The 72,089-nt window shown below is 35.6% G+C and overlaps 3 protein-coding genes and 1 long non-coding RNA gene across 4 annotated transcripts; 1 reads left to right on the plus strand and 3 right to left on the minus strand.

The window, feature by feature from the left end:
• Positions 1-10,373: 10,373 nt before the first annotated feature.
• On the minus strand, positions 10,374-11,936 carry LOC125663184 (uncharacterized). The gene is made up of 2 exons (XM_048895486.2): positions 10,877-11,936; positions 10,374-10,714 (listed from the first exon to the last, which is right to left on the minus strand). Exons 1-2 carry the CDS (start codon positions 11,934-11,936, stop codon positions 10,374-10,376), a joined length of 1,401 nt encoding a protein of 466 aa, XP_048751443.2.
• Positions 11,937-18,161: 6,225 nt separating this feature from the next.
• On the minus strand, positions 18,162-39,741 carry LOC125663185 (macrophage mannose receptor 1-like). Its single transcript, XM_056147598.1, has 10 exons — positions 39,449-39,741; positions 32,554-32,633; positions 31,632-31,719; positions 30,251-30,489; positions 29,973-30,011; positions 28,087-28,099; positions 25,074-25,391; positions 22,662-22,741; positions 21,998-22,085; positions 18,162-20,540 (listed from the first exon to the last, which is right to left on the minus strand). The coding sequence occupies exons 1-10, from the start codon at positions 39,732-39,734 to the stop codon at positions 20,299-20,301; spliced, it is 1,473 nt and encodes a 490-aa protein (XP_056003573.1). The 5' UTR covers positions 39,735-39,741; the 3' UTR covers positions 18,162-20,298.
• Positions 34,225-36,491, plus strand: LOC130049043 (uncharacterized). The gene is made up of 3 exons (XR_008797561.1): positions 34,225-34,561; positions 35,819-35,987; positions 36,243-36,491. It is a non-coding gene; the product is annotated as an uncharacterized LOC130049043 (long non-coding RNA).
• A 2,026-nt stretch (positions 39,742-41,767) lies between the features above and the next one.
• On the minus strand, positions 41,768-47,950 carry LOC130049041 (perlucin-like protein). The gene is made up of 4 exons (XM_056146026.1): positions 47,721-47,950; positions 46,306-46,385; positions 45,592-45,676; positions 41,768-43,978 (listed from the first exon to the last, which is right to left on the minus strand). The coding sequence occupies exons 1-4, from the start codon at positions 47,857-47,859 to the stop codon at positions 43,737-43,739; spliced, it is 546 nt and encodes a 181-aa protein (XP_056002001.1). The 5' UTR covers positions 47,860-47,950; the 3' UTR covers positions 41,768-43,736.
• Positions 47,951-72,089: the final 24,139 nt, after the last annotated feature.

A 72,089-nucleotide genomic window follows, 5' to 3' on the forward strand; every position in this document is an offset into this window, starting at 1 on the left:
TCTTACAATGTATATTCAACCTCTTAGAACCTATTTCTAGACATAATTCTTGATACTTGGTTGTTCCGATAGGGGTATGCGTTGACCAATATCTGTCTATCGACTGGAACTTCTCAGCAGACATGAATAAGATAATGCCCAAATATCTGGAAAAAAGAGATATCTTTATACTTAGCCCCAAATACTGATTTATTCTCAGAGTTTTGAATGTTCAATTGGCTCTGTAAATGTTTTCTATAATCAAGGCCCTCTGAAAAGTATGCGTTTAATTATTTTAATAGGGGTAATTGTAGTACACATTTAATAAATGTGTTAAATACACAGCCAGATTAATTTTGGTAAAGGTAATCTTATCAAAATGCATTTTATTATCCGTTTTAAACTGGAAATCACTGTTATAATATCGGTACTTTAAAATTAGTAATACCTGTACAGTTCCTCTTCAGTAACAGGCTGCGAACTTCCTTGGGAAACATATGAAAATCCTTCCCCTTAGATATGACCATCTCAGCATACTGGCTGATGGCAACACAGATGGAGAAAACCAAATCTTTTGTCAAAAACAGCTTCATAAAATATGCAGTTCTCTGAATAATTGGATCCCATATCTGAAAGGAAATTGCAAACAATCAGTATTGGCCATCATACCTTATTTGTCAGTATTTAAAACATTTATCATACCTTATAATTAGAAACAGAATAACAATTTTCCGTATTTAGTCTCCTTCTTGAATTGCATGTTATATCTAGTAATGCACCCATAAACAGTAAAATGGTACATACATACCATGCCATGATTCCATTGTGAATGTATTATCTGGATTCATTTGAATGTTAACCACATGTATCCGGATTTAACCTTATATTCAACCTCAAAGAGTCAAACCAACTTGCTAGGTTATCGCTCCGAATGAAATTCCACAGTTCTTCGATCAGGTGCCCCGGTGTCCTCTACATTAGCATCCTTCCAATGCATGTCTGGATTTGCCAGTAGACTGTCGCTAGCGGAAGATACCCGGAAGCTTTCCGCTAAAGATTGGGATGTCAATAACCTTTTTAAAGATGAAAGAATTACAAATGTTAATTAAGAATCATTGGTTTATGTTTTGACGCAAAATATAAGCTTCCTGATAGTAAGGGACAGTTTCGCACGAAAGTACTGGTCATATTTAATCTACGATAGAGATGTCCTATATTTGAAGTGCCATTTGGTAAGGGATTACAAACATGTGTTATCAATGAATGGATAATTTCATTATACATTGCGATTGTAGCCGAGTGCGTATTGAAAAAAAGATCTGCATCATGGAGGTCTTAGCATTACGCTTAGCATATACATGGGGACAAATACTGAAGAAATTCAGGTTAAAACATACAGGGTCCAGCAAAACTATTATAACTCTGAGGGAAATTGAATGGCTCCAGATTTAAAGTAGAATTGAATTGGTTCTTCATTATACAGTTTCTAAATCCCCTGACATGGTACTCTAATGGGGTGTGGATTTAGTCTAAATTAGAGGAAATCTAGGCAAGAAGTGGACACATGCCCATCAGCTCATAGCACACCAGTATGTATGAATCGCATCTAATGTATGGTCATAAGCTACTAAGTGTATATAACATAAAAGAGAAATTTATATGATTTTTCAATAGCCTGTCATAACCAGACTTTGATTGATGTTACCCCCCCCCCTCCCCGACCTATTGTCTCGAACACACATTTCGTTTTTATTTCTGTTACAATATGAAGGTAAAACTCAAATTACGGTAATGAATTCTATTATTACGATAAAACAATAATGTGATATGTGCTTTCCTAACAGATTGTGTTTACTTTTCATAGAAAGATAGTCGTTTTGTAAACATAGAAAAATCTTGGAAAATAGCCTCCGCACGAGCGGTCATGGATGCCCAGTCTGATTAAAACCACCCCACCCCCTTCTCATCGTACATTAAATCTGACCTCTTCTTACTCTCCCGCGTCAGGTAAGGACAGACCAAAAATGAGGGGGGGGGGGGATCAGACTGATTAATGCCGGGGCAGGACAGCTTATATTGATGTCAGATATGTTCAGCTCTTAATAAACAATTGGGTGCTATACACTTGGTTTAGATATCATAATATATAAATATTGTCTGTCATGAAACGACAAATTATGGCATCAAATCGCGGTTTATATATTAATCGTGAATTTTACATAACATGACATAACCACGAACGTTCTTTTTTTCTAATCAGCCTATGTGGCTACATTAACTTGCATGTTTATACTGAATGCATGATGGGTCATCTTGCAACAGGGGATCCAGTGCATCTTCTTCATCTGACATCAGGTCGTTTTCAAGATGTAAATACATTACAAGCGTTTGCTGTGGCGTTTTCTTTGACACGGAAACACGTGTGTTGCCCGTGCACACTTTCAGAAAACCCCGCGGCCGCGATCCGGATCACGGGAATAAATGTAGTTTATACAAAATAGGCAGACTGGTTTTTTTTTCTTTGTTTGGCAGAAAAACATACTATTCCAAACAAATATTACATAACGTTTATATCTGAATTTGAAGTATTTTATTATTTTTTGAATTCACTCTACCGATGTAACATTCTCATTAAGAGTTACAAGTAGGTGGTGTAACTGTTATTCCAATAATGGTTTTATCCTTTTTTTTAAAACGCAGAGAATATCTGGCTGGTTATTTCATACATATGTGTATATTGTTTTAGTGTATCAAAAAGTATTCAATTACCAATAGAGGACATGCAAATAGTTTTCATTACTTTATTGTGCGACGAGGTCGATCGCTTTCAGCGACGACGTTTTGTCGCTAATTTTAAAGAAAACCGTGCAGTATGTCCCAATTTCATTTTTATCATAATATAAGAACTACCAAGAATTATAACACGAATAAGGGCTCGTCAAAAAGAAAATGTCCTCTACTTTTACAGGCTGTATTTACTTTTCCCTATTTCCATATATGAATATTGGTAAAACGCCGATCTGTTTAAACAGTGAGAAATAAAATCGTAAGAAAGCGTAGAGGTGCAAACAAATTGCTATTTTCTTATAACGTTGACAGGCATTAAAAGTAATTTTTCTATGCTCTAAAAGCAAGGAATATATGCTTTTCAAAAATATAAAAAATAGTGCATTCATACGGAAATTTAAAAAAATCGTATCGAGGGGGAAAATGGCCTTGCGACAAAGCGTTGCGTCATATTTAGACGAAGCCACCTTTCACTTTAAATGCTTGTATTAATTTAATTGCTTTATTTACTTAACTGAGATTTACATAGTTAAAAATAGAGAAAATTTCCAAAGATATGATATATATATATATCATATATCTTATGACCATAGTGTCAAAGATTTAGAGGCACTCCTTTTGCGTTGCCCTGTTTTTACGCGCCACCGGTCAAATTGACCGGTACGGTAGAGAAGGGGTTAAAGAACTCCGCATCAATTAATCAAAGCAATTCATGACATTTTTGAGTTAAGGGTGACAACGTTACTGAAATCGAATCTGAAAAGACAATGCGTTTTCTTTTTATTTTGAATTGAAAAAAAGTAGATTTTTACATGATTGTATTGACTACATTGGATGAATTTAAATATTTACATGTGGAATTTGAGGCACACATAACTGTCTACAGTCATTTGCTTTTATCCCCTTCCTTCCATTTTATAATATTCAAAATTTTTATTAAATTCGACTTTTCTTCTAGCAAGTAACCTATCTCTTTCCCACAATGTTTATGTATGAAAAAAATATTCGATAGTGTAAAAAAAATGTACAATTTGAAATCAAGGCCACACCGTTCGTACCTTATTTCAATGCGTTTCGTTCATCCTCTTACTAGAGGGCGCGCTACGCAAGCATAGCGTAACGCCCTCTGGTGAGAGATTGGCGTTTCGTTCTTTCTGAGAACCATTACGTTTAAACCATTTCGTTCCCCAACCAAAATCGTTCGTTCCTAAACCTTTCAGCGTCCGTTCAAATTTCAGCTGTCGTAGTTGTACGCTTCAGAGGTTGTATGTGCAATGCAATCGGATGCATGAACGATAAAACATTAAATAAATGGCAAGAATAATTACGTCTCAGGCACTGTTTACAATGGGTTATCAAACATTATATATATCTTCTTCCCAATAGCTCTATCAGAAATTCAGTTGACGATGGCAGTATATATCTTTGAACATATATGTGGAAAAGGTATGGGGAGCGACAGTAAGATAAACCCGATTTTTATCAATACTCACAGAAACCCATTGAGTACACCTTTATATCATCAAGTATATAGTACATGTGCTCTGTTTGTCATAAATTGGTCAGAATGTGACTCTAAATGATATGCCATCCTTAGTTTTTGTCTTAAGTTCCCTTTTAAGGGATTCGGGGGATGACCTGTAAAACTGAATATCCTTTCTATCTTGAAAACTAAAAATATTTTGATAAACGTTATAGAAAAAACGTTGTAGATAATGACAAGATCTACTCGACCATATCAAGTTTTAGGGTTCAGTATCTTGGGGGCCAGACACCACAGAGTCGTCAACTTCTGCTTCATACTTAGATATTTTATTGAATGTAGACATTAACGGCAAACTGACAACTGAACTGCATGACAAACGAGATGATTTTAGCTTTTGACACTTTGGACACAAAATAGAAGGAAAAAGTATCCGCCGCATGTCGAATTCACTAAATCGGCTTTAATTCAGTTTCGATTTATTTCTTCGACAAAATATGTGTTGTGAACAATGTGAATGAAGAATAGTCAATTGGTTTTAGTTTGAATTCCTTGAAAATAGGAGAAAAGTGCTCGCAACAGACAAAAAAAGGACAGGCCATTTTGCACTCCTTTTATGGTTGTCATCTTTATACGAATAGAGTCGCAATGAAAAATCATGTAACATATCTGTCTATTTAATGCACGCATCCCATATTTCAATCAAACTTAACCTTCTGCATTTTTTTTATAAGCTGTGCTCTCTGGTAACAATCAGTTTGGATGAAGATGTCCATTTGAAAATCTAACTAAAAGTATCTAAATCGTGAATAATTTTGTGGCATTTTGTTAAAATTACAAAGGTCTGCTTCTATTCTGTCCAAATCTATAGATCGTGAAGAACGCGACAAGCATCTAGCAGTTTCCAGATTTATATAACCTTCAAAATGGAACTGGAATAGGTTCTGCTAAATAGGCACATACATAATCCAGGCATCGAAAGAAAGACAAAAAAATCAATTGTAGTAACAGAAGACAGGCAAGGTTGGAAAGGTTAAAAAATTGCACTCTAATTGTAAAAACAAAAAAGTCCTACTCCCACACGTTTTGTTCTAGTGACCCCTACGCCGTGACCTTTGGACGCTAGAAATTATAAACATGCTTTTCCTTAAAGGAAGTGAACATGAAAAAAAAATTTGTTGCATAATGAACTTAAAAGACCTCCTGAAACTAAATAGTGTTGCCTGAATCTAATTTACTTGTTTCTATTACGAGATTTGATCAATTAAACACCCTAAGTGAAAGGTTTATGGAGGTCATCCATTATTTCCCAGTATGCATCTGTGCTCTGACGTAGATGAGACACATTGCTGTTGTTGACTGGGTCACTATTATACAGCAGAAATTTATGGATTCATATTAGAATTGATGGATAAGGTTTTGGAGCAAAAAGAATTGAAATCAAATCTAATTACAATGCATTAAGAAAAAGAAGAAAACACTCCCACAAAATATCTCCAGCTCCACCAACTTCTGAACTTACTCAGAAGTACTAGTACTGTTATATTTTAAGATTCCAAATCAATTAATTTTATTAGATTTTAAAATATTTGGAGATAATTAAGGTGACTGTGTCATAAAAGTACTGCAATATAGACATATAAATTATATATTTTATAATTATTGATGTACATGGACCAGAGATAAATTTCGGAGATGCAATTTACAGTTATATTATTTATTTACACTAATAAAAATTACTTATTAAGAATCTGTATCAAAGTCTGAGGTTTAAGAAATCCTTTATAATTGCAGTGCTCTTTAGGAAATATTCCCTTAATTTATGTCACAACAAATGAGGGTAAATTAAAACTACTCTGATTTTTACCCCCAAGAGGCTGACCGCGTCTGACCTAGTTGATAAACTCTCTGTAGGCCATAAAACTTGATAGCATGCCTGCAACAGAATTGTTACTGTATTATATCACGTGTGTGTGTGTAATTGGAAATATTTACACACAAATGCCATGTTATGTTTAGATTTTAATACATGCGAATACAGAAGGTATTTTTCATTTTCGTGTTTTTCTTACTTGTTTAACAAGTTGTTATCAAAGTCCTCTGAGACCCTTCCTCTCTGGATACATAAATCCATAGATAAATGTAAGCTGTATCAATTATAACAGGACTTAGACACACCATGTCAAAATATGGGTGTAGAGAACCGCACTTTATATGTATATCCATGTAATCGGACACAACATGTTCAAACTCATGACAACAAAGACACCCCTTGATCATGAATGTACATAATTCCTCTCTCATTAAAATCAATTTCTGGTAATGATAAATTATTCTGAGAAAGAATTTCTTTCTCTGTAACATCAGGTTCAAACTGATATCCCATATTCAATTCACTTTCTGCTGATGACATTTTAACGTTGATGCTTACAATGTGCCAAAAATGCACAATGTGTCCTACTGACATCAGCATCAGTGTTGTCCTCTAGTGGATGCTAAGAGATACCCCAGCAGAGAGGTAATATTTTTTCCAATATGGCAGCTCCCAAGGATTGAAAAGATTAGTTAATCTTTATGAAATATCTCCCTTCTAAAGAAAGCTACACCTTAATGATTTTCAGAATTCATTATATACATCAAAATGACAAATTTAAACCCTTTGTCACATTTTCATGTTCACTTCCTTTAATGCAGAGTGTGTAATGACACAATGGTTCATATTTCTAAGGATTGTTTTCTAAGACCCCCTTCCTTTTTTCTCAGCGGAAATATCTTTAAAATCACCGGCTGTCAGAAGGATATGAAAAAAAAAAATTGAGTTTGATCATCTCAATATCGGACGGAAGACTGAATCGTTGCTTGCGACGGGATCGTGTCTAGTTCAGTTTTTGTTCATTACCTCTGCTATTGATATACATATTCAACTGAACTTGGTATATAGATATATCATGAGACTGTCCAAATGAAGTTTCTCGTTGTTCTACTTGAGTGATTTTTGACAGAGTTGGGTCCCCTTGGGCATAGACAGTTATTTACATTACATTTTCCAGTCTTTACACACACACACACACACACACACACACACACACACGCAATCACACCTCACCCAGCAAATTCGAGGTTTTGTGGTATACTGGAATCACTTTCCGTCTGTAAACATGATTTTTGTCTGGAGTATACGGACTAATCAGGGCCCTGCTCTGATTGAAAATATGTTTCCTGTAATCCCCAGCTAAACATTTGATCTGTTGTTGCCCCCTCCCTTTTTCCAGGGACCACACCAACTTCAATCTGCACTTTCTGGAGATGCTTGCTTATTAATCAATGACATCCTACACACGGTGTTTACAACAGAGAATACGGAAGATCGGAATTATCGTGTTAGCGGAACTATCTTGTAAAGAAGTCCGGAAAAGCGTGTCGATCTTGGACATTTTTTTGTTTATTCAAACATGGAATCGGAAGACGATTTAACCTGTGTTTTCCACAATTAAAAGTATTTTTAAATGAAAGGTGTGTAAAACCGTCTGGATACAGGAAAAATGAACTCCTGAATTTAGCTCGTGAAGCTATATGTTTTGACGCAAGCTCTCATCAGCTTTGGGAATTTCCTGGCTGACAGCAGTGGTAAAAAATCCACCATATTTCCATTAAAATATATCATTTGTGGATATTTCTGGGCATTGTGTTTCTTTCTTGAATCATTACTACAGTCTACTGCAATGCAATGATAGTGCACCATTGTTAAAATCAGGTGAATCGGCCACAACAAGAGTTGCGGAACTGGTTTTATTTACCAACATGCCCAAATTCTCGCATACTCTGGGTCTTGCGAGACTTTAAAAGAGGAAAGTAAAAATTAAAACCAAGACGGAAAAAGTAGTAACGATCTTGCGTATTTCTATAGCAATTTAATCGTTTGTTCACTGATTAGATTTTCTAATTAGTAATACAGGGGTCTATTATTTGATGATTGCTATGTATATCAGAACTAGATAGCTCAGTGGGTAGATCTTCAGACTACTCTCAGGTCCGATTCCTGGCTCAGTCAAACCGTGGACACTGGTCTGGTTAGCTTTTCTGAGTATTGATACAGGGGTCTATGGTTTGATGATTTCTAGTGCAGTTAAACCATGGATATTGGTCAGAATAGCTCCGTAGTTAGATCACCCGACTAGTAATATAGGGACCTTGGCTTCCAATCCCGGTCCAGTCTAACTATGAATATTGGTTTCGGAAGATCAGTGGTTGAACCATCTGAATAGTAATAATAGAATATTTCATTAGTACGAGTGTGGGACAGGGAAATTCCCCCAAGGGGAAAATCTTCGCAATCTAGGACGAGGCTTTGCCGAGTCCTTGACAGTGCATATTGTTTCAGAGTTGAAATTTTCCTATCACACACGAGTAAATAATGACAATCTGATTGACCAACGTATGCAGATCGCTATACTAGTGTAAACCAAATAAGAGGCCCAGGGGCAAAATTGCTTACCTGGGTGACATTAGCCCTGCCATTATTCAGCAGTTGTGATTTTGAAACGACTTTCTATCAATCTTTATTCCCATAAACATTTTTTGCCCCATATTGTGGCCCAAACCTAGCCCCAGAGGATCTCGACATAATTGAAAATCATTTCACAAAACCCCGGATTTGCCTCAACACCCATATTACTAACATGACCTTCCTGTGCTGGTCAAGACAAAGGTCACAAGGTCATAATGTGAAATGAAATATATTATCAGAGGAAACCTACCGAGTATACACAACATCTTGCCATAAGAAATCTATACACCAAAATTGTGAAAGCTCCATTTTAGATAGTTTAGGAAATATTGATTCGATCAGATTAAAAACAAAGTATGTCAAGGTCACAAGATTAAACACGATTGTATCACAAGGTTATGTCATAAAACACCTATGTACAAAATATGAAATTCCGACCAGAATTGTTCCAAATATATTTGATTAATTACATTTTTCTAACAAAAAGGTTAAAGTAAAAGGTTACAAGGTCAGAGGTCACTTATGAAATGAAGGGTCTTGCCGTACGACATTTCTATACTCAATATGAAAGATCCATATTAGGAGAGTTCCGGAGATATTGAATGGGTCAGATTTTTAAAAAGTAGACCCAACTCCAAGATCAAGGTCACACGTTTAAATTTTACGGAATACAAGGTCTTACCATAAGTTGAAAATATTGTATATAGATGAATAACTATGAACAAAGTCAAATTAGTCCACAAAAGATTGTATATAAAATTTAGATAGAGAACTAGTAACACAGTCAAATTAGTCCACAAACGATTGTATATAGATGAATAGATTGTATATAGATAGATACCTAATAACACAGTCAAATTAGTCAACAAAGGATTGTATATTCATTTCAAAATTAAGGATTATCTCCCTCATGCATAGCTCTTATCCTTGGACGAATTTGGCTCCACTTTTTGGCACGCTGGTTTTGGCTATATTTAGCTCTAAAACTTCATAGTTATTTCGTATTTCAAACATTTCGGTTGAGCATCACTAAAGAGACATTATTTGTCGAAATGCGCATCTGGTGCATCAAAATTGGTACCGTATAAGTTTTACATATAGATAAATAGCTAGTAACACAGTTAGATTAATCCACAAAATATTGTATATAGACAAATAACTAGTAACACAGTCACATTAGTCCATAAAATATTGTGTATAGATAGATAACTAGTAACACAGTCATATTAGTCCACAGACGATTGTATAGAGATAACTAGTACCACAGTCAAATTAGTCATCAGTGTACTAAAATCAATACTGTTCCACGAAACAATGATACAGATATTGTAATATATAAACAGCAGTGAGAGACTAGTGTTCAATCAGTTAAACTCACAAACACAAGTACATTACACATCATAAACACAGGGCTGTAATTAATACAGGGCTGTAATTAATACAGGGCTGTAATTAATACAGGGCTGTAATTTAAAAGGAACTGTAATTAACAAGCAATTGTAATGAACACACTGCTGTAGATATCCCTTTGTTTAGATACATGTATGTAATCAACATTGTAAAAGTGTAATTAACACTGTGTTAGATGTGTAATTAACACTGTGCTGAGCTGTGTGATTAAACCTGTTTAGAGATGTATGATTTACACTGTGTTGATAGATATTGGATTTTCTTCACTACAGCGTTGACAATCTCAGCCACAAAAAGGTTGTCGCTGATGTCCACACACACACCGTGAGGAAGTTCTACATTTTGAATGTAACCGAGGAACTGTCCGTCCTGATCTAAGATGTCGATACGGTCATTGTTAAAGTCTGCTATCAGGATGTGACTCTGGCTGTCTGTTGTGATGCCGACTGGGTCAAATGATTGCTTGGTATTAGAGAGATGACCAGTGTATCTAAATCGGAGTTTTCCTAACTGATTAACCACCACTACTGCTCTAGCTTCACGGTCAGCTACACAAATATCCAGGTTCCTGTTCTCACTGATGTAATCAGCAGATGAATAGAGAGGACGACCCTGATCATCAAACTGAATGGTTTGTTTCTCTGTGGAGACAGAGTAACGCACAACTTTGGATTGTTCTCCGTTATCACTGACCATGGTAACCAGTATACCATTAGAGGCGGCACTGCAGACATAGCGAGGATACCACCCCTGTAGTGTGATCACGGTCTGTATCTGTTTATTCTTGACTAGGTTTATAGTTTTAGTTTTAGAGTCAGTATAAACAAGATTTCCGTCCCGTGTCACCGCTATGTCCCGTGGTGTGTTCCCTGACTTGGTTTTTATTGATGTCAGTAGTTTACCCCGGAGGTTGAGGATATTCATGGTTTCGTTATCCCCGCATGTCCAGACCAGTTCGTCACTGAGACAACTAACACTGTATAGTTGCCTATACTCAGTATCTATGGTGTCGGTGAGCCGCTGCTCATCAAGTAGTGGTTTGACTGGAAGAGACGATGCACCTTCTGTTGACTTCACTGATTTGACAGGAGGAGACGATACAGCTTCTGCTGACTTTATTGTGCGGCCATGTTCTGTGTTAATGGATATTGGGGACAGAGAACTAAACATTTCCCGGAGCTGGTCTTTGTTTAGTTTCTGAGGAGTAAAACTCGGCAATGTAACTCGGACTTTAGGCAGTATTGTTCTAAATTTGGAATTCCTGGATTTGTAAGTAGAAGTTAAGGAGATGTCATTTGATTTTAGTATTGATTTCAAGTCGGAAATGATCTGCTTGAGTTCAATAATTTTCTGTGTGATATCTTCTGTATTTTTGTTCAGGGTAGATAAGTGTTTGTTTTTCATTTCCTGAATGTCTGATTTCCGTCGGTTGACAATGGCGGTAATCTCCAGGTATAAGATTTCACCTTCTTTTCCGGCAGCTGTTGTCAATTTCCCGTAAGTCGTTTCCAACTCGGCTTTCTCAGTTTGGATATCGGACGCCAATACTTCATATCGTGGGTAAATTCTGGTCTCTAATTCTTCGAGATCTTTTTGTAAATGTTGTGTTCTATAGCTGAGGTTTTCCAGAAATTCTGTTAATTCGTGACCTTTGTGTTTACCGGAGGAGACGCAGGTAATACAGACAGGAATGTTTACAATGTTCACTGATGTGTTTTGGACATCTCGGGTAGTTGGGAGTAGACTTTCTTTGTAAATAGGGCATGACATTGTGTTTTCTAGAGGAATCGGAGAGATGTTTACCTACACAGTTAATACAGATATTTACGGCACAAAGTTCACAGCGACTCTGTAGGGGGACGGTTTCACAGAGGTCACACAGTAGGACTTCTTGAGCACTGCGCCGGGAATGCATTTCTGACACTTGTATCACACAGCTTACTGCCAATAAAAGGGGAGTCTTGATAAAAGGTTTTGACAGGTCAAAACAAGTGATAGGCTAGAATTACATAATGATATAAAATACCGTGGTCATTGATTTTAATATTTCAAATGAAATATGATACATACGAGACATCGATTGAAACCGCCCTGAGTTCTAGTAACTGAGCAGATATATCTCATTGATCACAGAAATATTGACATTATTGGTACTATACATACGGGTATATATGATTTTGTCTAACCTGAAAATCAACCTGAAAATCCAACATGGCCTCCCTGCTCTTTCGACCTTCCGTATATTACTGAGAATTAGATACCTGTGCGACAAGTCAGCCTGTATACGCCATTTATATGTTGTCGCTTGTTTAAATGGTTTAAAATTTGCTTGATCGAGTACATGCTTGGGTAGCTATGGCAACATTTACGTGAGAAGACATAATTTCCTTTCATCCAAAAATAGAATTAAATCAAATATATATAACTTCATTGTACCCCGTTTATATTGAAATTCAACCCAGTGGGTCACGAATGATATTGCGTTGCAGGTACAAAAAACCTGTAATGTTGGCGCTATCTATCACTTTATTGTCATTATATCTCGATATGCAAGAGCTTATTCTGGGTATAGTCAGTTTTTAAATCGAGGTAAGCTACTGACAAACAAGTTGATGGTACAGGGATTTCAACAGTCTCGATTGAAGTCAGCATTTCGCAAATTTTATGGTCATTATAACGATCTAGTTCGTCAATACAACCTCGCATTGGGTCAAATGCCGTCTGACGTGTTTTATACCGATTGTTAAGTCGTTCTTGGCACACTGATTTGACTGCAGATAACTTCGTTTACCTGATCAGTATATTGGACTCACGACGGGTGTGACCGGTCAACAGGGGATGCTTACTCCTCCTAGGCACCTGATCCCACCTCTGGTGTGTCCAGGGGTCCGTGTTTGCCCAACTATCTATTTTGTATTGTTTGTAGGAGTTATGAGATTGATTACTGTTCGTTATCTTCACCTTGCATTGTGTAACATGATTGTATGACAATATGTTTGGTGAATCAATAAAATAAGATTGAAATTTTTATGACGCGGGGGAGGGAGGGGGTATTCGGTGGGACGTCATTTCGGGTGGGAGACGGTTCAGAACCTGGCATATACGACAGTTTGGGAGTTTGGCACCGAGAGTTCGGGACTCGGTAGATACGACGGTTTTGGACTTCGGTGACAACAGTTCAGGTGCGCAACGTTTCGGGCATGACAGCTCAGGAGCTGGCAAATGCATTTGATTTCTAGTGTTATTTTTCTGTTTTAGAATTGACATGTTTACTTATTTTTGATGTTTTAGATTATGTTATGTCCCATAATTTGATTCTTATAACCGAGCGATAATTATAGTAGCACCGTAATGAAGATTGCCTTCTCTCGCAATCCCCCCTCCGAGGGAAGGCGATAATTAGAAGCACCGTAATTATGATTGACGCCCACTCAATCTCCCGTTCTGTCATTCTTCTCACAGAGTAAGACAGAAGAAAATCCAAAAATGCCCAGAAATCGACTAAGATTTTTTATTTCAACCATTCCAAACCTTCATTTTTTCTATAATCAAATTGCATTTACAGTAGTGAAATGTGAACATAACGAACAGTGACCAATCTCATAACTCCTATAAGCACTCCAAAATATATAGATGGGCAAACACGGACCCTGGACACACCAGAGTTGCGATCAGGTGCATAGGAGGAGTAAGCATCCCCTGTCGACCAGTCAAACCCGCCATGAGCCCTATATCTTTATCATATTTATCCAACAGTACTTAAATGTAGAATCTGATCAATTTCAATTTTCACTGATTGACTACGGATAACTTCGTTTATTTGATCAGGATATATGACTCTATACACACACATATATACTCTCTCTCTCTCTCTCTCTTTCTCTCTCTCTCTCTCTCTCTCTCTCTCTCTCTCTCTCTCTCTCTCTCTCTCTCTCATCTCATACATGTATAATGGTAGCTTTAACTCATTCAATTCCATGTTTCTATCTATACTCTCGAATTTAATAATGGACATTATTAGCGAGGTATTCAATATAGGATTGACTGTATTTTTAGCTCACCTGAACCGAAGGTTTAAGTGAGCTATTCTGATCACATTTTGTCCGGCGTCCGTCTGTCTGTCTGTCCGTCTGTCTGTAAACTTTTCACATTTTCGACTTCTTCTCCAGAACCATTGGGCCAATTTCAACCTAACTTGCCCAAAAACATCCTTGGGTGAAGGGCTTTCAAGTTTGTTCAAATGAAGGGCCATGTCCCTTTCAAAGGGGAGATAATCACAAAAATGCAAAAATAGGGTGGGGTCATTTAAAAATCTTCTTCTCAAGAACCACTAAACCAGAAAAGCTAAGATTTACATGTAAGCTTCCTGACATAATGCAGATTCAAGTTTGTTCAAATCATTGCCCCCGGTGGTAGGATGGGGCCACAAGGGGGGATCAAAGTTTTACATACAAATATATAGGGAAAAACTTTAAAAATCTTCTTCTCAAGAACCACTAAACCAGAAAAGCTGAGATTTACATGAAAGCTTCCTGACATAATGCAGATTCAAGTTTGTTCAAATCATGGGCCCTTGGGGTTGGATGGGACCACAATAGGGGATCAAAGTTTTACATACAAATATATAGGAAAAATCTTTAAAAATCTTCTTCTCAAGAACCACTAAGCCAGAAAAGCTGATTTTTACATGAAAACTTTCTGACATAGTGCAGATTCAAGTTTGTTCAAATCATGGCCCCCGGGGATAAGATGGGGCCCCAAGGGGTGGATCAAAGTTTTACACTCAAATATATAGGGAAAAACTTTAAAAATCTTCTTCTCAAGAACCACTAAACCAGAAAAGCTGAGATTTACATGAAAGCTTCTTGACATAATGCAGATTCAAGTTTGTTCAAATCATGGGCCCCTGGGGTTGGATGGGACCACAATAGGGGATCAAAGTTTTACATACAAATATATAGGAAAAATCTTTAAAAATCTTCTTCTCAAGAACCACTAAGCCAGAAAAGTTGATTTTTACATGAAAACTTTCTGACATAGTGCATATTCAAGTTTGTTCAAATCATGTCCCCCGGGGAAAAGATGGGGCCCCAAGGGGGGGGGGGGTCAAAGTTTTACACACAAATATATAGGGAAAAAGTTTAAAAATCTTCTCAAGAACCACTAAGCCAGAAAAGCTGAGATTTACATGAAAGCTTCCTGACATAGTGCAGATTCAAGTTTGTTCAAATCATGGGCCCCGGGGATAAGATGGGGCCCCACGGGGGGATCAAAGTTTTACACACAAATATATAGGGAAAAACTTTAAAAATATTCTTCTCAAGAACCACTAAGCCAGAAAAGCTGAGATTTACATGAAAGCTTCCTGAAATAGTGCAGATTCAAGTTTGTTCAAATCATGGGCCCCGGGGATAAGATGGGGCCACAAGGGATGGATCAAAGTTTTACACACAAATATATAGGGAAAAACTTTAAAAATCTTCTTCTCAAGAACCACTAAGCCAGAAAAGCTGAAATTTACATGAAAGCTTCCTGACATTATGCAGATTCAAGTTTGTTCAAATCATGGGCTCCGGGGGTTGGATGGGGCCACAATAGGGGATCAAAGTTTTACATACAAATATATAGGAAAAATCTTCTTCTCAAGAACCACTGAGCCAGAAAAGCTGAATTTTTACATGAAAACTTTCTGACATAGTGCAGATTCAAGTTTCTTCAAATCTTGGGCTCCGGGGGTAGGATGGGGCCACAAGGGGGATCAAAGTTTTACATACAAATATATAGTTAAATATTTTTCTCAATAACCACTGAGTCAGAAAAGCTTATATTTACAAGAAAACTTTCTGACATAGTGCAGATTCAAGTTTGTTCAAATCATGGTCCCCGGGGGGTAGGATGGGGCCACAAGTGGGGGGAGGGGGTCAAAGTTTTACATACAAATATAGAAAAAAGCTTTAACAGAACCATTGGGCCAAAGAAGTTGACATTTACATGAAAGCTTTCTGACATAGTGTAGATTCAAGTTTGCAAAGGGTAGTTTGGGCCATAATAGGGACCAAGGTTTTACATGCAAATATATATGGAAAGTCTTCAGATATGGGCCAAGGTGACTCAGGTGAGCGATGTGGCCCATGGGCCTCTTGTTTTTTGTTTTTTTTTGTTCATCGAGAAATGAATCTAAAAACCACATCACAAACTTTATGAAAGCCGTTGCTTTCATAAAAAAGTTTGCGATGTGGTTTTTAGATTCATTTCTCGATGAGCAAACAAATAATACTGTCAATGCTTATAATTCAATTTTAAACACAAATAATGTATATTTAAGCTAAATTTATTGTAAATAACGAGAATCAACAAGAAACAAACAAGTACATGTAATTAACACGCGGAGTGATTTTATTTAGGACTTGTTGATTTCAACACGTTGATTACTCTAGCTCCGGATGTACATTAACATTGATCGAACAATTGTGAAAAACAAAATTGTTGATAAATGATTTTGATGATACTTTTGTATTTTGTTCTTTGAACATTGATTGCTGAAGCAGGTATGTGCTCTGGTCGTCTGGAACACAACTGGACTCTGCACCGCCATCTCTCACTGACGCCAAGTTGGAAAATGTTTTGATGATTGCGATTTTTTGATTGCCTGTGGATTTTCTGGCATAACTACGGATAGATCCTTCGTTTCTATGCCCGTTCATGAACATGATATGACGGAGTTCTACCCCTGCGTCGCTAAGTGCCTGTATGCTTGTAGCTCTGAAGTAGTACGCCGTGTACCTTTGTTTACATTTTGCATTCCTAGATATGTCGCACGTAAATTTTGAAAACTGGTATTTTTTCATTGTTTTTTTTTCTCTAAATGGCAGATATCCTCGTTGAGATTATTAATCGCTTCTTTTGTGCAGTGATTGAGCAAAGCTTTTGCGTTCGGGTCTGTTTTGCTAATGATGATAAGTTTTAATGATGCGACTGGCCATTTTTCGGTGTTAGTGGCATACATTCTCTTATCATGATTTGCTTCTCCGTTTGTTAACCCTCCTTGAATAGTTTTTTGTTTGGTTTCATGGGACAGGACAGCATATTCGCGTTCATGTTCATCTTTAAAAAAGTCAAATGAATTTGGTTTCAGCTGTTCGTGAAGCTCGAGGCCGCGAATAAAAAAGTGTATTGCTACATCGTACCAAACGCGATACCGCAGGAATTTCTTTGGAGTTATCGTTCTTGATATCAATATCATTATCTAGATTAGATTTGCCTTTAATTAGAAGATTTAAGAAAATAGATTAAACAAATTTACTCAGTAAATGGAATTATAAAATAATCATTACAATTAATTTGTTAAAATTTCAAATTTGTTCAGTTTTGGACAAAAAATTCAAACAACTATTAAGGCTAATGCAAATTTATACACTACTCATTCATCTGTTTTGTTTTTGTACGGTTTATACATTACTAGATAACTTAAAGCATGTGAAGTATAGCATTTGGGTTAGTAGTGCCCATGTGTGGAAAGAAGTTCGGATATCAAACATTCATCGGAAAATGAATAAACATTTGGTCTGTAGTAAGAGATGGGGGTAAAGCAATGAATGGAAGGAAAATTGAATTATTAGATATTGCTCAATTGTAGTGAACACTAGTAATGGCGAAAGATGTAGAACTGACAATCTCCATGACTGTTGACTTCAAACTCATTGGTATTTACAGAATAAAACTCCATAACTTTGACGCCCAAAATCTTCCGATAAAATTCCAGGAATACTTACAGGAACAAATCGTAGACTAGTGGCCTCTAAACTAGTCCTCTGACTACAATGATCTTAAATGAATAAAACAATAAAGACAAATCTTATTATAGAGAAAGATAACTATTCTAAAGAAAGATAACTCTAGGTATATTTTAGTAACAAAAACATGTAAACTCGTTCATATATTTCATCTAAATATCTAATTTGCTTTCTTCATTAACAAGTATTCAATTGGTATATAAATACTTTATTTTAGATTACTTTAAGTTTAAAAACACTTTAAAATAACACATTACCAAACGACAGGTATCAAAAGTTGTATAAAACATACCGTGTATTACTTGACACAAAATCGTCACTAGCCACACCTATTACATGTATATCCGTTTACTCTACCTCATAACCGTGGTTGAATGGTGAATGAAAACCTCCATTTCATCAATATTTATATGCGTACATCAATCACTTTTCTCACTGAGAGATCTTCACGTGGCTGGTAATTGAATAATCCAAGGATTGTTAATTAGGAAAACACTGACACAATAAGTTTATTAGGTCACCTGAGTAAACCCAGGTGAACTATTGCAATTAGTTGTCGTCCGTTGTCCGTCGTGAATTAACAATTGAAGATTTTTAACTTCTTCATAACCACCCGTCCAATTCTTTTCAAATTTTGTATGAAGCCTCTTTGGGACAAGGGAGAAATAAATTGTAAATTTCAGGACTCTACCAATCCTGAGGTCTTAGGGGCGGGGCAAACACTGATTAAAATTGAACAATTTTCAAAAATCTTCTTCTCAAGAACTGTACATGTGTAAGGAAAACTAAACACATGGTGATATAGAGCAGGAAGGCATCTACCAAATTGTAAATTTGATGATCCCAGGGATAGGAGTTTTTGTATCAGGGTGGTGCCAAAATGGTCAGTTATCAATTGTGTGAACAATAGAGATTTTTAACTTCTTGATAACTACTATACGAATTCCTTTCAAATATGGTATGAAGCATATTTGGGACAAGGGGGACATAGATTGTAATTTTCGGGATTCCTGCACCCATGGGGTCCTAGAGACAGTCCAAAGTTGACCAATTTAAAAAAAAAAAATCTTCTTTTCTAGAACCGGACATATTTAAGAGAAACTATATGCATTGGGATATAAGAATGGCTTCTACCAAAATTGTAATTTCATGATCCTCGGGGTAAGGGTTCTTACCCCAGGGTGGGGCTTAACTTAGTATATAGTGTTTATGTGTAAATTTGTTGATACTGTATTAAATTTTAATTTATACTTAGGAATAGCAGAAAAAGATGTACAAGAAATGGTGAATTTCACAACTCAGGATTTTGACTTTAGGATGGGTCCAAATTAATCATATCTTTTAATGCTTTAATGTTAATACACCTAATATATTATATGAAGTCTTTCATCAGTGTATTAACTTATGGGAACTTTGAAGTTGTAAGAACACATCTTGTTTTATACTTTTGCTGAATGTTAGAATTTGGCTTATATATTCAGAACAGGATTTTTTTTTTTTAGATTTAATAGCCCTTGGGAATTTTTCACTAGTACTCAGACGACCGATAAGGCCTGCGGGTCTCTTGTTGACACAGGATTATCAAGCACGTCCTCTATTTTTAGGGCGAATTTCTATTTAATGTTAAGCTATATACTTGAATTTCCTTATAAGAAAGTGATCTAAAAGCTTTTTGTCAGTTATTTATTTCTGAACACACACTAAACGTTTTACTTATGGATGCGGCCTTAAAATATTGATATATTGATTATAATAATATTTAACATTCCTTTCGAAAATTGTTCACTCATATGGGGACGACACGATTGCCGATAAGAGGCTGCAAAATTTAAGCCTATGCTTGACGCTTATAATTAGGACCTTTGAGCAGGGAGGCATCTTTAACATGCCACACCTGCTGTGACACATGACCTCGGTTTTTGCTGTCTCATCCAAAGGTCCACTCCATTTAGTCACTTCTTAGGACAAGCAGGGGACACCGAGGATCTATTCTAGCTCGTGACTATGATTGGTTGATAAATGAGTATGTAATTTCATAAATATTCATGAAAATTGAGGCATTCGCATGCAGTCGCGGTTTGAAGAATGGTATACACTGTTTGACTCAGTAAGCATGACTATCAATGATACAACACAATATGAAATGTATTTTCTAGGTTTGACACCACGTTGCTGTTTTCTGATAAATTACATTGCCAATGACGTCCTTTGCAAATTTTCCAACGCTTTCTCGCGTTACCAAAATATTTAACCATCACATTGTCCGAGATCCAGCAACACAGGCAACATCGATACAGCAGTAACAATTGAAATCAACATAGATTGTCTCTTTATAGTAATCAAGGCTTTTCGCAGATAAACCTTTTCAAATTAATACAAGGCGAGTCATTCCACAGGCCGTTTTGGTAGACACTCACACAATCCCTGTCTTCGCCTCTTTCAGGATAAAGCAAACTCGGCTGACCTGATTTCCAGTTGGTGAAGTTGATGGTCATTTTAGAGTTTGACCACTGAAAATGACCCTCGGCTTCAAGGTCATTTCCACCGCACCACATCTGGCAACTGCTTCCAGGACAGGTATCTTACAAAAAAGAAATTTTTTTTTGAAACCTGAGTAAACTGGAATTTAAATGCAAATGAATAATGTTGTCCGTTGTTATGGATAGACAGGACAATGGTTGTGCAAATCAAATAGTAGTTGCAATTTTGCTCTACCAAATAAAGTTATGTCATGATACCCTACAACACAATGTCAACACTGGACCGTTATCCATCGGAACGGTGATTATCATGTCGTGCACTTGGCGATCCAATGATCGATGCGTCTTTGGTTTGATCGGGATTCAATCCCAAATATTTCGTCTAAACACCAATCGCTTAAAACACTGAGCCCCTACAATCGATTGACCTTAATCAAATATTTAGACTAAGTCAGATTTGATTATTTCTTTTTCGAATTTTAGATAGTGTTAAGCTACCAGTGCTATATGCGCCGTTTAAGTAGATAATGATTGGTAACTATATAACAAAACGAGTGTAGAGAGTTCAATGTCCCCATTTAAACATCATGACGACATAGAGTAAGTAGATGATATTGTATTGCTGATGGGCAGGACAATGATTGTCTATGACGTTTGCACTGAATGTATCCAAATCATATGGGGTTGCTGTCATAATAGGGATACCTTGCTTCAAAATCTTTTGCGTACCTGGGCAATGGGGGTGGCGGATTATGATCCTTGAAACGGGACATCCCTTCATACCTGATCAAGATATAGGGCTCACGATGGGTCTGACCGGTCGACAGGGGATGCTTACTCATCCTAGGTACTTGATCCTACCTCTGGTATATCCAGACGTCCTTGTCTGCCCAAATTTCTATTTGGTATTGCTTATAGGGGTTATGAGATTGATCACTGTTCGTTATATTCATCTTTCATCTATGTTCCCTCTCCCCATAGAAAACAGAAATAATTATTAACATGGGAATAGAACAAATGTACAGGTGAAATACCGGTTGATCCGCGTTTTTGAAACATAAATCTGCGTTTGGGGTGTGTAAACATTCTTGTCATCGTAGCAAAATTATGTTTGATTACAGGGACCTGACGCGAAAACTTAGCATCCATTACTAATAGCTTCCATTCTGGAAAAAAAAAAATAAACAAAAGGCAAGGGTAAAAGAAACGATAAAATGAATCGCTGTAGTATTTTTCTTTGGGTTGGACAAGTCGTGTTAATAAAAATTTGATAATTCATTTAAAAGGTCTAACACCATTTTAAAAAATCTGACAGTATTGAATAATGTATAAGGGGAAATATTCACACGTTTTATTTTCGTCCTCGTTATAAGTAGGCGAATTTTAATACGGCAAGACCCCTTTCTCGTTTAGCTGTCGTGCAACACATTATTGTGGGGGGTAAGCAAATCCGTCTACAATTGTAAAAGAGTGTAAATCAAACAGGAAGCTGGGGAGTAACAAACTTGGGGACATTAATATCAAAACACTGAGAATAATGTTAGGAATGAAATTGTACCGTTATGAAGGAATGACTCTACAATCCAGTCGTTTTCTTCTACGTCAGTAATTTCTGTCAGGTATGCACAGTTCCTCTCACACGTCAGCTAGGAGATGTAAAAAAGTGAAGTTCTATGAATAAGTTATATTCAATTTACCAGGACCTTTTTTAACACTTAGCTTGTCTTTATTGCTATGACATTCACGAAATGCACGAGGCGCTTCTTCAAGAATTTTACTGGTCAACTCTTACAAAGTTCATCACAACGATAAATATATGAAGAAAGCAAAGGACTGAATCTGATAAAGATTACCCGTACATTAAGTTCGTGAAACGGTTTTGCAGCTTATCCGATATCATGTTTTACGTGGCCGAGTGGTTAGAGCATCGCGCTCAAAATCACACGGCCTATCACCTCTGTTGGCGCGGGTTCGAATCCCGCTCATGCCGGTAAGTGAGAAAGTTCTCAGTTTACTTTCGGAAAGTCGGTGGTCTCTTCCCAGGTACATTGTATCTGGGTTCTCTCTTCCACCAATAAAAACTGGGCGCCACCATATAACTGAAAAAATGTTGAGTGTGGCGGAAAACATCAAAACAAGCAAACAAACAAAACATGTGTAATACCACATCAGCTGCTCGCGAAAATGAAGTACAACAGAAATATTTCCCGTCATCCCGTTACCTTGGCATCTGCCCAGCTCATTTTTTCTGTGAACAGTTGGTAACAATGGTAGTTGAATTCTAACCATCCGGTAGCGCACCCTGACGAAAAATGTGCAAATAGTTATATCATGTGTTACACAGTCCATGAAAGCAAAAGTTATTATCACTTCATTAACAATGATAACTTTCATTCATATGTCGATTTGATATATCCCTGTGAGCTCGAAATAAAGGACATCACAGAGTCGTAAACTTCTGCTTCATACTTGGATATTTTATTGAAAGTAGACATTAACGGCAAACTAACAACTCAACTGTATGACAAACGGGATGATTTCAGCTTCTCCATCGTCAACTTCCCACATTTATGTAGCAATATTCCATTATCACCTGCATATGGTGTTTATATATCTCAACTGATTCGATATGCAAGAGCTTGTTCTGGGTATAGTCAGTTTTTAAATCGAGGTAAGCTACTGACAAACAAGTTGGTGGTACAGGGGTTTCAGCAGTCTCGATTGAAGTCAGCATTTCGCAAATTCTATGGTCGTTATAACGATCTAGTTCGTCAATACAACCTCGCATTGGGTCAAATGCTGTCTGACGTGTTTCATACCGATTGTTAAGCCGTTCTTGGCACACTGATTTTGACTGCGGATAACTCCGTTTACCTGATCAGGATATGGGGCTCACGGCGGGTGTGACCGGTCAACAGGGGATGCTTACTCCTCCTAGGCACCTGATCCCACCTCTGGTGTGTCCAGGGGTCCGTGTTTGCCCAACTATCTAATTTGTATTGCTTGTAGGAGTTATGAGATTGATCACTGTTCGTTATCTTCACCTTGCATCTCTGCGAGCTCGAAATGATAGACACCAGAGTCGTCCACTTCTGTTTCACACTTCGATATTTTATTGAAAGTAAATATGAACAGCAAAATAACAACTCAACTTTATGACATACGGGAAGATTTCAGTTTCTCCATCGTCAACTTCCCATACTTATGTAGCAAAATTCCATTATCACCTGCACATGGTGTTAATATCGCTAAACAAATTCGATACACAAGAGCTTGTTCTGCGTATGGTCAGTTTTTAAATCGAGACAAGCTACTGATAAACAAGTTCATGGTGCAGAAGTTTCAACAGTCTCGTTTAAAGTCAGCATTTCGCAAATTATATGGTCGTTAGGGCTCACGGCTGATGTGACCGGTCGACTGGAGATGCTTACTCCTCTTACGCACCTGATTCCACCTCTGGTTGTGTCCAAAGGTCCATGTTTGCCCAACTTTCTATTTGATATTGCTTATGGGATTGAAGTCATAGTAGGTGCTGTAAACCAACTTTTATTTGAGTGTGGAATTTGTTTTTTGCGAGAACGTCATCATAGCAAATAATTATCTCCGCAAACCTGTGTTTTAATGTTTGTTTGTATTTATTCAAGAAAATTTTGGTAGTGAACATTAGTGTCTGAGAACCAGTTCATTACTGGTGAATCGCGGGAAAAATTGTTGCCAATAAAACTTGGTTTACAGTAATCAGATTTTAAATTTAAAGAGCGCAGTGCATGTATACACTTTTAAGACTTTGAAATCGGACAATATAAAAAAATGTATTTGGTGGGCATAAAAATTTTCTTTTTTAAATTTACACAAATTAGAAATCATCCTAGACACTCTAGTGTCTTCAGGGGTCGATGTTTACCCTACGCTCAGTTTTGTATTGAGATGGATCATGCTCATTATCTTTCCTTTTTTCGTCCTAGAAGTTAACACCACCGGATATTTGGAATCTTTGGAGTAATGGGAACATATAAAAGTGCTTTTCTGTCCTAAACATTTGTGTTTGCCGAATTTGGTTTCTTTAAAATTTAACACGTGTCCAAGAATGTATCAGTTTGCTGGCATTACTAACTGCAAGGATGAGCCCGAAATAATGTTCCCATTCTAAAGCTAAGTTCTAGTATTCAACAGTAATATAAAACAAGATGCGTTCTTAAAACACAAAAGTCATCGAAAGTGTCCATACCGACGAAATACTTTATATAATATATGCTATATCAACACTATATGAATATTTAGGAGCCGCACTAAAGTCAGAAGCCTGGGGCTGAGAAATTCACAATGCCAGTACAATATTTTCTCCTTATGCCCCCACCCACCACCTGTCTGAAAGATTTTCGTACCCAAATTTCAAAATGTTTGTGATTGTAATCATCACACAGAAGTTAAAAATGTTCGATTGTTAACAGACCACAGACAACTTAGGATACAGGCAAGGCCTATATTTCCAAAACCAAGTTTAAACTTGGGCTCCATTTTGAGATTTCACTCAACTTTTAACTGTCCAAACGAAAGAAAATTCAACATATGAATAGTTGACCTAGAAGCTGTTTTCAGCACCAAGTAAAAGAATTTTTTACAAATCCACGAACCCATGTAATAGGACTTCCAATGACCACTTTCTGGGATATTCGAAGTCGTTGACAACACATCAGTAGTCAATAAGGTGCAGTGCTGACTCGCGTAATTCCATTGAAACGTTTCACAGCAGTCCAGAGTCAGACATTTCATAGCACATGACACTGGTGTGTAATGACCAATTTCACCGAAAGTGCTGTCGTCACTGCGTTCCAAAAAATAAGCATATCCCAAGTTTGCTTGTGCTTTGATTGCCACTATGTGAAAAACGGTCAATATGACGATCCAAAAACTACCCATGTTACAGTAAGATATCATTCCCCAATACGGTTAACGGAAAATATCTGTCGTAACAACTACCTAAGATTCGAAAATAAAATATAGGGCTCACGGCAGACGAATTTATACAACTATCTAGCCAATATTCTAATAACGAAATGGCAGGCGTCATATTTCATTTTAAAGCTCGAAACAATGGTGACTACATGTCTCCATCAGTATCACTTAATCTGGAGTACTGTACATTACAATGGAGCGGAAAATTCAGGAAATTCGACCAAAGAGCAATTCAAAATCAATAGAATGTTTTTTTATACAAAATGCATCGTATCATATTTAGTGGATCTCTAGCATGCATCATCATTCTGCACTTTAAGTGACAGTTTGAAACGCTAAAAGCTGATAGTTTAAAATGATGTGTACTTATGTACTAGCCAGGGGAACAATAGCAAGAGTATTGACCCCTGCCGTTGCAGAAACCACTTCGCTAGGTTGTGTCTCAATAAATAGTTATTAAGTTTAGCAATGAAGCACAGGCTCCCCATAGAAAGCTTGTAATTATATATTCCGTGAATCCTCTAGCAAAGACTACAATTCTGAAAATAAAATGTTTTCCCTGAGATTCTCTCTTTAAGTTTGATACTACAGATTTTGACTGACGTCATAATGTAATAGCTTTCAACAGAAGATGTTAGAAATACATCTGACGTCACAATGTAATAACCCTCAGCAGAAGACCAATCGAATCACGTGCTCGTCCGTTCTGTAAGTGGTAAGAAGACTCGGGGGTTGATCGGCACAAGGGTTGCTTCCAATCGATGTATTTCTTCACCGGACGCGCGTCTTTTGATGAAATTGAAAGACAAGGACCGTATTCCTGTATAATATGATATCTAAATTTTCCCAAATGATTAAGTTTTGGTATCATTAACGTCTCATTCACTCTAATACATTTAACCTATAAGTGGAAATTTATTGTACTGCATTACCTTGTATGTAATTGATATTTTAAATGCGTTTGAAAGCTTGCATTTCACTTTTTAACGTACAACTGTGACATCATTGTTACATTTGTGTACACATGGTAGCATACTCTGATGGCGTTGATCCACATACGAGGTTAATTTGTGGTTACAGAAATGGCTGAGTAGTTATGATTAAGCAGAAGACCCCAGACCTTCATCAGACCTTTACAGTGGAATTGTTCTAACCAGAAGACATCATAACTGTATCTGAAGATATTTATTTAAACTGCCTTTGTGCATATTCTGAGGGTGTTCATGTAAATATGTAGTTATTTGTGACATGTACTGCGTAGTTTTGACTATGACATCAGGTTATGAAGTTTTGTATTGCTTACAACGGAGGAAAACAAACTATGTGAACAAATCGACTTCCGAAGAAAAACACTACATAAATTGAAACAATATTAGTATGAGAACAAACATAATTCTTTATACAATATCGTTATTACTGCAAAAACACCATCAATTTATCTCTGAAATAATGATTGAAATATTTCAAGTAAAGCAATCGCAGAAGTGCACAGACCGGTATGCTTTAAAAAAATCCTATTAAATAGGAAAATGAACTGGAGTAAGACAGCTATAGCATTGATATATATTCGATTCCTCATTAGCTTATGAAAGAATCGCTGGAATATTCCGATGGTATATTTTTCGCTAGATTGATTCAGTTTAAATCGGATTTTTACAGTCCGTGTGACGTCATCGTATAACACTATGTAATACACTTAAAGGTCGAGGTTTTCAACCGCTCAGTTTTCCTCAGGTAAGTTAAGTGCGGGGCGGAGCTAATTTTAAGTAGGTATGAAGCTCCGAGCCCGAGGGAATCCTGCTAGTTTGGGTATTTCGTATTAAATAAACAGGATGTTATCTGTGTTATCTGCATTACCTGTACGTTTTTGTAAGATGGAAAAATCCATGGTAGTAATTTTTCTTGTGCAGGTTAATCGAAACATTGATTATTAAATCCAATGAATTATTATCATTAATGTTCGATCTTTTATATTGTAATAATGAGAACGTTAGCCATAGACAAATTAGGCAAAGTATTCTTTATTCTAAGTTTTCTTGTATCCACTTGACTGCCTTCCTCGGATATCCAGTATCCGACGGTGCTGTATGGCTGCCAATTCCGACGGGAGTTCCTAAGTACTGCGACATATGTTCTGGCTATGTACAGCTGATGTACCGATCATCGTCCCAAGCCCCACACTGACTTCATATATTCCAAAACTGCTGAGAAAGTTTCATTCTGTTTGAATTAATTTTCTAGACCGCACACCAGAATTCTCTGGCGACCAAAGTTGTCTGTGTGATTTGTCCATAACGTATGACCTACAGAAACAGTCAGAACATTCGGATTTTCCGACAGTTCCCTCAATAACTGGTCCAGGGGAGGAATTCATTCTTCCTCTGGATCCCAATCCAGCTATTACATACAAGAAAGAGTCCTTATTGTGGCTACTTTCTCTTCCGATAAGTTGAGGAGGTCCAACTGAATGCAGTGTTGGGGCATTTTTACATAGACGAAAGGAAACCAAACGAAGAGACATATAAAATATTTTCTCTTGAGAATATCCGTAGTGGATGGAACAGGCTTTCAAGGTCTTCACTTCATAAGTCATTTGATACCATCAAGGATGCCATATTGCAGGATGCAAATCAAACATTCAAAGCCATGATGGCCGATCTGGAGAGTGACGGACTGGGAACTATAACTCACCATTCCGTAATTGCTGAAACAGATAGGACGAATTGCATACATATGTTTATCTGGATCCAGCAACACCTAGTGGATTATTTAACAAGGTTCATGTTGATGTCAGACTATACTTTTTCAGGTGAGTAAATTTTGATATACATGTACATATATATGCAAGGTGAAGATAACGAACAGTGATCAATCTCATAACTTATAACATATCATAACATATCTTATAAATAAAACAATTACTTATACAAACCGAGATAAAATTGTGTCTATGTGTGTGCTTTTTTTTTTTTTTTATGGTTTAAGAGCATCAATATGCAAAGTGAAGATAACGAACTGTGAGCAATCTCATAACTCCTATAAGCAATACAAAATAGATAGTTGGGCAAACACGGACCCCAGTACACACCAAGGGTGGATTCAGGTGCCTAGGAGGAGTAACATCCCCCGTTGACTGGTCACAAATGTCGATATAACTTGTCATGAATTCAATTTTGTTTTGTTGTTTCAGAAGAGGCTGTGGAAATATCTCCAGCACGACAAAAAACACATTTGTCATTAAGATAGATCATAAAGCAAGCTTACGATTTCTGACTAAAGAACTAGACGAGCTTACTAAAAATCACAGAAAATGTGTCATGGAAAACATCTCACCCATAATGCCTGAGACGCCGGTAAATATTTTTTTTTACTTAATGTAGTACATTTTTCAATATTGTTTTTTAAAACATAAATTTTCATGTGATATATTGCCTTTTCAACTCAGGTTCACGATATTGTCCAGTTGATTGATTGGTTGATTGGGGTTTTACGCCGTTTTGGCAATATTTCAGTCCAGTCACACGTTTTCAGGCGTATGTCAACAAGTTACACCCTGCACTTGACGCTGTGTGGCAGCGTCCCTTGGACGTCTTCATCGGTACCATGCCTGTATGATATGTCAAAGTGTATGTTGGTGCCAAACACTAATAACATTTATGTCTGATCTACGCAAACAATGCGACTTTTCAAAGATCTACATTTACCATTCTATTCAGGTTACTGGAGGAACAATGCTTTCCACAGGGATGTATGGCCCATCACAGATTATGGCCGTTACAGGTAACAAATCTGTCCAGTCTTTAAGAGAACGGCTTATATCAGAGGGTTGATGAGAAGTTGAAGATTGGACAGAACATCTCAGAAGCATTGCTGCCAGGTGTACATAACCAATTATCTCTACCGTCTACTGGCAATCCCGGAGCCCAACTTGTCTTACCCTCGACTAGCAATCCTGAAGGCCAACCCTCTACTAACAATGGTGGAGCCCAACTTACCCTACCTGAAGATTCAAATGTCTCGAATGAATTTGTATGAGTGACGTGTTTGATGATTTTACAAATGCAAGGTGAAGATAACGAACAGTGATTAATCTCTTAACTCCTACAAGCAATACAAAATAGATAGTTGGGCAAACACGGACCCCTGGACACACCAGAGGTGGGATCAGGTGCCTAGGAGGAGTAAGTATCCCCTGTTGACAGGTCACACCCGCCGTGAGCCTGCTTATAACAGGAACACAGCAATGCAAGCCAATCAAAGGAATCCCACAATCTTTAACAACTGTCAATTTTCAATCAATTTCAATATCAATAAGATTTGAAACAATCGTCATGTAATTAGTTTACTTTGCAATCTTTAAGTTATATTTATCTTGATTTCTGTCGTGGGTTGTTCATTTGAATATGATGTTTTGATTATCTGATGTTGAATGCGATTGAATGATATGTAATTTGATATGTATTACATATGTTAATGAAATATATCAAAAATAAGCGGGATAAATTCGTTACACAGGCAGTTTGGGACATAATACGGCGTCATCGTGGCTTCACCCAATACGTATGTCCATTTCACACCTGGATGATTCCGTAGTATGTCCCAAACTGACCGTGCAACTAATAGTACACATACAACATGACTTTAACACATAATACAACAAAACAATATAAATGTTTGGATTATTGTCGTAATTCAAACATCAATATCGTTGACAGTAAGGTCGTTTGCAAAATCCCTTAAATACAGTGCGATACCAAAGCCCCCAATTAGCATTGTGTCCTATTATCTATTGACACATATAACAGAAGCAACATAAAACAGCAACAATAACAAAGTTGTCTCTTTATTGTGATCAAGGTTTTTCGCAGATAAATCTTTTCGAAATAGTACAACGCATGTTTTCCCACAAGCCATCATGTGTTAGACCCACACAATCTCTGTCTTCTCCTTTCTCTGGATTTTCCAGACTCGGCTGACCTGGTTCCCAATTTGTGAAGTTCATGATCGTTTTGGAGTTTGACCACTGAAAACGACCCTCAATTTCAAGATCATTTCCACCGCACCATATATGGCATCTGTCTGCAGGACACGTATCTAACAGAAAAGAAAGCATATATCTTAAATCCGGTAAATCCTGAGTAAACGGAAATAATACAAATGACTAAATGACTAACGTAAACCATTGTTAAGGATAGATGCGACAATAGTCACGTGATTCGAATATCATGGGTAATAGTAGTTGCAATGTCGTTCTACGACATGGAGTTCTGTCGTCATAGCCTACAACACTGTATAGGGTAGAGTAAAAAGCTATTACAGCGACCCCTTTCATGTGATGTCACACAAAGTTGTTCAAACATGAAACAATTACAAAATCGATAAGATACGTCTTGAAGGATTTTATTTCAAACTTTTCGGTTTGTTCATTTGTTAATTTGCCACCTTTAACCCAGTACACACACGGTGTTCGGATCTAACATATACGCATATTGCTGCCATGTGAATTTCAGCGCAAACAGTCAAAGTATTTAATCTTAAACCTGAATAAACTGGAAATTTAGTACATTTCACTAATGCATACCACTGTTAAAGATAGAAGAACAATAGTCACGTGGTTTAGATGGTAGTTCCATTTTCGCTCTATTACATACAGTTATGTTGTAATAGCCTGCAACATAATGTTAACTCGGGACCGGTTCCATCCGCAAGACCGGTGATTCTCATAGCGAACGTTTTTTGAACGTTTATCTCCACGTCTTTGGTTGACGTGGCCAAAGTACGAGCGGGATTCAAGCTCAAACTGTTTCGGCCACGAATCAAAACGCTCACATCACTGAGTCACTTTGATGAAAGCGAGGGGAAAGAACGAAAATAAGAACTATGAGACAGTTCGCGGTAGTGCCTTTCTTAGGGCTGGACAATTATTGCTGGTAAAGATTTATTGATTCATTTTGAAGGTTTAATAACACTATGCATAGGAAATCTGGCAATAACAAATACTGTATAAGGGGAAATATTCACGCTGTTTTATTTTCGCCCACGTTATAAGTGGGCCAAATTTAAGACTGGATGAAAGCATTTTCTCTCTTGTCACTCTTTTAAGTTTCACACAGCATTGTTTGGGCGAATTTAAAATGGGACGAACTCGAACGTGAAAGGTCGCAAAGAACACGGGGGATAACCCGGGACACGGTAATATCGAAACGTTCAAAATAGTTTTAGAAATGAATTGGTACCGCCATTAAGGAATGTCTTGTCAATCCAGTCGTTCTCTTCTACGTCAGTAATTTCTGTTAGGTATGCACAGCTCCTCTCGCACGTCAGCTAGGAGATGTAAAAAGTAAAGTTCTATGAACAATTTACATACAATGTAACAGGACCTTTTTAATACACCTAGCTTTTTTCATTGCTATAACATTTTCTAAATGCACGATGCGTTTTTGGAGGATTTTTATTGTTAAATTACTAAAACATTCACCACAGCGGTAAAAACTTGCCGAAAACAAACGACTAAAATTGGAATGAGTCATCTAAGGTTTTATGATGTTTTCTACAGCTTAAATCAATCTCTACCCAGAGTTATCGTTCCTTACACTCACATATACCTCTGTTAACGTCTCAAAATAAGCAATCCTATTCCACATCTAAATCCACTTTTTTTCGGCTAATAAAACTAAGAACTACTTTATAAAATATTGGGAAAATGTAGGACAAGGAACTATTTGTAGTTTCCCCCCATTACTATATATTCTTCATGTACCTATGTATAGGCCTGGTGCAATAGAACAACCCAATATCCACGTTTCAACCCAAATCAATGCTTCTTGTGTCACAAAAAGACTTGACATCTGCTCAGTATTTATTTACGTATGTATATTTTTGTAACTGAAGTCAAAACAATACTTTATTTGAGCATACGTTCCCTTTTTGCAAAAATCTTGTAAAACCCCTGAGACGTTGACAGAGGCGTACATGAGAGCAACGAACGACAACTCTGGGTAGAGATTGAGATTAAAAATGATATCATGTTAGATATATGTAGTATGACGTTTGTTGCAGTGTATGCTTATAATTGTTCAATTTCATAGTTTACATATATGTAGTACAATTAAGATCTCGAAAATAAAGCATAAGAACATTCTCCAGTCATCCCTTTACCTTTGCATCCGCCCAGCTCATTTTTTCTGGAACCAGTTTGTAACAATGATAGTTAAATTCCAGCCATCCGGTATCGCATCCTGACGAAAAATGTGAAAATAATTATATTGGATGTACCATTCAGTCTGCTGAGTTAAGTTTTTCATAGCAGCTGCAGTTAACCAATTATTATTTGCGTGCGAGTAATTTTTCGCAAGGTTGGCATTTGTTTAAAATAATTTTGCCGTTAAATTAGTCACCATGACCTAGTTCATCGCAGGTAAATCGTGAAAAAATGGTCGCATATAAAAGTTGGTCAGAATTTGAAGCACATTGCATAGATATTTTTTTTTTTTTTTTTTTTTTTTTTTTTACATCATTTTGAAATTGAAAAATCCCATTTGGCGTTTTAATAAAATTGTATTTGTATATATAAATACTTTTTTTTCGAATTTATCCTAATTAGAAATGCCAAAGACCCCTAATCCCACTTCTAGTGTTTTCAGGGATTCGTGTTTGGCCTGTTCTTAATTTTGTACTTTTGGAAGTATTATGATATTGATCATGTTTGTTTTGAAATGGTGAAGGTAGCGAGCAGTGATCAATCTCATGACCCCTATTAGGAATATAAACCCGCCACGAGTTCTTTATCTTCACTTTTGTCATATTTTAGTTAACAACACCGGGTATAGGGACTGTTTGGGGTAAAGGGAACATCTCAAAGTGCATTTCCAGCATGAATATTTAATGTATAGCAGGTATTTTCCGCTGGTCTAAAATCTGGCGATTTGCTGGCTTAACCCTTTCTCTACCGTATCGGTCAATATGACCGATAGCGCGTAAAAACAGGGCTACGCAAAAGGAGTGTCTATAAATCTTTGAAACTACGGACGTAATATATATGTTTTATATATCATATTTTTGGAAATTTTCTATATTTTTTAACTATGTAAAAATTAATTGAGTAAATAAAGCCATAAAATTAAAAAAAAGCATTCAAAATGAAAGATGACTTCGTCTAAATATGACGCAACGCTTTGTCGCAAGGCCATTTCCCCCCTCGCTATGATTTTTTTTATTTTCCCTATGAATGCAATGTTTTTTATATTTTTGAAAAGCATATATTCCCTGCTTTCAGTACATATAAAAATTATTTTTAATGCCTGGTAAAGTTATAAGAAAATAGCAATTTTTTGCACATGTACGTTTTTTTACGATTTTATTTCTCAATGTTTAAACATATCGGCGTTTTATCTATACTTATATATGGAAATAGGGAAAAGTAAATACAGCCTGTAAAAGTAGAGGAATTTTTCTTTTTGATGGACCCTTATTCACATTATAATTCTCGGTAGTTTTTATATTACGATACAATGAAATTGGGACATGCTGCGCGGTTTTCTTAAAAAATTAGCGACAAATCGACGTCGCTAACAGCAATCGACGCGCGTCGCACAATAAAGTGGTGAAAACTATTTGTATTGTCCTCTATTAGTAAATTCAGTACCTTTTGATACACTAAAACAACATATATACATGTATGAAATAATCAGTCAGGTATCTCTGCTATTTTAAAAAAGCATAAAACCAATATTGGTATATAAACAGTTACACAACCTACATGTAACTTCATAAAACACCTGTTGAGAATGTTACATCGGCAGAATGAATTTTAAAAAAGATAAATAAAGTACTTCAAATTCAGATGTAAACGTTATATTTGTTCGGAATAGTAATAATTTTTTTCTCTGCCAAAGAAAGAAAACAAAAAAGAAGTTCGCCTATATATAGCCTGTATACTTTTATTCTTCCGTGATCCGGATCGCGGGCCTCGCGGAGTTTTCTGAAAGTGTGCACGGAGAACACACGTGTTTCCGTTTCAACGAAAACAACACAGCTTCACCGTGATTGTCACAGCGAACGCTTGTATTTTACATCTTTAAAACGACCTGATGTCAGAAGAAGATGCCCTGGATCTCCTGTTGCAGGATGACCCAAACGATCATGCATTCAGTATAAATACGTACATGTAAGTTGATGTAATCACATAGGCCGACTAAAAAGAAAAAAAAAATGCGGTTTTGTCATGTTATGAAAAATTCACGATTAGTTAACCGTGATTTGATGCCATAATTTGTCGTTTCATGAAAGAAAATATTTATATTTTATGATATTTAAACCAAGTGAATAACACCCTGTCCGGGTCCGGCATTAATCAGTTTGATTACCCCCCCCCCTTTCCCAGAATTATCTCCTTACCTGACGCGCGAGTGTAAGAAGGGGTGGATTTAGTGTATAATGCGATGGGGTGGTTTTAATCAGACTGGGCATTCATGACCGCTGGTGAGAAGGCTATTTTCTAAGTTTTTTCCATGTTTATAAAAAAAATTATCTTTCTATGAAAAGAAAACACAATCTGTTAGGAAAACACACTTTGCATTTTTGTAATAATAGAATTTATTATCATGATTTGAATTATTTTCTTATTCTGTAACAGAAATAAAAACAAAATGTATGTTTGGGCCAAAATGGGGGGGGGGGGGGGGGGGGGTTTAACATCAAGCAAAGTCTGATTATGACAGGCTAATGAAAAATCATATTGATTTCTCTTTTATCCAAATGCATGTATTTTATATACACTTAGTAGCTTATGACCATAAATTACATGTGATCCATACATGCTGGTATTTGTATGCTATGAGCTAATGGTCACGTGTCCCCTTATTGCCGGCCTCCTCCGTGGCCGAGTGGTTAGAGCATCGTGCTCAAAATCACACGGCCTCTCACCTCTCTAGGCGCGGGTTCGAATCCCGTAAGTGAGAAATTTTTCCCAGTTTACTTACGAAAGGTCGGTGGTCTCTCCCGAGGTATCTGAGTTATCTCTTCCACCAATAAAAAAACTGGGTGCCACCAGATAACTGAATTCAATTCTACTTTTATATCTGGGGTCATTCACTTTCCCTCAGAGTTTCAGTATTTTCGCTGGACCCTATAGGTTTTAACCTGAATTTCTTCAGTATTTGCCCTCATGTATATGCTAGGCATAATGCAGACACCTACATGATACATTTTTTTTTTCATTACCCACTCTGCTACTCTCGCAATGTATAATAAAATATTCGATTCATTTCTAACACATGAATGCAATCCCTTACCTTATCTTTAAATAAATTTGAGTAAATAAATTTAAGTGCGAAACTGCTCCATGCTACCGTGAAACTTATATTTTGCTTTTTAAACATAAACCAATAATTTTTAATTGTAATTTCTTTTCTTCTTTAAAAAGGGTATTGACATCCCAATATTTAGTGGGAAGTTCCCAGGTATCATCCGCTAGCGACAGTCTACTGGCAAATCCAGACATGCATTGGAAGGATGCTGATGTGGAGGACACAGGGACACCTGATCCAAGAACTGTGGCATTTCATTCGGGGTGACAACCTGGCTTTCAGTTGGTATGACTCTTTGAGGTTGAATATAGGGTTAAATCAGTATAAATTTGGTTAACATTCAAATAAATCCAGATAATACATTCACAAATGGAATCATGGCATTATGGTACACTGATATGTGTGTACCATTTTACTGTTTTTGTTGTTGTTGTTTTTGCTGCATAAGTAGGGATCGCATACATACAAAAAAAATTATAAGGTAGGAGACGTTTTAAGGTATGGTGACCAATACTGATTTTATTTGCAATTTTCTTTCAGATATGGGACCCTATTACGGTATTCGGAGAACTGCAGATTTTATGAAGCTGTCTTTGACAGAAGATTTGGTTTTCTCCATTTGTGTTGCCACCAACCATTATGCTGAGATGGTCATATCTAGGGGGAAGGGTTGCCATATACTTCCCTAGGAAGTTTACAGCCTCTCACTGAAGAGGAACTGTACAGGTATTACTAGTTTTAAAAACCGATATTGTGGCAGTGATTTCCAGTTTAAAAAGAATAATAAAATGCATAGTAAAAAGATTACCTTTACCAAAATTAACATGGCTGTACATCTAACCCATTTATTAAATGTGTACAACAATTACCTCTGATAAAATTTCATAAGTAATTAAATGCATACTTTTCAGAGGGTCTTGATTATCTGAAACATTTACAGAGCCAATTGAGTTACTTTCCCCCCCACATTTTTGTGCATTATCTTATATATGCCTGCTGTGAAGTTCCAGTCGATAGACAGATATTGGTCAACGCATGCCGCTGTCGGAACAACTCATTATCAAGAATTATGTCTAGAAATAGGTTTCAAGAGGTTGAATATAAGAACATTTTTGTTAAATATGATGCAAGTACATTTAAATCTAGTGATTGAAAGTAAGTACTTGAACATTCGTATATGTTGAACTTGGAGAGGAAAAATGGTTAGTACTTTTTGATAACATTTGATAAGGTGTTGTTGCTGAGCAACCAAATATAATTGAATAAAAACATTAATTATTTTAGATTAACAATAATTGAAAGATCTTTGTTTTAATGTTGCAATACTTATTCTATTTAATGGAACATAATGACAAAGCGTCATATTATTAGAAAATGATGGACAAGTATATAAAGTACGAAGTTTCCATTTGAATTTTTTGTTAAAAACCTTTTAAAATGATTAAGATCTATTTAAAGATTATATTTTTAAAATAATGTGACATTTACTAATCATCATGGAATGTAATTACGTTTAAATTGTGTCGGATGGATGCAGAAAGGCAAATTATGGTCAAAATTGTACTATGAGTGTTATTACTTAGCAACCAAAATTATTTGTTTGTCAATAAAATTGATTAGTTTGATTGTGTTGTTTTGTAGTATTTTAAAAGGCACATTAGCTCATACATTTAGAATTTCCTATTTTTGACTCTAATCTAGTGAGAGGGGTCGTAATAAATATATTTCAGAGAGAAAAGATTGCAAAATTGTGCACTTATATGACCTTTGATCCCGTAGACCTCTTTGAGGTCATGGGATACATTGACAACTTTTATAAGAAATTGTTCCCTGTCCACTTCCTAACAAAATTATATGTTGTATGCCTACCCTAAATCGTGATCCATGCAGATTTAAATCGATTTAAAAATACTGTCATTTAGTCTTTAAAAACCTCTAAAATGTGCCGGTAGAAAAAAGGGTTAAAAGTATACTAATAATTTTAGCGGAATAAATTTGATGGACAAAGAAGATTTATCTTTCTTGGAAATACGGAACTCGCGATAGGGTGGGTAATTGACGAGCTGAAAGCTATCTAAGCGCTAAAATAAGCCAAATTTGTCACCACGCGAAAAAAAAACCTCGTTTTAGGACATCTCATAGTATTTGTCGACTTTGATATCTTTAGGATTTAACATGTGCCCAAGAATGTATTAGATTACTTATACACAAAACTTTGCCGTTAAAATAGCAACCATTGCATGTAATGATCTGTGTTTGAAAAAGTTGGAGGAGAGATCTCTTTTGTTTCAACAACCTTAGATTTAAATATGAGAATGTTTACAACAAAAAACAACGTTATCCTGAAAGGCAAAGATAGCTAAACCCTGTCTTCATGTATGTGATATTAAGTCAGCAATGCGCTTGCCACCAAATATAAAACTCCCACACGTCATGTGAGTATGTAATATTCCAAAATGAGGCGAATACGGAATATGACCTTCCAGAAGTATTCAGAAAGTGGACATGTGTTTTAAAAACCAAAAGAAACAGTTTCCATCCTGAAGTGTTTGGAATAACCGACCGGCAATATATATCTTCTGTTATGATATAAAATGCATTTATGTCATGGATGAATCCAACACAGCGTAAAAGAAACAGTTTGCACACAGGTCCTATCGGTCGCCTGAGTATTAGTTAAAAGTATAACTAGCCCCAAGGGTAAATCTACAATATTTTTCCTGTTCTACATGTGTAAGATAAATTGTAATATTCAGCAGAAGTGCAAAACAAGATGTGTTGTTAAAACACAAATGCCCCCCCCCCCCCCCCCCCAAAAAAAACACGTGTCCATACTGGTGAAATACTTACCAAGATATATGATATATTTTCACTATATCAATATTTTGGACCTTCCATAGTCAGAATCCTGGAGCGGAAAAATTCGCCATTTCAGTACATCCTTTTCTTTCTTTTTTTCTGAACATGTATTTAGCAATTACACAGTATCACGGAAATAACGTGTTTTCAGACACTAGATATTGATTAATTAATGAATTGAAAATTGAATGTTTAAGGCATGATACAGACATTTCATCACGATTTCCATTTCGGTCCCAACCTGGTACCAAATCCCTTTTCTGGGATCATGAAATTTACAGTCTTCGTAAATAGGTATCCCTTTCTTCTAATATTCATTTAGTTTCATTTAAGTATCAATAGCACTAAATAAAATGCTATTGACATGTGTTACATATAAAACTATAAACCAAGTTTGGCCCCGCCCTGGGGTTCGAACCTTTACTCCGAGGATCGTGACATTTACAGTTGTGATAGAGGCCCTCCTCCTCTACATGTCTCTGCATTTATTTTATCTTACAGACATCCAGTTGTAGAGAAGAAGATCTTTTAAATTTGGTAAAATTTTGACTCACTCTGAAGTGGCAAAATTCCTGAAATTTACAAGTGTTGTCCCCCTCTATGAAATATGTTAAATACCAAATTAGGAAAGAATTGTAATGATACATGTGTATGTGTACATGTAGTTATCAAGAAGAAATTAAAAATGCTCAATTGTTAAAGAACGGCAGACAGCGTCGAATGATGACCAACTCTGTATTGCTAAACACAAATCAAAACGTGGACTGAAGTGTGGAGTTTTACTCATATTTTGACTCCTCAATTAAACATAAACCTCACACCTAAGAATAACAGACCCAGAAACTGTTTTCAGCATTAAGTAAAAGAATAAAAAAAAATTCACGAACCCATATAATATGACTTCCAATGACTGTTTTTTGTGACGGTCTGAGTGCTTGACCAAACATCAGTAGTCAATAAGGTACAATGTTGACTCATGTAATTCCAGTGAAACATTTCACAGCAGTCCAGACTGAAACACTTTATAGCACAAGACACTGGCGTATAATGAGTAATGACACCGGAATTGCTTTCGTCACTACGTTTAAAAAAATAAGCAAATTTCACATCTGCTTGTTCTGTGATTGCCACTATGTGAAAAAAAGTTAATATGACGACACAAAACCCACTCATTGTTACGGTAAGATGTCTCTCTCTAATATCTATAAAGGAAAATATCTGTAATAACAACTAACTGATATCGTATATGAAAATGAAATAGATTTGAAATGATGCAACCACCGGATCAATATTAAATAGATTTGAATTTATACGGCTATGAGGTCAATATTCTAATTACAGAAGAGCAGGGATCAAATTACATTTCTAAAGATCGAAACAACTTTAAGTACATGTCAGCATCAATATCACTTATTCCAGAATGTCATACATCAATATCGAGCGTAAAAGTCAACAAACATGAATAAAAATCATTTCAAGAACAATGGAAAAGGGCTTTGCTTAAATGCAACCTGTCATATTTACTGGGTCTAGAGTATGCACCATCCTTCTGCACTATAAGTGACGTTTTGAAATGTTCAAGTCTGACAGATTGCATGCACTTATATCCTGGCCACGGGGACAATAGCAAGATTATTGTCCTCCGATAATAGAGTAAACACTTCTCTAGGTTGTGTCTCAATAGTCATTATGCTTATCAATACTGCACAGGCTTTTCAAAAAGATTCTAAATAAATGTTTCGAACGATGCTGTATCGAATAAAATTTAAACAGCTGGAAATAGAACAGGATGATGTTTTCGTCAGAGATTCTCTGTTAAAGTGTGAAACTGCAGATGTTCTCATGGTGGATTCTAATGTTAAACTTTGATAGCTCTCAGCAGGGGAGCTCAGAATTACATTTGACGTCACAAAATAAAAACTCAACAGAGGACTTCATTATCCGGTTGCACAAAGGTTTGTTAAGTTTAACTGAAAGTGAAAGAGAGATGCTAGACAAGAAAATATTGATTTGAATGAAAGTCGGAGGATATGTACAATAATATTTTATATTTGATAAAATTTCCAATTTACTTTATTCAGTTAAAAAATGCAGTTTTTGTAGAAAGTAATCTGAAGAAAACAAAATTTCTGCTAGACTGGAACCTGCAATCTACAGTTCAGCAAAAGACGTGCGAACTTAACCGAGCTACTTAGTTAAGCAATGAATTCTGAAAAGAATACACATATACAAATATTGCTGATATTTATGTTTTTCATTCATGGCTTCAAAGGTAGTGAGCCATTATGACACAGTAGTTTACTACCTTAAAGTCTTATTACAGCTGTACGGATCAAAGAGTTAATAGCGAGTTAACTGTCAATTAAAGCTAGCTAACTTTTGTGCAACTGTTCTAGTACAATGTCTGATCACAATATAACAACTCGCAGATATTTAATACATTGATGCAAGGTGAAGATAACGAACAGTGATCAATCTCATAACTCCTACAAGCAATACAAAATAGATAGTTGGGCAAACACGGACCCCTGGACACACCAGAGGTGGGATCAGGTGCCTAGGTGGAGTAAGCATTGTTACTCATTGTAGCATTGTTGTCACTGTTCGTTATCTTCACCTTACATATGGAATAATTATCTTCTTCCTGAATAAAGCCATTCTTATGGAAGTCAACATTACAAATGAACGGAGTGATGGATTACTCACGAATGCGAGGCAATATGATTGCTAATCATTGGTAATAATCTAATATTGCAATAATCAATTATAAAGCAAATTTTATTACAAGAATTGATTATAATTGAAAATTATAAATATTATAAATAATGATAAATTAATAAAATCCTTAATATCTAAATTTATCAATGACAAGAAGTACTATAAGTGTTGGAAAGTAATACTTGCGCGAATGTGCCACTCAAATGGAATTTTGATAGTGAATTTTCTATAAAATTGAAATGTTAAATTGTTTACAAATCTGACACATGCTTAGTGCCTCTTTCGCTTTCTTCCAAACTGGTGACCTCCGAGGTCAATGCACGTCGGAGATTACGAGCATAAATTACTGACAGAATGACAATGATGACAGGATGACAATGATTCATGAATCGACATTTTCTGCAGACTTGACGAATTTATTGCTTCATATTCACTTTGGTTTAATTACGTTATCTATATTCAATCATAAATACATGTATATTAAATAATTTTTCTTCTTTTCACTTTATTTACCATCAGTTACAGTTTGTTTTGCTTTAATCTAAAATCATGTAAGAGTTACATGTATCACATACTGTACACAAACAGCAAGACGTTAACACATGATGTAACACAATACAACACAATTAATCTAATTAAAATCAGACTTCTTAGATCCGCGCCGTATACTCTGCTAGATGTGACGTCACAATGCACTGTTTACGTCGACTGGCGTTATATTCCTCACGTTATTTAAGTAAACCATGTAAAACTTATACGGTACCAATTTTGATGCACCAGATGCGCATTTCGACAAATAATATCTCTTCAGTGATGTTCAACCGAAATGTTTGAAATCCGAAATAACTATCAAGTTTTAGATCTAAATATAGCCAAAAGCAGCGTGCCAAACAAGTGGAGCCAAATTCGTCCAAGGATAAGAGCTATGCATGAGGGAGATAATCCTTAATTTTGAAATGAATTTCTAAATTTTATCACAGCAATTAAATATACATCCGTATTTTTAAGCTAGTAACGAAGTACTTAGCTACTGGGCTGAAGATACCCTCGGGGACTAACAGTCCATCAGCAGAGGCCTCGACCCAGGAGTCATAATGTAAAACTTATACGGTACCAATTTTGATGCACCAGATGCGCATTTCGACAAATAATGTCTCTTCAGTGATGTTCAACCGAAATGTTTGAAATCCGAAATAACAATCAAGTTTTAGATCTAAATATAGCCAAAAGCAGCGTGCCAAACAAGTGGAGCCAAATTCGTCCAAGGTTAAGAGCTATGCATGAGGGAGATAATCCTTAATTTTGAAATGAATTTCTAAATTGTATAACAGCAATTAAATATACATCCGTATTTTCAAGCTAGTAACAAAATACTTAGCTACTGGGCTTATCTTGAAAACTATTCAAATCGTACCCATGCCTTTTCATGCACAAATCGCATTTCACAATTAATTTTATTTGGGTGTATTTTATATCGTACGATTTGTTGTACCGAATAGATTAGGCATTGCTGCGAAAGTTTAAAATTTCTTATATGGGAATAAACAATTTTATAGTGTGGAATATAATTCGTGGGAGAGAGATTACTGAAATTTATTTACGAATTGCCGGGAACCGCCTAAATAACCATCATTATTTGTATGGCGCAATCTGACTGGCTGATAGTTCTTATGAATATTCCAAGAGAAAGGTAATGCGGACATGACCCCAATGGGTTTATTTCAGATCCTATTGTAGGGATTGTGAGCGTATCTTAGGATCTGATTTTAATTAAATTGCAACCCAATAGAACTGTCTGTATTTTTGTGATAGTTCAGACATCACGATCGTTGCCGATAACGTCCCTTGTAAATCCTTCAACGGTTCCTTGTGTTACCAAAATATCTAGTCAGCACCGCATCCCATGGTTCATTGCGACAGGCCACATTAGCAACATCGCTATAACATTTAAAAGCAAGACAGACAACATTAGCAACATCGCTATAACATTTAAAAGCGAGACATACAACATTAGCAACATTGCTATAACATTTAATAGCGAGACAGGCAACATTAGCAACATCGGTATAGCATGTAAAAGCAAGACAGACAACATTAGCAATATCGCTACAACATTTAAAGGCGAGACAGACAACATTAGCAACATCACTACAACATTTAAAAGCGAAAAGATAACATTATCAACATTGCTATAACATTTAAACGCAAGACATACAACATTAGCAACATTGCTATATTTAATAGCGAGACAGACAACATTAGCAACATCGCTATAACATTTAAGAACAATGTACAACATTAGCAACATCATTACAACAACAACAACATTTGAAAGCGGCATAGACAACATTATTGAAATCGCTACAACAGCAACATTTGAAAGCGACGTAGACAACATTATCGAAATCTCTACTACTGCACCAATTGAAACCGCTATAGGCTGTCTCTTTATTGTGATCAATGTTTTTCGCAAATAAATCTTTTTGATAAAGTACAAAGTATGTTTTCCCACTGGCCATTACGGCTCAACGTCACACAATCTCTGTTTTCTGCTTTCTCAGAATACTTCTGACGCGGCTGACCTGGTTTCCAATTGGTGAAGCTCATGGTCAATTTGGAGTTTGACCACTGAAAAAGGTCCTCTGTTTCTATGTCATTTCCACCGCACCACATCTGACAACTTCTTGTAGAACACGCATCTTACAGAAGAAACAATATTTTAAATACCGAGTAAACTGGATTTTATCCATAGATTAAAAACAATATCAGTAAATAACGTTTTCAATTTTCATGAATATCTTTTTTATTTAAAAAATTTCGAACGTCTAAATGAATCGTTTACGCATGTTTTCTTAGATATTCATATCATGCATCAAAACACAGCGAAATTGGAACTCTAGAGTATTTTTATTTGCAAACTAAGGACCTTTTTTATCATTCCGTAATAAATCACAAAAAAAATCATATAAAATACTTCAGAGATTGCATCACTTTTTCAAAGGTGAAATCATACTTCATAAGACGTGTTTTAATGAGACATTAGATAAAAAATTAGTGTGATGAGCTACCTTAAGGTCTTCATGAGATTAAATTGCTTAAAAACGGTTTTCCCCAGGCTTTGATTTCTGAAATTCGGAATGGGGGTGGGGTGGTGGGGCGGGGGTATCCTTTGCTTCATACTTAGACTAGTAGTTCAATTCATAAATTCTAAACTTACATCATTCAAAATTGCCATCAAATTTAAGAAGCACCACTATACATTTATTTGCTTATCAAAATAAGAGATATTAATCATATAGACCATTGTCACAAGTCTACGTGCCGGATGTATACATGCATGATGTATTAGGCAATTGTGCAAAAGCCATGCTTTGGCCAATTCATGTGAATCAAGAAGCAGGGTATTGTGTGCATTCTTTACATCAATCAGACACTGAGTCATGGTTTTTAATATTCTGAAAACACTTGAATCATTGTGCACATATATAATAACTGTCTGGAAACTGCCAGTTGCATAAAACGGCAATGCAACCATGACATGGAATGAAACACGAAACGTCATAGATGAGTGATCTCAATTGATAATCATCACAATAATCGAAAGGGTTACCACAATCCTTAAATCCTCTTTCACGTCTCATGTGGCATTTTCGCGGAACAACTAGTACAAAGGGAGATGCCATTTCCACTAAGTTAATTCAATTCAAGATTCCTCAGTATCTGTCCTAAGAATAAGATAATTCTTATGAATTTTGCTAAGTTAGGATACGTTCGAAAACGCACTTAATATAAACATTTTCCCCGAGTACTATTATATCTTTAGACATTTCTTAATTCTATGGGAACTTCATAAACATACTAGCTGGTGTATAAATAAGAGTTTTGTGATTTCTACACATGTACCAGTAAAGTCAGGAAATTGATTCGTACCAGCTGTGGTTGAGATTTCACTACTTCCCCTGGCCGTAGTAGGGATGTCTCATTTTTGTGCCACGGGGTCAGTATAACTAGAAAGAGCGGTAATTTTCACGTATAGCGAACAGATAATCGCAAAGTGTTTAGTTTGACGTGGCCAAAGTACGAGCGGGATTCATACTCAAAAGCTTTCGGCTACAGATTAATCGTCGCATCATTGAGCCAACGAAATAGGTTGAATAGCGAATCCATTTTCTTTCTTATCTCTCATTTAACACAACATTTAAGATATTTTGAAACAGTTTGCAAGCGTGAAAAGGTGTAGATAGACCGGGGACAAATAACCCTAGACACATCAATACTAAAATAAAGAATAGTTTCAGAAATGAAATTGTACCGTCCAGGAATGCCTCTACAATCCAGTCGTTCTCTTCTACGTCAGTAATTTCTGTCAGGTACGCACAGTTCCTCTCACACGTCAGCTAGGAGATGTAAAAAGTGAAGGTATGAGCAAGTTACATACCAGGAAGTTTTCAAACACCTATCTTTCCTTCATTGTTACAACATTCTCAAAATGCGTGAAGCGCTTTTCTATTACTTAAAATATCATTATATCGACAAAGACCCGGTGAAAATGAATAAACAAACTTATAGTCTTACTTATTGGACGTTCTTACATAGCCAGCAAGTCAAAACACAAAAACCACCAAAAGTAGTCTACAGTAATAAAAGATAAGAATATAAACCTTGAACCTCGAACTAATACTTTCTATTTACCATATTTTGGAAGTTGTGTGTCATTTTGATTATATATACTCCAATATGATATCTGGCTATCGTTTCATTAATATATTTCTACAGTAACATAAACTGTAATCAATTTTAATTTGCTTGTTGATTAAGCAACCGGCCAACTTGGATGGTTATCATGACATTATATATACCAAGATTGTTTACGATAAAAAAAAAGTTCGTGCATTTTCGCGAGATTGCGCACTACCGAACATTAAGTCTTTTTCTGCAGTTTGTGTGATGTTATGTTTCACATATATTGAGCACAAAATCTTTCGCAAATATAGTGTTACCAAAATTTCTTCAGTCATCCCATTACCTTGGCATCTGCCCAGCTAATTTTTCCGTGAACCAGTTTGTAACAATGGTAGTTGAATTCCAGCCATCCGGAATCGCACCCTGACGAAAAATGTGAAAATAATCATATGTTCGACACAGCATGGAAGCACAAGTCCCCATACCTCCATCTGTTTAATTAAGTACTTCATGATTTAAAAAAAAAAATCATAGTATGTAATGTATAGTTAACAACGCGCTTTCCATCGAAATAAAGGTCACACACGCATAAGAGTATGCCATAATATAAAATCAAGGGACCGGGTACTGTAAGCTTACAACAATTATTCAGAAGGTGGACCACATGTGTGATAATAACCAGAGGAATCCGCAGCTCTCCTGAAGGGTTTCGAATACCTAACGGCAATATCAGTCCTTGGTCATGATGCCAAAATACATTTCGTATGTCATGTATGAATATAACACAGAGGGAGCGCACAAACCCCATCGGTAGCCGGAGTATTTATAAAAGAATCACTACACCAACGGTTAAATTATAATAATTTTGCTCTTCTGTGTATGCGAGTTAAATTCTAATATTCAACAGCATTATAAAACACAAATCTCCATTATATTGCCAATGTTGATGAACGACATTACATATTATATGCTATATTGATACTATATGACTATTTTGGACCCCCCGGGGAGTGAGCACTCTTGGAATACGAAATTCACTTTTTAGTACACCCTCTCTGCTTTTCCGATACATGCATTTAGTTTTTATACAATATCAGCGAAATCAAAAATGATTTAAATATTAAAAATAAATTAATCACTTTTTTTTCATTTTTGTGCCATCCTGGTACCAAACCCCTACCCCTGGAATCATGAAATTTTAAGTGTTGGTAAAGGTATACGCGCTCCTTCTAAACAATTGTGTATAAAAAGCACTAAAGAAAATGTTATTTAAATGTTTTACATTTAAAACTTGTTTCCGCCTTAGAGTAAGAATCTTCCCCTAAGTGTTTGAAACTTACAAATTTGACAAGGATTTTCTTAATCAACATGACTATGCATTTATTTCCTCTTTCAAATGTGCGGTTCCATAGAAGATTTTTGAAAATCCCCCTCATCCCAAAGGTACGGGAATGTAGATTTGCTGAAATTTACGATCCCCAATATGACAAATCAAATTTGAAATAAATTGTAATGGTATTTATCAAGAAGTTAGAAATTTTCAACTGTTTATGAACGACGGAAAACTCAACATGCATACAAGAACCATAATTCTCGGGGAAAAAAGTCGAGACTTGGACTTAAGCCTAGAGTTTTACCCAAATGTTAAATGCTCATATAAAAAAAAACTCATATCTAAAAACAAACTCATATCTAAAAACAATAGACCCAGAAACTGTTGTCAGCATCAAGTAAAATAATTTTGAAAAACTCACGAACCCTTATAATATGACTTCCAATGACTGATTTCTGTGACGGTCTGAGTGCTTGACCAAACATCAGTAGTCAATAAGGTGCAGTGTTGACTCACGTAATTCCAGTGAAATGTTTCACAACAGTCCAAACTCAGACACGTCATAGCACAGGACACTGATGTATAATGACCAATGTCACCGGAAGTGTTGTCGTCACTACGTTCTACATAATATGCAGATCTGAAATATGTTTCTGTTTCGATTGCCACAATGTGAAAAAAGGTCAATATGACGATCCAATAACTACTCATTGCTATCGTAAGATTTCTCGTACCATTACGTATAACAGAAAGTCAGAACAACTAACTGAGGTTGGATACGAAAATAAAATAAGTTTGAATCTATTGAAACATTTGTTTAACATTAAATGTAATTGGATTTATACAACCACCAGATCAATTCTCTAATTAGCAATGGTAGGCAACATATTTTATTTCTAAAGCTCGAAACAATTGTAAATACATAATTTATCGACAACACTGTCACATATTCCAGAATGCTGAACATCAAACGAAACCTCTATGAAATTCAAATAAAGAGAATTACAAGAACAATATAAAAGATTTTTTGTTAAAGACACCGCACCGTGCCATATTAACTGGATCTAAAGAACAATGTATGAAATAACCGAGCGACCGAGACGCATAAATATTGTCAGGGGCGAACAAATTTCTTTGTATATACGTGCAAACGGACGTGTTAAAATTTCCGCTAAATTAAATTTAGATGAATCAAATCAGTTATCGTACCGGTAACGAAGAATAGACCTCGTTTTAGATTTAGTATAAGGGAAACGTATCAAACAACGAGAAAAAAATTATTATCAATCTATTTTTCTTTAATATTGTTCAAAAATCCTATTTGACATGCTCCCCTGAAAAATGCACACTGACGATCTATATTTTTTTCTGATGATAACAAAGATGAATATTTTCTTTCTGTCATACTTTTCCCTTTTTTGTTTAAAATTACAAAAATTTGCACCGCCTACATTTGAAACACCCCTGCTGAAAATCAAAGTTGATGACCGTATTTTCTTAATATTGATTTTAATTCATTTATGCATATTTTACCATAGATCAAAATTGGCATAACATTTTCATTAGTAGATAGTAATAAAAGTAATTTTAAAAATGGCAGTTATTTCCTCGGGGCTAGTAGGTCTTTTTCTAGGCTGACACGTTTACAAGCAGTCAGCCCTGCATGTCTAGCTAACTGTACAGCGAGTTTCAAACACTGGAAGACATCATTATTTTGCACTGACTATGAGGACAATGCCATGGAGTTGGGTTAGTTTTATTTCATTCCTTTGTTCTACTTTTACCGTAATCTGTTGTCGTTAATCGGGCTATTTCACCACATTAACGTCTTATTGATAGTCAGCCGGTGATTTGTTGTTTTACGGTCAAATTGGTCGATATTTGAAGTGCTTTGCCACCAAAAGAAATACAACTGGTGTCAGAAACGGGATTCGACCAAACGTATCCGCTTTCGGTCGACTTTGGCTGAAAATTTGACGTCTGTTGAAGCGTGAATCGACACACATGTCTGGTAATGTATGGTACTGACTAAGAGCTTCTGGTGGTAAAACGTCGGCAAAAATAGTAAATAATAAAAGCAAACTTGCATTGTTCCATTGTTATTTTAAACATCATCGAATATTTCAATCCAATATACGGTAGGTCTATTGTTAGAAGGAGGAATTTACTAAGGGTTTCACATGTTACAGGATGTTTGCGAAAGTAGACTTCGAGCTTTAAAAAGCAAGCCTAGATTAGAGTAAGACAAGGAAGAATGATACACTAAATAATTTACTAATCATAAACAAACGCGTAACATTTTATTACCATCACACAACTAGTTCAACATTAAGTACCCCGTTTCGTAGAAAACGAGAAGATCACTGATCAGGACCCTAGGCACCGCATTTCCATACGGATGCAATGATAATGTATATGATATGGGAAATTTGACAAGTTCACAGGAAATAACATAAATGTGACAGGTCGACAGGGAATGCTTATTCCTCCTAGGCACCTGATCCCACCTCTGGTGTGTCCAGGGGTCCGTGTTTGCCCAACTATCTGTTTTGTAGTGCTTATAGGAGTTATGAGATTGATCACTGTTCATTATCTTCACCTTTCATGGGACTCTTTCCCAATACTCAAAGAAAGAAACATGGTCGTGGACATTGTTCATATAAAAGACTGGGTATAAATGATGTCACTTTTGATTCACTTTTACCGTACGTCAAAAGACAATTGAGTCCACATCCCATTCACACAAAACGCAACTGTATTGAGTTTTACATAAGTTATTTGCAAAAGCAATAACTAGTTTATACTTGGATTTTTCAACACCGGAATGTACACTAAACTCTATGATTATTACAACTGTATTTTAAATAAACTTGGCACTAATTCCGCTTTTGGTAATCGTACTTATACCCCAGCTGCCCTTTCAAAAGATGAAATTCTTCAGAACCTGCTTCAGTTTTAAACACAATTAATATCCCAGTCAATAGGTCGAATGAATTTGAGTTACCGTACGTATACCGGATTCCTAAACTACATAAAAACCCTTACAAACAAAGATAGATCGCTGAATCCAGCAAGTGTTCTACCCAATCTGATAAAAACCAGATCCTGAAATCCGCTCTCTTAGATCGCTACACTAGGATATGACGTAACCCTATATAGGGTCACGTCTGCATGACCTTTTGCTTGGAATATTCATGAGAACTATCAGCCAATCAGATCGCGCAATACAGACAATGATGGCTATTAAGACGGTTCCCAGTCAATTCGTAAACAAGTTACCGGCATCTTTCTGTTATGACGTTTATTCTACCTATAAATTTGTATGTCCCCACATAAGAATTTTTTAAACTTTCGTAATAACGCTTGATTTATTCCTTTTATACAAACAACAAAATTTACAATATAAATTACAAATAAATTTGGTACTTTGTTAATCCCTTTTTATGTACGAATAGGGATGGGTACGATTAAAGTGATATGTAGGTTTTTAATATGGCTGACGATGTGGCGTTGAATTCAATGTTAAAACATCTTGGAGTGAAAGACATAAAACTGGATCAAACAGAAACATTAAATCCCCCCTGAAGAACAGGGATTGCACGGCTATCTTTCTGACTGGGTTTGAAAAATCTCTTCCGTACCAAATGGTAATTATTGATTCCATTGAAGAAAGAAAAAATCGGATGTTTTAATAGATGGAAAGGTGATCGTGTGATATTCACGTTAATGCTGGATCAATTTGGGTAACTGTAAAGTGCGAAACGAAATCCAAACGAAAGGTAACGAAACAAAATATACCGAAACGAAACCCACCAAAACAAACGAAATCTACCAAAACGACACGAAACAGATTGTGTAACCGAACTCTTTTAATCATAATAATTAAAAATGGTATCTTCCACCCCTGTGAAAGTTACCACATAAAAATAAGATTCGGCTTGTCTTTGGTGTAGGTTTTCGGCTTGACTGATACAAAGTCTTAAAAGTTGGGAAAGGGGGGGGGGGGGGGGGCTGAGTAAGCACAACACATCCGAAGTTGATTAAATACCATGTGCAATTAGTTTCGGATCCATGATTTTCAGAATGGATGGTTACAGTTTCAGAAGTCTGGGGAAATACACTAAATGAGGGGTGGGGTCGCCGGCGTTGGATCCGCCTTTGGGTATATATAGATACATTGTTTGAAGAAGCTGGGGTCTGAGAAAGTTGAAAGCAGGAAGAGCTCTTAACCTCTTATTTTCTCTCTAACTGCTGAGGTGCGAGTACAATAATGAAAAAAAACAACAACACTATACCATATTGTATGAATGTAATTCGGTAAGATATATATATACATGTATTATTAAAAATTATTATTGATATGTAGCGAGTCTTAAGATAACTCTATACATTTAGAGTGTTGCTAAGACGGGGAACTGAAAACAGGACGGAAAACGGATTTGTTTAAGTGCAATAATATCAGGAGGAGGTCAGTATTTTGTAAAATCAAAGAGCTTATGAACAAGGAAAGCAGATATTACAAAGAGAACGGGCGGACATACTCACAATCCACCGTTTCATATACTACATACAAACGCGCAATATCCACATGTATACATAGATTCGTCTTTAGAACAAAAAATACTGAAACATGTATTTATGCCCAAAGACGGATCCAACGCCGGCGACCCCACTCCTCGTGTAGTGTGTTTCCCCATACCTCTGACCTGTGAGACTGTAACCCTCCGTTCTGAAATTTATGGATCCGAAACTAATTGCAAATGATATTTAATCAACTTCGGATATTTTGTGCTTACACACTCCCCCTTCCAACTCTTAAAACTTTTTATCAGTCAAGCCGGAAACCTACATCAAAGGGGAGGCGAATTTTATTTATATGTGGTAACTTTCAAAAGGTTGTAAGACACCATTTTAATTATTATAATTGAAAGAGTTCGTTTATACCATATATTTCGTTTCGTTTCGTTTCGGTAGGTTTCGTTTCGTGTCAGTGTGTTTCGTTTCGGTAGATTTCGTTTCGTTACGTTTCAATTTCGTTTCGCACTTTACAGGTACCCGTGAGCAATATCCCAGATGTAGAAGCTGTATATTTAGGTAAGAGAGCTATAAATACCGACCGTAATGTCATTTATGATTTAAGTACTTTGATAGTATGAAGCTTGAGTTTAATATTTTTTTCAAGTATTCATTTTCTACGTGAATGCATTGTTTCAGTAGTCAATATGTTATAAAGTTAATTATTTATTTAATAAGGGTTGCAAACAGTCCAAGGGCTAGGGGAATTTTTCTATCAGTATCCTGATGTATATACAAAATAAGCTTGAAAAAATTTCAAATGTGTGTTATTGGACAGGTCATTGCTCCTCTTAAGGAAAAAAATATACCACATGATTTGGAAACAAATTTAAAAGTGTCTGTATATTTACACGTGAGCTTAAAATATCTTTTATGACATGAGATAAATCATCCACATTTTTTGAAAACTTTTACAGTGCATGAATTCAACTCTCTGCTCACTGTTGTAAATATATACAATAATACCTCGTAGGCTATATGCCTATATGAAATTTCATTCTTATAAATGCTCAAAATACCTGCTATTTTCAAATATCAAATTGTTTGGTAAAATACTGATTTGTTAGAACTATCAGTGATTTTTAAGGCCCACTGTGGGTCCGAATTTCGGCCCTTTCCCCTCCTAAAATTGACAATTTTTTTCCCAATTTAGCTTACATTCTTTCACTATAATAACATTATGAAAGAAAAATGTACTTAAAAAAAAAATAAACATTCGATGTGAATTATATACATACGACTTGATAAAGAGTTATAGGAATTATGATTTTTATAGAATAGTTGAAAATTTTAGAAGTTTAAAGAAAATTAGATTTGTAAAATAAAGATAATATAATCTTTGATATGATTTTAAAACTTATTTACGATAAAATTGATTTTTCCCAATTTCACTGAAATGTCGACAATTGTTCCCAATTCGATATCCACAAGACCCTTGTAAAATATAGAAAAATCACAGTCTATGACTTTGACAAACGTTGAATGTGGTAATTTTGAGTATATATCTAATTGCTGCCCCAGACACACTTGTTGGCAATCAATACCAGCAATCCATTATCTAACGGTTCAACGTTTCAACAATTATCATTGACGAATTTCACACTATAGCTACATTATAGGCAAAACATTCAGAACGTTATCATATACTTGGTAATGAGCTTGTCAATACTGCACTGTACGATAGGAATGATGTCACGATAGCAGATATCAATCAGCGGTACCAATATCCTTGCATCAAAGTATTTACCATAGTAATGTATCAAACCAATCAATGTGATAAATAGAATATTACGTGCCAAAATCCATATCATGTGTCAAATCAGCCCTCGGACTGATGGTGGGCGATTAAGCTTGATATGACATATGAATGATATTATATAAATTTTGGCATGTAATATTCTATATCTAATATTTATAATACTTATCACAAAGCTCTCGCAAGAATTATTTCTGTTTTTAATTTAAGGGGAGACGACGAAGGACATAAGAAAACATTCAGGAAATGGTTTTCTCATGTTGGTGAACTGCGTTCATTTTACCCTGGAGCAAGTATACTAGCTCTTAGTGCTATTTGTACCCAGAACATCAGTCAATGTGTGAAGAATGGTTTGAATGTTCGACCCAACATAGCTAAAATATAAAAAGTATTTCATGGACCCAACATAGCTGAAATATAAAGATAAAGTATTTCAGGGACCCAACACAACTGAACTATAAAGTATATTATATGGAGAACATTAAAATTGTGTTCCAAAATGTACCAAATGCTATTGATATAGCTTTGGTTTGGATGGTAGAAAGTCTGCAAGATAGAAGTTAACCCAGAACTCTGATTTACTGTATATTGCTATATACAGCTTCTCCATCGTCAACTTCCCATATTTATGTAGCAATGTTCCATTATCACCTTCATATGGTGTTTATGTATCTCAACTGATTCGATATGCAAGAGCTTGTTCTGGGTATAGTCAGTTTTTAAATCGAGGTAAGCTGCTGACAAACTAGTTGATGGTACAGGGATTTCAACAGTCTCGATTGAAGTCAGCATTTCGCAAATTCTATGGTCGTTATAACGATCTAGTTCGTCAATACAACCTCGCATTGGGTCAAATGCTGTCTGACGTGTTTCATACCTATTGTTAAACCGTTCTTGGCACACTGATTTTGACTGCGGATAACTCCGTTTACCTGATCAGGATATGGGGCACACGGCGGGTGTGACCGGTCAACAGGGGATGCTTACTCCTCCTATGCACCTCATCCCACCTCTGGTGTGTCCAGGGGTCCGTGTTTGCCCAACTATCTATTTTGTATTGCTTATAGGAGTTATGAGATTGATCTCTGTTCGTTATCTTCACCTTGCATACATGTACATCATCCACTGTTCATCTATATCAACTTTTTCTGGTGTAGCATCCATCCTTCAATTAAAATTCTTATGAACTTCACCTTGGGAGTTTGACTTATTCAAAGTCATCCCTTGAGAATAAGTTGGGGCTGCAATATGGGGTCAAAAGTTTTCATGGAAAAAAGATTGATAAAGAAAAAAATATAGGCCAAAAGAAAATGTATGTTGGTTTCCAACTTTCCGACCAACCCTTTAAATTTATGTTGACTAACATATCTTTTCCATTCTCTCACCGAAATATCAAACGCTATATGAAAATAATATTCATTATCTTACACACAAGAACCAAAGGCACGTCAAATTGTATCCAACCTATCAAATTTAAAATAAAACACTATACCCACATGCACCTACCAACCCTTAAACATTTTGAGGTGAAAATGGAAACCAAGAAATATATTTTTTGTCTATCTTAAATCACAACAGCTTAACAATGGCAGGGTTTTGGTGACTCATGTGAGCAATGTGGCCCATGGGCCTCTTCTTTTGTTATAAGATTGTGCATTATTTATTGAAGAAAATACAACCTGCAATGACAATTATATCTTTTTATTTCTTTGCCTGTTGTAAGCATATAGAGGTTTGTGTCTGACAATTAATGTGCCTAAATCAGAAAAGCATTTATCAAAGATCTTTTTATCTAAACATGGAAAGGATGTACATCTTAGTTTTCTACCATTTACATGCTTAACTGCATTTACATCTGCAAGTTCAACTGCACCTTTTTTTAATATCCTCAAAGTATGATGGGAGGTGATAATACCCTTTTTCGTTGGGGCACTCCACAAATGCAATCATGGTGTTTTACAAAGTTAACTACCATAGGAAATTCCTTAAAATGGTACAAAATGCTGTCTTTCGTCTGAAAATCTGAACATGCTACTTTGCTGTCCCGATTCAACATTTCCATGTATTCGTCCAAGGCCATGTTGTTGTTCACGCCTCCCTGCAAATTTATAAACCTGTTCACAATGAGTCGCAATCTTTGGTCGTAAGAGAGAATGCCTTCTGTTAAAGCTGTCAGGTGGATAGAACCAATTGCATATTTGAATTTGTTTGTTAAATTGTAAATGGGTAATTCATATTTAGCAGAACGAATGCATCGGAATCCGTCAGCCATGTCCAAAGCACTGTCCAGGTTTTTATGCAGTAAAGTTAATTTGAATAACACATTACAGTAGCTTCCTTTTGGCGATTTTGGTTTGGTAACTGTGGGACCTTTGCATTGTATTGGGTCTTTTAGTGTACTTTAAGGGAACCCACGTAGGCATACGGTTCCCCCCCCCCCCCCACAGAAATGGCACTGTACGCGACCATTATTCACATTCGAGATAAAGTAGTTTTCAGGATGGTTAGGATCATTCACAATTTCTCGAAGTGTTGTCATCTAATCATCACCTTCATTAACCCCTTCTCTACCGTACCGGTCAATTTGACCGGTGGCACGTAAAAACAAGACTACGCAAAAGGAGTGCCTCTAAATCTTTGAAACTATGTCCATAAGATATATGATCTATATATCATATTTTTGGAAATTCTCTATTTTTTAGCTATGTAAATTTTAATTAAGTAAATAAAGCCATTAAATCAATAAAAGCATTTAAAGTGACAAATGGCTTCGCCTAAATATGACGCAACGCTTTGTCGCAAGGTCATTTTTCCCCTCGATACCATTATTTTAATTTTCCCTCTGAATGCAATATTTTTTTTTATATGTTTGAAAAGCATATATTCCCTGCCTTCAGTGTATATAAAAATTATTTATAATGCCCGGCAATGTAGTAAGAAAATAGCAATTGTTTGCACACATACGTGTTCTTACGCTTTAATTTCTCAATTTTAAAACAGATCGGCGTTTTACCTATATTTGTATATTGAAATAGGGAAAAGTAAATACAGCCTGTGAAAGTAAAGGGAATTTCCTTTTTAATGAGCCCTTATTCGTGTTATAATTCTCGGTAATTTTTATACAACGATAAAATGAAATTGGGACATGCAGTGCGGTTTTCATCAAAATTACTGACAAAATGACGTCGCTGAATCAGATCGACCCGCGTCGCACAATAAAGTAGTGTAAAATATGTGCATTGACCTCTATTGGTTACTTGCTTTTGATACACTAAATCAATATATACACATGTATGAAATAATTACCCTGGTATTCTCTGCTTTAAACAAAACAACAATAAAACCATTATTGATACAAGTAGATCTATATATCAGAACTTTACACAAACCATTTGTAAGTTCATGAAACACATATTGAGAATGTATCGGTAGAGTACGTATACATTGAAAAAAAAAATACATCAGATTTAGATATGAATATCATGTAACATTTTTCGATATAGCTCTATTTTTTTCTGCCAAACAAAGAAAAAAATTAACAAGTCCGACGCTTTTTTCCGTGATCCGGATCCGGGGTTTACTGAGTGTGCAGGAGTAACACGTGTTTCCGTTTGACTGAAAACAACACAGCGAACGCTAAGATTTCAACGCTTTAACGCTTATATACAACCTTCACTATGGAAAACGACCTGATATCGGCAGATGAAGAAGATGCATTGGACCTCCTTTTGCAGGATACATTTGATGACGATCCAAGCGACTCTGCATTCACTATAAATGACATGTAAGTTGATGTAGTCACAGAGGACTAGGAAAAAGTGCGCAAAAAGCTGTTTGTGGTTTTGTCGTTTTATGGAAATTTACAATATGATGCCATAATTTGTCGTTTCGTGAAAGAAAGTATCTATATGTATGATATCTACACCATGTATGCAACATACAACTCTTTATTAAGAGCTGAACAAATCTGATTTAATGTGTTCAATTTGTCCTGGTCCGGCATTCATGGGCGCTCGTGTGCTGATTTTCTATGTTGATCAAAATCCTATCTTTCTATTTCCTCAGAAAAAATTCAATCATGAATATTTAGGAAAAATCATATTGTGATGATAAAATTCATTATCATCATTTGAGTTAATTTTTTCATATTGTAGCAAAAACGAAATGCGGGGGGGGGGGGGGGTGTCGATTTTTGAAAGGCTAATGGAAAAATCATGGTTCCCTTTTACACTGTATCTAAGTACATGCATTTTATACCCATGTAGTTAATCATCTATGACAATAAATCACATGTTATCCATACCTGCTGGTGCTGGTGTGGCAGGTGTGCTGTTAGTATTAGAATGCTCTAGGCCTATCGTTGAAATGATTATGTCCTATGGACCCGAGGCCTTTACTGAGACATAGTTTGATTATTCAAAACCAGTGTGCTATGAGATGATGAGCAAGTGCCCCATCTTGTCTAGATTTCTCTAATTTTGACTAAATATATCTCCTATTTAGTATTTTGTACTATTTTCTATCATTTTTTTTATGAAGTGAAATTAATAAAATGACGCAAATTTTAATGGTTTTTGAAAAAAAATTAACTTCTCCCAATAAAGTAATTCAAGAAATCAATAGATTTTGTCATTTATTTCTCCGGGAATGGAAGAAATTATTGCTTCTTACATTGTTTAGTACATTTTTCTGAGCACAATACCACGATTTACCTTAATTTTGAAAATTTTAAAAAGGGGGGGGGGGGGCTTAAAGCTGCGACTGGGTATCTCTATTTGTAAATGAATTGACCGATACTTCCAAGCGAAGCTATGCACTGCTTCCTTGAAGCTTACATTGCTTTAAAGCTTAGATCAGGAATGTTTAATGGTAATTATTTTTTCATCTTTAAAAAGGGTATTGGAATCCCAGTGCTCAGTGGGAAGTTCCCAGTTATCTTCCGCTAGCGAGGATCCACTGGCAAATCCAGACATGCATTGGAAGGATGCTGATGTAGAGGACACAGGGGCACCGGATCCAAGAACTGTGGCTTTTCACCCGGAACGACAATCTGGCATTCAGATGGGACGACTCTTGAGGTTGAGTATAGGGTGAAACCCATTTTACCGTTTATTGTTGCATTACTAGATATCACATAAATGTACATGAGAAACATAGAAGATACAAAAACACAAAAACATATCATTATGTTCCCCAAACGGAGTTTGGGAACATATTGGTTTTACTCTGTTTCTTAGTATTATTATTCTTTCTTCTTGTGACTTTTTTGTCTACGTGTCAAATATCTACAGATCGGTGTAATAAAAATTGCAAATGCGCATGCACGTGCATTGTCGTTTGAAGGTTCATTTCTTTGAATGACCATAACTTTCATTGTTTTTCAACTTAGGTTATAAATGTATCTTGATGTTCTTAACTCAAATCTATAGTCAAAATTACTTTCCAGCACGTGTATGCACGTGTGCTAAATTCTGATTGGTCGATTTTCAAATCGCCATATTTTTTTTTTTATATTAAATGATGGAAACAATATGAAATTTATACTGTAAGTATATCGATCAAATACCTATTGAATAGCATCAACAAAAATAATGTGTCTTACTTACGCGCACATGCATTGATATTGGTCCTCGTAGTTTTGAGTTGCTGTTAATTTCTCATTTTTCATTGAACTGTTGTGAAACTTCTGTTGTAGTCATACATGTATATTTAGATTTGAAATACATCAACATGGTCAAATTACTCAACAGCACGTGCGTGCATGTGCACAGAATTATCAGATGTCTATAACTGATTTGTTTTAGCATGAAATAGGGAATGACGGCTAATACTAATTTTATTTGGAATTTTCTTTTAGATATGGGGCCAGATTGTTTAGAGAACCAGTAGATTTTCTGAAGCTGTTTTTGACGGAAGCTTTGGTTTTTTCCATCTGTGTTGCCACCAACCATTATGCTGAGATGACCATATCTAGAGGGGAAAGATTGTCGTATGCTTCCCAAGGAAGTTGGCAGCCTCTCACTGAAGAGGAACTGTATAGGTATTAATAGTTCTAAAGTACCAGTATTGTTACAATGATTTTCAGGTTGAAATGAATTATAATTTGCATTGCAATAAAATTACCCTCTACCACAATTAACCTGGCTATACATCTTACATGTTCATATGATGTGTACTACAATTACCTATGATAAAATTTTATCATAAGTTTATAAATGTATAATCTTCAGAAAGAGTTGATTATAGGAAATATTTACACAGTCAATTGCGTATTCAATTATTTTCATGCTAAGTAAACTTACTTTTGATAACTACTTTTTTGTTTCAGATTTTTGGGCATTATCTTATATATGTCTGTCATAAAGTTCCAGTCGATAGATAGGTATTGGTCAACGCATGCCCTATATCGGAACAACCCAGTACCAGGAATTATGTCTAGAAATAGATTCCAGGCTATTTTGTCCTTCTTACAAGTAACTCCACCAGCTGATATCAACAAAGGTTTCTACTACTGTTTTTATTGCACATTTTATGAAATGTTCAGTTATAATATTTGCATGTGCGGGATTTATGTGAATAATTCGTTATATATTATATGATGAGATTCATGCATAAACTAAAAGGCAAATATATAAATTGGTAACATTTCTTTTCGAAAATGTATCGGCAAAAAACTTTATATGGCATATAGTTTTTGGTCTGTCTGTTTTTCTATGCTAAAAGCCACAGCTTTTGAATGAGTAACGATTTTACATTTGTATGCATTTGGAAAGAACTTTCCGGTGTTACCAAATGTTTATACTGTGTGACTTTAACTTTGCTGATATTAAAAGGCATTGGTGTTTGTCAAATGCATTTACAGTTATTGCATTTTATATTTAATATATTGTATATCATTTCTAATGATTTCCTGTACAGTAAAGCACATATTACAATGCTATGTTTTATTTTTTATTTCATTAGTTGAGAAGTTAACACGCATACAGTCATTGGTTGATCATGTTTGTGAGAAATCGAAGGAATTATACCAGCCTTACAGGGAAATAGCGGTAGATGAGAGAATGGTCGCCTCTAAGCATACGTTCTCGGGTATTCGTCAGTTCATTAAAGACAAACCTGTTCGCTTTGGAATAAAGCTTTGGGTTGTAGCATGTAATATGTCTGGCTATACATACAACGTTTTTGTCTATCTTGGTAAAAATAATACTATTTTTACAGATAAAACAAAGGGTATTGGATTTAATGTCACTATTACATTGTGTAAACTTCTTTTTGATCAAGGATATAGGTTATTTACTGATTGTTTTTATACATCTATAGCTCTTGGCAAAGAATTACTTGCTAGGAAAATTTACCTTATTGGTGTACTGAAATCTAATAGCTTGTCTATACCTGATGAACTTAGAAATGTGAAAATGTGGGAAAGAGTAGCCACTAGAGGTGATTTTAGATGGCACAGAGTTGATGCATTTGTATTTGTGCAATGGAAAGATTGTAAGGTAGTTACTTTTATGTCGCCATTACACCATGGCTCAGCTACAACTGTTTGTGAACGCACTATGAAATCTAGATTAACTTGGAACAAAAAAGGACTTGTACAACCTGTAGTTGCTAATGATTACAATAAATGTATGGGAGCTGTAGATCTTTCAAACCAGTTTACAAGTAAATATCCGTCTTATATTAGAACACAGTATCATTGGTGGAAAGTTCTGTTTTTTCATATGCTTGATATCATGGTTGTTAATTCTTATATTATTTTTGAAGAATTTAGAAAATTACATGCCAATCAGTTTACAAATTGTTCTTCTGTATATGGACAACTTGAATTCCGCGAATCACTTGCCATGTCACTGATGGGTTTAAATGAAAAGTGTGCATCAAAAGAAAGTCCTATTGCATGTATACCTGATTTTTTTTAGATAAAAGGAAAGACTGTACATTTTGTAATGCTGAGGCAATTTTTATGAATGAGAAGGTTCCAAGTTATAAGACATCTGTATTTTGTGTATCATGTCAAGTTCCTCTTTGTTTATCAAATGACAGAAATTGTTTTAAAAAATGGCACAGTAAAGAAGGGGAAGATGTTAAAAATTGTGCAAATGTGTCATGTAAAAAGAGAAAATTATGAATATTCTGTGTTCTCAATGCATATTTTTTTCTGATGTCAGAGGTATCACAAGTGAATGTAATGCAATACACATAAAATGTGTGTAGTTCTTAAAATCTGGAATATTTTACTGCATGTACATTTTTGTTTCAAAATGTTAAATGACTTGTGTAATTAACCACCAGAGGTTTTAAAAGGTTGCATATAATAAGCACATTCTTGTTAAACATGATGCAAGTGCAGTTAGATATAGTGATTCAAAGCAAGTACATGTACATGTACTTGAACATTCCTACGTGGAGAAGAAAAACGAGTAGTATTTTATGATAACATTTGTTAAGGTGTTGTTGCTTAGCAACCAAATATATTTGATGTAAAAAAAAAATCAAATTATTTTGAATGAACAGTTAAAGATCTTTATTTTTGATGTTGCAGTATTCTATTTAGTGGAAGATATTCACAGAACATCATATTGTTAAAAAACGATGTCAATGTACATTACGTACAACTTTTGAATTTATGACCTTTGACCTTAATTATCTCCCATGTGTTCATAATGTTTGTTAAAATCTTTTTAAAATCATTAAGATCTGCCTACATATTATATTTTCAAAATAATGTGGCATTTACTAATAATCATGATATGCAATTATGTTTGAATTGTGTCAAATGGCTGCAGAAAGGCAAATTTTGGTCAAAATTGCACTGCGACTGTTGTTACTTAGCAACCAAAAATATTTATATGTCAATAAAATTAATGAATTTGATTGTAATGTTGTTGTAGTATTTTAAAAGGCACATCAGCTCATACATTTAGAATTTCCTATTTTTGGTTCTAATCTAGTGAGAGGGGTCATGATATATATATTTCTGAGAAAAAATGTTTGAAAAATCTGCACTTATTTGACCTTTGACCCTGTAGAACTCTTTAAGGTCATGGAATATCCTGACAACATTTTTAGAAAATTGTTCTCCGTCCAATTGTGAACAAAATTATATGTCATATGCCTACATCAAATGAAGGCACATATTGATTTAAATCGATTTAAAAGACACTGTCATCTTGTCTTTAAAAACCTCTAAAAAGTACCGGTAGAGAAAGGGTTAAAGAAGTGTTTTCTCAGTAACTTTTCACAAATTCCATTTAACCAGAGAAGTCACTAGGTAGTGGGATTGCTTCATCAACATTTGTTTTGTCAAATTCGTCCAAAAACATAACACACCATAAAGCATCCAGGACGGTGTAATATAAATATCTGTGTGCCCTTTATGAATCTCACATATTGCCTTTGACATTTCTTGCATTCAACTTGTTCCTAAAATGGTACATTGTGCATGGGTCACATCCAGATTCTGTGCTAAATGTCAGCTTTGCTATGGCCTGAAATAATAAGTGTTTTGTAATAAGTCATTTAATTCATGACCGTTTTCCAGGATGTTTTTATTTTTTAATTATCTTAAAGACAAAGTCACAATACACAGAAGACATGTATATGTACCTCTACAAAATTCATGAACCTATGGAAATCTTCAATTTTTGAAATGAAATCCTCAAGCCTGCTTGCTGATGGATCACCACTCGGCATAGCCTGTTGGGCTGATTGAATTCTTTCATATGTCAATCTGTCACCCGTAATTGATTAATTGTACATAGTAAAAACGCTGGCCTTAGCTGTGAAAGTTTCTTTCTACAAACAACACTAACTCTGTCTATTATATTACACATTTGTAGTGTAGACGTACAGAAATGTTTCATGTTTTTTTTAGTTTCAGAATAGGATTCATTTATATAAGTCTTGTTAAACTTATGTTTCTGTGTATAGACTTACCACCAAAGAAAACTGTTTCATGGATTTCATCATCTTTGAATGGGACATATTTAACTTGAAAATCTCTCAGCAGCTGAATCATTTCTGCAGTATTGTTTTCATTGTAGTCTGTAAGTCCCAGAGGATACTGTAAAATAAATAATCAATGTGCACTCAACATAAATGAAATACATTTGTCCTTAACCTTTTAAATTTCTGGAATATATGTATAGGGTTTAAGGTATGTTAACCTTTAACAAGAATTTATTTAAAGACTGTATTCCCCCTACAAAGTGCTTTGCCCTTCCTCTCCTTCCAATTTTTTAAAGTAGATTGCAATGATGGTTATAGATTCCACACAACATGCATCTACCTGCTTATTTGTTTTTCTCCAGGTTGGTCATTGAATTCATGTGGGAGGTGCTTGGGATATATATTTTTTCAAATATATCCCTTAGCTGTGGTAAATGAGTGATTATAGATGATGCAACAATGAACACTAATTCATCCATAAGCAAATGCTGCTCCGGAACAGATGGTACAATCTTCTCTGTCTCAATATCACACTTATATGTTGCGAATCCCGAGGACCAGGTATAACTCTGTCTACTACAGATATGGAGTTGAACAGATGTATTGATGTTGTTTTCTGCTGGGATGTCCTACAAAATTTAAAAGTTGGCAATGACGTTTATCAAAAAGAGGCCCACGGCCCATATCGGTCACCTGAGTACTATTAGCTAAAAGTATTTTTAGTCCTAATGGCTCAATGTAACCTACAAAAATTTCCTATTTTGAATAATCCAAACAAACTTCTAATATTCTGCAACATTAAGATGTGTTCATCAACTTAAATGCCCTCGAAAAGTGCTAATATAATTTTTGATAGAGGCTTTCTTACTCTAAATCTTTATGCACATTTAGTTTTTCTTACTCATAAGTTGTTGTAGAGAATGTTTTACAAAATTGACCCCTCCCCCCTCATTTTGTGCCCTGCTCCTAAGGCCCCTAGGGGAATAAGAGTCCTGCAATTAACACTTTGTGACCCAAAAATGACCCATAATCTTAAAAAAAAATTGGAATGGTAGGATTAATGAAGAACGGTCGACGACGGATGCAGAACAATTGCAATACATGCATACATACTCTCTATTAAGGTGACCTAACATAAGTGCAGGTGTAGTAAGTCATGTTCAATGCTCAAATGATATACAATCTTTAATATTGTATGCCTAAATACATATGTACATAAACTCTTTCATAATGTCCACACTCACGCGTAATATAAGTAGTAAAAATAATCGTAATACTTACGACTTTAGTTTACATTGTTGCCATTCGTGGATGTTTTTATCCCGAATGACCTGTGACCCGGAAGTGTTTATCGGTATTCTTGGCATGTGCAAAATGGCATGTTGATAAGACTTATTGCAATACATGTATAAATTCTCTATCATTTAAGGTAACCTAACACAAGTGCAGGTGTAGTAAGTCATGTTCAAAGCTCATTCATAGAACATGTTTCTCATTTATAATGTTTATAAAAATTTTAATGCCAAATTCCAAATCGATATCTTTTTCAATATCAGAGGTATGAACAGTATTAATTTTTTTTTTGTCATTTGTACCCTGTACTACCCTGCAATACACTGAATGATGGCAACATGTTCTTGTCCCAGTTAACACTAACCAGCTGGTATTTAATTCCCCCTCCACTTGCCCACTCTGTCCGTAGTTTTATTACTGCTTCGTCTAAGCTGTCTTCCCATGAAGGTAGTTTTTTATTGACATAATTTGAAGAAACGCATAGTCCCATTTTGGCAAGTCTATCAATATCCTATAAATAAAAATAAACTTAGTGTAAGTACTAAGGTCTACTCATAGGAACATTGTACATTTGCAAACTTCTACTAATTTAAAGAGAAGTAACATATTGGCAATATATAAACTAATAAATTTTGCGTGGCAACATGAGCAACTATGCAATAGTATACACTCAAAAATGAATTTGATTACTAGTACTTCCTCTCATAAATTATGATTTGATAAGTTTCATTATAGGATCAGGTAAATTTGGATAGATAAACAATTGGATTTAATTGTAACATTAAAAACGGTATTGAAAATATAAATTGAATTGCACATATAACTAAAAAGCCTGGCACATAGGGTAATGACAATTAACGTACAATGGTAATGTAATGACAGCCAATTTCATTGTATTATATGTAATGGGTCAATTTTGCATGAGAAGTGAAGTAATGGTATTATGTAATGCATTACTTGTAGAAAATATACTAGCTGTATTGCATATTGCATGTCATTACATTTATATTACTTCAAATATTTGATGATGTTTTGGATGTTTAGATTAATTTCCTTACGAACATAACCTTTCAAAATAGGGGTAATGGTAATCTCAGATTTCCAATCAAAGTAATGGTAATGTAATGCATTACATTTCTATATGATTTACCATAGGCCAGTAAAATGCATGTAAAATAGTTTGCAGTCTTAATGAACAATTAGAATTAAAGAATTCATAATTTGACATTCAATATTCATGTACATGCTTAAACAGTCACAATTCATTTAAATTCATTTTCCCCATGTTTCAGTTAATGAAAGGTCAATTCTTATATTGTCAAAGTTCTTCATCTTGAAAACTGGTAAACAACTGGAAAGTGAAGGAAAACATAAAAACATAAAATTCAACAACATGAAATCTTCAATTCAATTATTAGAAACTAGTCATTAAACTTCAAACAACACGCAAAATGAATTTTAAAAGAGAGAACAGAATACAAAAATTCTACAAGATGGGACATATACCCTCATACAAACTATCCCATTACTAAGCATATCACCCCATCCCCTCACAATGAATTTCTAGGGGAAATCACTTCAAAAAATTAATATCAGATTTTGTCAATTATTGACAAATGTATTTGGAGTCCTTATGAAATTTAGACTGATTTCCTTAATTACTGCTAATTCGACATTTAAGAATAGAAACGAAAATACTTTGCCATATGGATGTTATTTCATATCCATGACTAATACAAGTTGAAGATAACGAACAGTGATAAATGCAAGGTGAAGATAACGAACAGTGATCAAATCTTTGATATCTCGAAGGATAATCCGAGGGACACCAACCGATCTGTAGGAGTCTGTGTCCCTTATAGACTCCACAGAGTGACACCTTTTTATACTGGGCGACGTGTCAGCCAGTATTGTTTCGTTATTGTGTATATTCATGAAGGAACATATATCGAGCGACAAGTATCCTCGGGGACAGACTGTCCACCAGCAGAGATACAAACTCGATGGTGAAATGCAAGGTGAAGATAACGAACAGTGATCAAATCTTTGATATCTCGAAGGATAATCCGAGGGACACCAACCGATCTGTAGGAGTCTGTGTCCCTTATAGACTCCACAGAGTGACACCTTTTTATACTGGGCGACGTGTCAGCCAGTATTGTTTCGTTATTGTGTATATTCAATCTCATAACTCCTACAAGCAATACAAAATAGATAGTTGGGCAAACACGGACCCCTGGACACACCAGAGGTGGGATCAGGTGCATAGGAGGAGTAACCATCCCCTGTTGACAGGTCACACCCGCCGTGAGCCCGATATCCTGATAAGTAAACGGAGTTATCCGCAGTCAAAATCAGTGTGACAAGAACGGCTTAACAATCGGTATGAAACACGTCAGACAGCATTTGACCCAATGCGAGGTTGTATTGATGAACTAGATCGTTATAACGACCATAGAGTTTGCGAAATGCTGACTTCAATCGAGACTTTTGAAATCCCTGAACCATCAACTTGTTTGTCAGTAGCTTACCTCGATTTAAAAACTGACTATACCCAGAACAAGCTCTTGCATATCGAATCAGTTGAGATATATAAACACCATATGCAGGTGATAATGGAATATTGCTACAAAAATGTGGGAAGTTGACGATAGAGAAGCTGAAATCATCCCGTTTTTCATACAGTTGAGTTGTTAGTTTGCCGTTTATGTCTACTTTCAATAAAATATCTAAGTATGAAGAAGAAGTGGACGACTCTGTGGTGTCCTTTATTTCGCGCTCACAGGGATATATCAAATCGACATTAGAAATGATATTCTAATGTGTCTATCTTAAGTCCACGTTGTAGCAGACAAGTATAGATTAGTGATTATATGTGTGTGTACTATATATTGTCATAACAGCTGGTTTCCTTCTAAAACATGGATGAAAATATAATTAAATAATAATTTTCTATTCGTTTTAGATGTAATCGCCTAGCTAATTAACACTAATTAAGCACAAATGACCGCTGAACTGTTGCATTACATGATCGCGGGTTGGAGTCCAGGAGGGGTTTTACAATGTTTTTGGATTACTTTCTACTAAAAATGCTATTTTTTAACTACAGAAAGTAAATTTTAAATTCATCAACTTTAAAATATTGAACATTTTCATATCCTCCATTTAAGATACATCTACATCATATTTCTCTGTGCTAAATCAAGGTTGAAAAATCTAGCTAATCGCAAATCTTGCAGATCTGATTTTCAACCTTGTGTAATTTTTATTGTAAGAATGTGCATATATCTACAATTGCATTTTATTTGCATAATCACTCCTCTAAATCAATATTTTATTTATTTACACATTAATGATTAAATATATGATTATGTGTGTGTGATGCCTATTCATATCTTTTTTTATACATATTTAGTTATATGACTATAGTTCAAAATAATGTATATTACTAAATATAACCACACTGGGTGGAGTCACTGGGTAATATTTTTTAACTCAGATACATACTTTCTCAAACATATGATCAAGCTCATTTGCCAACATTTTTTGTTGTACCTAATTATTGAGGAGTAAATTTGTGATATCTGTACTATAATTAATACCTGAATTTAACCAAACTAACAGGTGTAAACAATTATGCATTACTTTGCTACCTTTATAGTAAAACTGAAAAATATGAACTGTGAACATGGTCAAATGTAAAATTTCTTTACCTCCACTTCTCCGGTAAACACTACAGGGGTATTCGTGTTACTGCTTTCTGCAAATGATGTTCCTAGTGATCTTCTCACTGCTTTAACAATAGACTGTTTGTGTTGTATATTAGTAATGTCATTAAATGGTAATATTTGGACAGGATGTACATAATTAACGGGTAGCAGAAAATTTAGTTCCTTTTTAACTGGCTGAGATATGCAAGGACTGCAGAACATTCTCTTAGAATTCACCGAGCGTGTTAGCAAGGACAGAGCGTTTTCTTTTACTTTTTTCCACTGACTTTTTCACTCTGTCTTTCAACTCTAATGAATCTTTAATCCTCTGCACCGACCTGAAATACTTCTGGCATACCCCGTGTCTATACCTTCAACAATGTCGAGGTTTAAACTGTGATTGATCAGCTGTTTTCTTTCTTCAGTCAACTTTAATTTTCTGTCCAAGAAGTTTTGGATTGTTTCCACTCCATCGGGATTTTTTAGCGTTTGAATAAAAGAAAACCCGCAGAGAATGCAGATGTTGTTTCGATCACATGATTTGACAGGTGTGCAGTCGTCTGTCAAACGCGCATCAATCTTTAATTCACCTCTAAAGTAAATAATGACCGAAAGGTTCATGTAAGGGTCATGGGAGAAAAATCATCATTGGTATAAATCGACAGGGTTAATTTGATTGGCTTAACAAAAGGTCATGCGGACGTGACCCTATATGGATGGCAAGAAATAAACATCAACTATTGATGGGAATCTGTATTCTTGTAATAGAGATCTGTTATGATTTTCACCCCTACTTTACAATCAGGATGTCTAAATATGGTAATTCATTTTCGTTCATTTCCATTATAAATTATATGTTATCGTGTAGGTGATTGAGCATGTTGTGAAAGTGTTGTAGATCTTGTAAAGATTTCATCCAAAAATAAAGTAATCATCCAAATAGCGTTTCCAGTTATTCTTCTCCAAAAACTGATTTGCATTCTGTAAATAGTTTTTCCTCAAGAAATCCCAAAACTAAAGTTGCCTAAGTGGGGGCGACTTTTGTCCCCATGGCAGTTCATTTTGTTTGAAGAAAGTATTTGTTATCAAAAAAGAAATGATTATTTTTCCAAAACTATTTTGATTCCTTCCAAGATAAATTCCTTTGAAAATCTTGATTGTAATACACTTTGATGTCTATCAATCCAGAAGGAAATGGCTTCTATACCCAAGTTGTGTGGGATATTTGTATCCAAACTTGTGATATCAAAACTCACCAATTTTGTATTTTCTTCAACGATTTTAGGAATGTGGTTTGAGAAATCCATGTCGTCTCGAATATAACTCGGAACTAATTTGCAGATGGGTTTTAGTATGATATCTAGGAAATTACTAAGTTTTGTGTTTGACAAGAAGGGCCAGGTACGATTTGGCGTAGTTTAAGGTAATTATTGGGTGCAGATGTATGGTTCATATAATATATATATATATATATATATATATATATATATATATATATATATATATATATATAGCACAAAAACCCAACAACACCCTACTTTCTTAAAGTGTCGGATCTGAGAAGATACAAGGCCAGTAAAGAAATTTATAAAAGCACTGAAAATGCTACGACACTGTTGGTTATTTAAAATTCGAATTTTCGACGCAACCCGCGTCTTTATCAAGAGACATATATTACATAAACAAATAACACGCAAAACCGACAAGTATCGATAAACTACATTGGTGACAAGAGTGATACAGTGTTGTACTGAGTGATAAAAATGGTGTTGGTTTCGTTGTAAAACGTGTTTACTGACTATGGTTTAGAGAGTTTGTACCATGGTCGGGTCGGGATGAAAATAGAATTATTCTTGAAAATTACAGAAATCAGATAAATTTAGAGGGAAAACTTACAAAACAATGTGATTATGGGAAAAAATGGTGGGAAGATAATGATATGGACTGATTAAGTTCAAAACAATATTAGGTAGGCCGTACCATTGATGATTCGGATATGGTGAACCGCAAAAAATAAGGATTGCCAGAAGAAAAAGATCAAACAACAAACAAGGTCAATCAAAAGACACAGATCTAGCATTAAAATAAAAATCAACAATCAAATAGGTGAATGGGAGAGAAGTCTAAGGAAAAAGATACAGTATTATTTTTCAAGGTAATACACCTTTCAAGGTCAGATGAATTAAAGCTGCATTCTAGAAACCCCGACATCACAACACAAAGAGCCATGCGAATCCGAACCTATGTGGATTTAGAATAATGTTTTACCATAGTTTAGAGGTCTTCAGATGATATATTAATAAAATATTCGTCTTCAAGGTCAATTCATTTTTTCCTTTATTTTAAAAAGCCACAATGTCGAGACTAGAATATGAAAGAGAGAGAAAGAGCTATATAAATTCATAATTGTAATGATTTCTTATGATGTTCTAACATAATTGGGAAGTATTCCAGTCTCGACATTGCGGCTTTTTAAAATGAAGGAAAAAATGAATTGACCTTGAAGACGAGTATTTTATTAATATGCAAGGTGAAGATAACGAACAGTGATCAATCTCATAACTCCTACAAGCAATACAAAATAGATAGTTGGGCAAACACGGACCCCTGGACACATCAGATCATCTTAAGACCTCTAAACTATACATGGACAACTGTGTTTATGATTTATATGTCCATTATTTTTGAAAAAGTCTCCACACAAAGGCCAGGAACTACTCAAATACATGTACAATAGATTTGGGCATCCCGGGTGGGCCAGGTATGACGAACAGTTCCGACTCAAAAAAGAGCAGCACCCCCACCCTACCATGGGGAGTTGTAGACTCAGAATTATGGGTAATGCACATTTCCTCCCCACAGTCTGATCAGTCTAACCAAATATTTGACAGTCGGAATAAGGCCCCTTTTCGTAACAACTTCAGTCAAAAACCACAAGCCACCCAGGGTCCTAATTCCCAGGGAGGAGGATATGGTCCCAAAGCCACTGCAGCAGCCAACAATACAATTAAGTTCGCAGGCGTCTGTTTTGCGTTGAACAGGGGCTCCTGTTCCTTTAACCCCTGTAGGTTTCGACACCGGTGCTCAGCCTGTGGGAGACCCCACCCCCACGCAAACTGCCCCCAGTAATAATTTCTATAGCTTGACATTCACACCTATTAAATATACCGAATTATGTAACGCACTTTCGTCATATCCCAATCTATCAGATCAAATTCAACTTAGGCACGGCTTTAAGTACACAGGTTCTAGACTACACCGAGAAGCAAAGAACGTAAAATCTGCACGCTTAGCACCCCAGTTAGTAGAGCAGAAGCTAAATAAAGAAGTCAAGCTGGGCAGAATGGCTGGTCCCTATGACGCCATTCCTTTTCCTACACTCAGAGTTTCTCCGGTCGGCCTCGTCCCCCAAAAAGATGGTGATCAACGCTTAATTCACCATCTGTCATACCCTGAGTTTGAGTCAGTCAATGATTATATCGATCCACTCATTTGTACTGTCAAATATA

The sequence above is a fragment of the Ostrea edulis genome, chromosome 8 (genome assembly GCF_947568905.1).
Source record: "Ostrea edulis chromosome 8, xbOstEdul1.1, whole genome shotgun sequence".
Classification (NCBI taxonomy): domain Eukaryota; kingdom Metazoa; phylum Mollusca; class Bivalvia; order Ostreida; family Ostreidae; genus Ostrea; species Ostrea edulis.

Bases quoted from the DNA above. Each gene is read 5' to 3' on its own strand.
- LOC125663184 (XM_048895486.2), bottom strand. From the start codon at position 11,936: ATGTCATGCCCTATTTACAAAGAAAGTCTACTCCCAACTACCCGAGAT. The intron at 10,715-10,876 runs GTATACTGGTTA...ATATTTGTGTAG, and splicing joins CTGCAGTGCCGCCTCTAATG to CTGACCGTGAAGCTAGAGCA.
- LOC125663185 (XM_056147598.1), bottom strand. From the start codon at position 39,734: ATGAGTGGGTTTTGTGTCGTCATATTAACTTTTTTTCACATAGTGGCA. The intron at 30,012-30,250 runs TGATCACAATAA...GTGTACTATTAG, and splicing joins GATTTATCTGCGAAAAACCT to TTGCACGGTCAGTTTGGGAC. The intron at 22,742-25,073 runs GTTCGTGGATTT...ATTTTTCGTCAG, and splicing joins TTGGAAGTCCTATTACATGG to GGTGCGCTACCGGATGGTTA.
- LOC130049041 (XM_056146026.1), bottom strand. From the start codon at position 47,859: ATGACGTGTCTGAGTTTGGACTGTTGTGAAACATTTCACTGGAATTAC. The intron at 46,386-47,720 runs GTTCGTGAGTTT...ATTTTTCGTCAG, and splicing joins TTGGAAGTCATATTATAAGG to GGTGCGATTCCGGATGGCTG. The intron at 45,677-46,305 runs GTAATGGGATGA...TACATCTCCTAG, and splicing joins TTAGCTGGGCAGATGCCAAG to CTGACGTGTGAGAGGAACTG.